The 71,714-nt window shown below is 36.1% G+C and overlaps 7 protein-coding genes and 2 pseudogenes across 7 annotated transcripts; 5 read left to right on the forward strand and 4 right to left on the reverse strand.

The window, feature by feature from the left end:
* Nucleotides 1-10,811: 10,811 nt before the first annotated feature.
* LOC126725921 (aquaporin PIP2-7-like) lies at nt 10,812-13,590 on the forward strand (annotated as a pseudogene).
* Nucleotides 13,591-19,980: 6,390 nt separating this feature from the next.
* On the forward strand, nt 19,981-22,639 carry LOC126725930 (aquaporin PIP2-7). The gene is made up of 4 exons (XM_050430953.1): nt 19,981-20,402; nt 20,855-21,150; nt 21,939-22,079; nt 22,175-22,639. Exons 1-4 carry the CDS (start codon nt 20,096-20,098, stop codon nt 22,286-22,288), a joined length of 858 nt encoding a protein of 285 aa, XP_050286910.1. The 5' UTR covers nt 19,981-20,095; the 3' UTR covers nt 22,289-22,639.
* A 6,734-nt stretch (nt 22,640-29,373) lies between these two features.
* On the forward strand, nt 29,374-29,679 carry LOC126688782 (uncharacterized). The gene has a single exon (XM_050383649.1). It carries the CDS (start codon nt 29,374-29,376, stop codon nt 29,677-29,679), a length of 306 nt encoding a protein of 101 aa, XP_050239606.1.
* A 2,174-nt stretch (nt 29,680-31,853) lies between these two features.
* LOC126688857 (G-type lectin S-receptor-like serine/threonine-protein kinase LECRK2) lies at nt 31,854-33,085 on the reverse strand. The gene is made up of 2 exons (XM_050383776.1): nt 32,881-33,085; nt 31,854-32,806 (listed from the first exon to the last, which is right to left on the reverse strand). The coding sequence occupies exons 1-2, from the start codon at nt 33,083-33,085 to the stop codon at nt 31,854-31,856; spliced, it is 1,158 nt and encodes a 385-aa protein (XP_050239733.1).
* Nucleotides 33,086-33,428: 343 nt separating this feature from the next.
* LOC126725937 (uncharacterized) lies at nt 33,429-38,591 on the reverse strand. Its single transcript, XM_050430964.1, has 3 exons — nt 38,420-38,591; nt 38,191-38,298; nt 33,429-33,759 (listed from the first exon to the last, which is right to left on the reverse strand). The coding sequence occupies exons 1-3, from the start codon at nt 38,438-38,440 to the stop codon at nt 33,643-33,645; spliced, it is 246 nt and encodes an 81-aa protein (XP_050286921.1). The 5' UTR covers nt 38,441-38,591; the 3' UTR covers nt 33,429-33,642.
* Nucleotides 38,592-46,897: 8,306 nt separating this feature from the next.
* Nucleotides 46,898-49,215, reverse strand: LOC126689007 (uncharacterized). The gene is made up of 4 exons (XM_050384006.1): nt 49,024-49,215; nt 48,436-48,693; nt 47,570-47,983; nt 46,898-47,407 (listed from the first exon to the last, which is right to left on the reverse strand). Exons 1-4 carry the CDS (start codon nt 49,213-49,215, stop codon nt 46,898-46,900), a joined length of 1,374 nt encoding a protein of 457 aa, XP_050239963.1.
* A 6,494-nt stretch (nt 49,216-55,709) lies between these two features.
* On the forward strand, nt 55,710-56,087 carry LOC126689067 (uncharacterized protein At4g02000-like). Its single transcript, XM_050384130.1, has one exon. It carries the CDS (start codon nt 55,710-55,712, stop codon nt 56,085-56,087), a length of 378 nt encoding a protein of 125 aa, XP_050240087.1.
* Nucleotides 56,088-61,507: 5,420 nt separating this feature from the next.
* LOC126725947 (pentatricopeptide repeat-containing protein ELI1, chloroplastic-like) lies at nt 61,508-63,707 on the forward strand. The gene has a single exon (XM_050430976.1). It carries the CDS (start codon nt 61,719-61,721, stop codon nt 63,597-63,599), a length of 1,881 nt encoding a protein of 626 aa, XP_050286933.1. The 5' UTR covers nt 61,508-61,718; the 3' UTR covers nt 63,600-63,707.
* A 258-nt stretch (nt 63,708-63,965) lies between these two features.
* Nucleotides 63,966-71,714, reverse strand: part of LOC126689217 (WD40 repeat-containing protein HOS15-like) — a 9,581-nt pseudogene continuing 1,832 nt past the window's right edge.

Here is a 71,714-nt window from a genome sequence, read left to right on the forward strand (position 1 = left end):
TTTTTCATTTCCTCCATTAAAACTCTCAAACAAGGGAAGGGAAGAATATTATAAAATTATTCTTTTAATTTTTTTCCATTCAATTCCATTTTCTCCTTCCAAATGAAGGGTAAATGTTTTAAGGAGTCATGAATTCAAGACCCATGGAATGTGTATAATTACTCATTAAGCCCTCATTTGGGAGGATGGAATGGAAATGAATGAAAAAAATTATTTTAGAATATTCTTCCCTTCTCTTATTTGGGAGTTTTAATGGAGAGAATGGAAAGTCCATTCCCTTATTTGAAAGTTTAATGAAAACTTAGAGAGAGAGTGTACATATTAAATGAAAATTTAGAGAGAGAGTCAGAGAGAGTACATTTTAGTTTTTTCTTTTTTGGGAACCTATTGTGTAATGTTAGATACAATTTTTTGTTTCCACAATAAGTTGTGATTGTTACAACATCAATTTAACATAAGTCTACCAATTAATAGCATTTTTATAATGTCCTAAATCTTAATAATAAAATGTGACATCTATAGTTGTGAAATCAGTGAAAAATGTTATAATAATTGGACTTATTGAAACCTATTAGGATGCTTTTGGAGACTTTACTATACTTAGAACAGAAATTTGGTTAACGAAGTCTCCAGAAAGCTTTCATATATATATATATGAAAGCTTTCTGGAGACTTCGTTAACCAAATTTCTGTTCTAAGTCTGGATAGGTCCAAGATACCATTTAACGAAATTTAGAATTTGGTTTCCTCTCTTTGCCTTTCCAGTAGATTTTTTTAGTGAAAAATATTGGCTTTAATATTTTTGGTAAAGGACACCAAAATAAGCCAATTTGGCCCTAGAAGACAATCTCTTTCTCCTCCATTCATTTTTCAGGAAGCTTTGGCCAACCATCCCTTTTCACATACTAAATTCGGTACCCATTGTTGAAGGAAGTTTTCAGTTTTTTAATGCCCTTCAGTTAAGCTTGACCTATCCGTAATATTCTCTTGGTTATTTCTAAGTTTAGAGCCACTGCCTGCCCTATATAAACAGAGTTATTCATCACCTTTAGCTCAAACCCAACTTTTATCCAAACATAGGAGAAAGAGAGATCAAATTGAAACCATCCCCATTACACATATTAATGAATTCATCCAAATTTGTTTCAGTCCTAATGGCAAAGCAGCTCGGGTATACAATGAAGCCCTGGATTGAAGTTGCACCATCACTCCTTGATTTCCCATTGAGGCCCTCTAATGCCCCTGCATTGGAGACAATTGTGGAAGAGAGAGCTGAGGAAAACGACGACGATAACAACGATGAATGAGGATAAAATTTGGAACTTCGGCTATGGTTTCGAGTGGACTCGGTTTGTCTATTGAGTAAGCTCTTTTTGGGGTAAGGGTGAGCAGATATATCCAGTAATAATAAAGAAAATCAAAAGTTCAACCGCAATGGAATAGTATGATTTTGAGTGGAAGAGTTATCAAAGATGTTCAACAGTGTGTGCTGTTTTTTTTTCATCTTTTGGTAAGGCTTATAATATGATTTGTAATACGTTCTGTAACTTCGTGTATATATAATGAGAATCTAGTTATTGTAACATCATGTTCATGAGTTCATCACATACATTTTATATTTTGCTTGTACAAATGCCATGTAGAATATCCCAAAAAGTGGATATAGTCCTCGCATTAGGCCCTCGAGAGTCGAGGGTTAGTACTTTAATTCAATTTAGGGAACAAACTTGGTACTGCATTAGGGCCTGAAGGAATCCAAACCCAGGTGTTTGTGTCGAGTTCTTTTCTCACATGTCATAAGTTAACGAGGGTGGTCAATTGATGGTCTGGGCCTTTAAATGGAGTTGAGTTTAGCACCCCCGTTGCATAATGGGCTTGTGCCCCTCTTCTACTGCAGGAAGAACTTTTGTATATTTTCTATATGATATAATAACAAAGAATGGGTTAGTGATTAATTTTTAGTGGAAGATAAAGCAACATCAATGTACATAGAAGGATGCTCAAATTTACTCAAAGAACTTAGTATTTTTACAAAAAAAAAAAAAAAAAAAAAAAAAAAAAAAAAGAAAAAAAAAAGGAAAGAAAAACCCAAAGAAAAGCGCTAGCTGCATTTATGTTATACTCAAAATAAATAATTTAGTTACTATTAAACCTTCTTATAATCTTTAATAAAGCTCAGATTAACCCAGTATATGCTTAATGTAAGACTTATCACACACCCATACTTAATTTGTATTCAATCAATTAGGATATTATAATCTCCCTTACTTAAATTTCTGTCATCCTTGTTAGATCCCACTTTGTGAGGCAATATCTTCAAGCCCACATGGTATTACTAGAGCTGGCTTAATACAAGTTGGGGCCTTAGTCTAAAAATTTAAATACACATTTATGTATTTAAATATCACTTAAATAATATTTAGTTTATTAATAATCAATTTAATTAATGTTTTGTACTATAATTATATATATATAAATATATATATATATATATATATATATATAAAATCCATTATTCTTACTTTTTTATATGACTAGTTCACTTGAGCAATGCTAGAAACATTATAAATTTTATTACATAAGCCTTACAGACTGACTAATTCATCATCTATTCTTGCCACATCAGTTTGTAAGTATTTTGTAGCAACTTAACATTTTCCATTTACTTAATGGTGATTTGGTTGGATTTTTATTAACCTATAATTTATTTTGGAAAAATGCTAAATTTACTATAAATATTACTACAAAATGCTTACAAGATGATGTGGAAGAGATTGTGATTGATGACACGTCAACAAGATAATAAATAAATATTTGAATTACTTATGATTGGTGGCACAACAATTTGAAAGACCTATGTAATAAAATTTGTAGCATTTCTATCATCAACCAAATTTTGAGCTTTCTTAATAGGGAAAAAAATTGTACAAATCAAGTTATTGGCCCCCACATTTGGAGGTCTTTTTCTAGTAGGGGACTTTAGAGCATTAGCATCCGGGAATGAGAATCGGTTGCAATTTTAACATCTAAAAACCTGTTTTATCTATTATACCAACTCACTTTACAATACACCCTACATACTAGTTTTTATTTTTACATAGAACTTATTAAAATAATATAAACTATTTAATAAAATAAGAAAAAGTATTCTTCTCTCTCTTTCGTCCTGCTCTATCTTTCTCTTCTCCCACAACCACAAATATAACCAAGTACCATACACCAACAATCAAAACTAGCCACCTCCACCACAACCCACAACCAACCTACACCGCCACCATAATCACAATCACAACCAACACCACCACCACCACCACCACCACCATCAACAACCATCACTGCCAAATCCATAACCACAAACCCAAATCAAACCCATTTTCTGCCACAACCACAAAACCCAAGACTTGTAGCGACCCATGGAGAGCAAAGCCGTGACCACCCATGAGCACCAATGGCCCCACAACCACCCTCATGATCTGAACCCACCCACGGCAAGCTACGATCACCCACGAGCACCCACCAACCCACGACGATCTGAATCCCACCCACCTAAAGCCTCCACGTCGATCTGCCACGCTGATTCGAAGCCCAAAAGCCAATCTTGAGAGAGCTTCATCTGAGAGGAAGAGAGAATCTTCACCATGAGAGGAAGGGAGGAGAGAGCGTGAGAGAAAGAGAGGTGAAAAGAAAGAAGAGAGGAGTTTGAAAGTCAGAGGAAGAAAGAGTGTGTAAGATTAAATTTTTATTTTTATTTTTTTTACAATCCCATGAACAGTAAGGTTGCATATATGCAACTTTATTGTAGCTAGGATGTAAAATTTTTTGGGTTTACATACCTGGATGTTAGTGCTTTTAGGCCATGACCCAAGTTGCCTACGCCTAAGGGTGGCCTTGCGTATTATCTATTTGGCTATGATACCATTTGTAATAACTCAATGATAAGAACTAGTCTGATCAGATACTCTTTTAATATAATATATATCACTTATTGACCCCATATATATTTGGAGGCCTTTCTCTAGTTGGAAATCTTAGGCCATGTCCTAGTTGCCTAGGCCTAGGGTTGGCCTTGGGTATTACCTGGTTGGCGTTGATACCATTTGTAATGATTCAAAGAAAAGAACTAGTCAAGTTAGTGACTTTTTAAGTAGTCTTTAAAAGGTCAAGAGTTAAACTAAAACATTTGAAAGTTAGGAAACCATTTCAAAATTATAAGAAAAAGGTGAAGAGCCAAATATATAATTAAGCCAAAATGAAGTAAGACACATTTTCTTTTCCTAATATGGCTCACTATTGCTCTTTCTCCTAGTCCTAGATTCGTACTCAAGCTTTCACGACTCAACCCCTTTCCTCTTGTCAAGACTCAAAACGTGTCATTCTTATAAGGGTAATATTCCAGGGTGCATCAATCTGCTTCAGCCTTTCACAAATATTCTAATCTATAACTTTATTATCATATAGATTAATTGAAAAAATAAAACAAAAAGACTTACCGACCAATGATAGGTCACCCTCAACCTTACATAACCAAAAGCAAAAAAGTTTATCATATAGAATTCATCATACAAATGTTGTTTGGACACGTGGTGCACTTTGAACCACAATGTAGTACAAGTACTTAAAGATAAGAAAGCAACTTCCGCAAATTTTGAAACATATTAATGGGAATGTGATGGAAAAGAGAATAAAATTAGAGTGGGGCGGTGATGCTGGTCGATTTCATCGCATCATCATTTAACAAAAATACATCTGTGGTGATTGAGCTATAGTTAGCTATTTTGGTCTATTTCCTTTGTTCGAATTAATAAATGAAACATGGACCACTAGATTAGATTTTGTTTTTCAATTAAAGTATCACCAACTGCGGTATTTATAGATGATTAGGCATATTTTAGTAGCTACAATCAGTCAGCTATCAGTGCAATACTTTTTTTCTAAGTCATTAGAGTCTCCACTATCTGATGGCTCCACCTTAAAGGGCATGTATGATGTATCATGTGCATAACTTCACTCTTACTCTATGGGGTTCAAAAAATTATTAAAAAAGACACTATGAAATTAGAAAATTTTCATATGGTAAATCTTAGATTCTTGTTGGAATAGCTGAAAGTTTTAATCGCTTCATTGTGAGTGTACTTAATTATATGGGGTTTCTACAAACACAAATAAAAAAATTTAAAGAAAAAAAAAAAAAAAGACTTATGTGGCTCAACATTAATTAGTCCTATGTTAACATGTGTGGTTTAGAAGAAAGTTTCACTAAGAAAATATGAGATTACAAAGTTGGCACAAAGACACTCTAACAAACTAAAGCACTAAAAAGACCCAAAGAGTTATCTATCATAGAAAATATAAACAAGAGAAAATTATCTTTTTCATTTACTATTCTAGTAGAACAACACAACTTAACTGAAAACAAAAGTCCATGGCGGTATCAGGGATTCCTTGGATAAGGAAGACAGCGAAAGTTGAGATGTATCTTTAGTTGTTGCCTGCACAATTACTAGAAGATTGTTATGAGATCGGCTTCTTCCCTAAGGGTTTAATGGTCACACTCTAATGGTAAAGTCAGTTAATGATTTTATGTAAATGAAAATGTACTTTTGTGGATGGAAAATGGATTATACCTCATACTCTTAAAAGGTGCCTTTTATACTTGTAGAATACATCTTCCCCACCTCCATAGGTTGGGCCTGGAAGCCTAGATTACTTTGATTGAATTGATGCTTGTTGTTCTGGTCTGACCATGTCTAGGGAACAATTGGGTGGTTCAATTTTCAATCCGCCTTAGTTGGGGGAGGGAACATGTTGAAGTGCATTAAATGCGATGGGAGGATGTTGGGGGTGTAATAAATGCGAAAATGACCGCTATTTAGCATGACTAGCAATGCCTTTTAAGCAAGGGTCTTGGTGATATGATGAGAACAAGAAGATGATCTCCCTGAGATTGGTCTCATCCAAATGAAGGCAATTTGTCGTTGTTGATGATTTTAGTAAACTTTGATTTATGTGTGTGCGTGTGAAGGGAAGGAAGAATGAAGGTATGTCTCTCATTAAATGTTTGGTTACATGAAAATAATAGAAATGGAATACTTCTTTTATTTGGTTCTTAAAGAGAAAACAAGATAAACAAACAATGTTATATATTTTTTATATAATTAAAAACAATTAATTACCGAGAAAAAAAGGTGAAAGGGCTTGGAACCATCTCTATAATTTGGAGCAAAAACCTAAGAGAGAAGAGAGGAGCTAGTAAAAGGCTCATCCCATTTTCAAAAAATAGCCTAGAGAGAAAGGCTATGATTTAAGAGTAATAAAATTTAGGCAAATATACATTTTACACCCTATAATTTTGACAAATTTTCATTTTAGTTCAATAAGTTTAAAAATTGTTATTTTAGTCCAATAAATTTAAAAATTGTCAATTTAGTCCAATAACTTCAAAGAATTGTCATTTTAGTCTACTAAGTTAATTTTTTTTTTTTCATTTTTATGGTTTAAATAAATTAATAAAATAATCTCTAAAATTATTTTAAAATGTTAAAAATGTGAAATGACATTAGTTTAAGAAAGTTAACAAAGACTTTTAAATTTTTAACGTTCAAGGAAGAATTAAAATGACCGTGTTATCAAAATTAATGAAGTGACATTGTGTATAGTTGGGCCATCTATTATTTAAAATAGATTTAGTAGGAAGGATGTTCCAAGCTATTCCCCAAAGTAGATACTTCAGTCTTTCATTTATTTTGAGTTTCCAAAGAAGCTTCCATATATTCCATTTTGTTTCGAGGTCCTAGGTCTTGGAATCTAAGGGATTGATCTAAATGGAAAGCAGACTTGACAGTAAAGTTCCCAAGCTTGTGTTTTTTGTCCAAAGGAATTTTTCAGGTGAGGAGAAGGATAGAGTGGTGATTTTGGATATACATTGTATTTTGGATTCATAAGAAAAAACCCAACAAGTTTCATTTGGGACTGTTCCTAAAGGGATAAGGATAAAATTTTTTTTTTTTAAATCTTTTTTTTTGGGGGACAGAAAGGGTAAGGATAAAGTTTGGAAATGATTGGATCCAACAATCTTCCCAAATATTGACCTCCGTACTTAACATCATTACAAGCACTTCAATCACTAGAGCCTTGCTTTTCTAAATTTCTTCCATAAACCAGGATGATTGATTCCTCTTATTAGCTTTTGAAAACTTTTTCCCTCTCAAGTATTTTGATTTCAACAAATGAACCCAAATTTTATCTTGTCTTGATGTTACTGCCCAGCCTAATTTTGCTAACACTGCTTTATTAACATGTTTTATCCTCTTTAAGCCCAAACTCCAATTCTCTTTTGATTTACATAAACTACTTAGGGACAAAGTGGACTTGATATTTCCAAAACCAACTGCTGGTGAATTTGCTCATGCAAGAGTCAATGGCTTGACGATTAGATTTTGAGAGGTACAAAGCTGAGGCTGTACAGGTTGGTACTTGTTACAGTTGATAGACGAACAATGTTACTTTGATTGGCCAATTTGGCCTATGTCCTTATATAACCAAAAAAGAAATTTGTGTGGTCATTAGAAAAACTAAGGACATTATTGATAATTGAAAAAGAATTCGATTTTCACTTGTTTCCATCCAAATTGGGTGGAATTTGAAACAAATATGTAGGCTCTGCACCCAGGGGAAATTATTGTGTACTACTATAAATGCGTACTCCCTTTTTTTACATGAATGGTGGGTCCCACTGATAGGAGGGAGTACGCATTTATAGTACTCCAGGAGTACCTAATAATTTTCCTGCACACAGATAGAAAAGTCATTTCCTTTTCTATTTCCCTCCCATTCTTTCTCTTTTTAGCTCCAGGTTTCCTCCCAAAAAACATAATGTTTAAGGCCTGTATTAATCATGATAAAATTTGGCTGATGATCTCTCTCTCTCTCTCTCTGTAAGTGTTTTTATGTGGAAATAATTTATAATTGACATTGTGTTCGAGATTATGTCTTTAGAAGCCAAACATTGGGTGTTTATATATAACTAAGAATCTTGAAACAAAATTATGTTTGTTCAACTGTTTTGGTCCTTTAGAAATTATCACTTTTGCTGTTCACTATTATTATTATTATTATTATTATTATTATTATTTTAAAACTTGGAAATATTATTTATTTTTTAGGTGAAAGAATATTCGACATTTTATAGAACATAATATTAATTCTCATTAGCTTCAAATGTTTGAATATTGGACATATAAGTGTGTCTCAATGTGATACCCTAGTTTATATGGATTGTGGACTACATTAATAAGATAAGTGTGTTTTGTGCAATCATGTGTTAAGTCCTATGTCAGACGCTTACTTGGTTGAAATTGGGCTATATAAGTGATTACAAAGAGCATTGATTGCAACTTAACTAGTTATTTGGGGTATAGGCATAGCACATATACAACTAGCATTTTCCTCAGGTTGTGACAATTGATATCAGAGTCATCTTGGTAACACCATGTGATAGGGGTGGCAATTCATGTTAATGTGTCGTGTTCATGTTGTATCAACTCATGATTATTAGACTTTGCAAGTCAACACTAACACTTGACATAATTATTAATCATATTAGGATGTCTCGACTCTAACACAACCTTTATATAAATAAGTTGACACGACATGACTCAAATAACTCATTTAATAAATAAGTCGTGTTAAGGTCAACATGACCTAACACAACCCATTTGATAAATAGGTTAGGTAGTCAAGTTAACACATTTACTTTACACAAATAATCCGTTAACAATTATCATATTTTATAGAATGTGTAAGTATACAACTAGATTCCAAACAAAATCACTTATTACAACCATAAATTTTGAAGGGTAAATTGGTAAAATTGACATTCAGTTAAACTAATTCAAGCTAGTTCAAACGGCTTTCGCATGTCAAACTTGAATTGACTTGTTAGTTGAATGGTTCAATTCATGTAAACTTGAATCATACACAAAACCGTTAAGCCCAAACCCTCACCTGTTATCTTCATGTCATGAGTTGTATCAAATATTGCTTCCTCTAACATGTGACTAGTGCTTCATCAGGTTGTGAGTTGTGACACCTAGTACTTGTGTTTCTTATTTTGATTGTGTGTTTGAGGTTTTTATTTTTTATTTATTATTTATTTTATAGCATTTTTAGACATGAATATTTTCAAACTAAGCTTTACACATAAAATGGAAGATGATTTTCTGGTGAGCTCTTTGATGTTGTAAATTAAAATAAATTTTGTTAGTATAGAATCAATAATAGATGACTTTCAGGATTTTATTTTTAGAAAAAAGTTGATTTTTTTTTTTTAATACAGATTTAGTCAAACGAATTAAAATAAAAAATATTATATATATATATATATATATTGTTGACAATGATTTTATTTTTTATGTATTATTTTAATTTTGAATCTAAATATATTACTCATATGTTAATGGCAAAAGTTTTTTGGATCATTCTTTGTACCCATGATGAAATTCTAGTAGTTCTGTTAGACTGTTACTGTTATACTGTGACAATATTCTTGCGGAATAGGTGATTAATATTAAATTTATAGATAAAAACCATTAGCAACCTCATACATGACTGTAGCGAATATCATTGATAACCACCTTATGATTCAAACATCCAGATAAATTCATCTGGCAAACCACCGTCGCCCACCAATATGATAACATTGTTAGCAATATAATAATCAATTTGATAAACTTTTTTTTTTCTTTTTCGGATAACATATATAATAGGTTGCTTCAATACTATTGAAATTGAGGACATTTTACTATTTTAGTTCCAATCTTTCATGGGTTGGGGATATTTTAGTTCCTAACCTTGAGAAGTGAGTTCTAGTTAGCTCAATTGGTAAAGTCTTTTTGATAGTTGAATAAGAGATCTAGAGTTTAATTCCTACCTATACCAAAAATTGATTGGTGTTTTGGTCTGATGATAAAGAGCTATTATTAAGAGCAGACGCCATTGGTTAATTGAAACTCTCTCTCTCTCTCAAAAAATATTGACTACCAATAGAAACAAATATTGACTAACAATTGTATGATTCAATCAGAGGCTGAGATTCAAGTTTTCAGAAGAGAGTTTTACATACATATATACTTAAGTTACGCTCGAGTAGAATTTTTATTTTGTATATATATAAAAAAAAAAAAAACTATAGCAAGTCTTAGTTACACCATATTTATCATAATTGTCCTTTTATTTGTGTTCTTCATAATTGTTTTACATTGCATGTGTTAAACAATTATGGAATATAAATTATGTCTTATTATTTGTGTATCACTTAAAAAAAAGAAAACTATAGCAAGTCTTAGTTACACCATATTTATCATAATTGTCCTTTTATTTGTATTTTTTATAATTGTTTTACATTGAATGTGTTAAACAATTATGGAATATAAATTATGTCTTATTTTTTGTGTATCACTTAAAAAAAAAAAAAAAAAAATCTCAAGAATAATGTCGTTACAGACCGTTGCCCTACTTGCCTGCCTCGTCTCGATCAAATGACCGTTCTAAATTTAATCACACATTCTTCTAAAATAAATAAATAAATAAATGATCGCACATAGCCGTTGGATTTTCCCCATTACACTGGAGCTGGGACCATCAACATAGGTGAAAGGAAAAAGAAAAAAAGGAGAAAGTTTTCTAAATAAATAATAAATCAAGAGCCGTTGGAGGGAAAAGTCGGTCCATGCAAGCGAAATTAAGCTATATGGTCGGCAAAAAATTTATGTTAATCATATCATTAGCAACCATACATAATCACTCTCATTTTAAATTTTTTTTAAAACCATAAGACTTCAAATCATGAATCTATACTCTCTGGTCCTCCATAAACAGACCTTTGTACTCACTCCTCCATCCACAAATCACAGCACAACACACTTCAACTTCTTTCCCTTTTAAAACTCTCTTTCACTTCTATTTCTAAGCTTAAGTGATCACTATGACAAAGGATGTTGAAGTTGCAGAGCAAGGAGGAGAGTACTCAGCTAAGGACTACCATGACCCACCTCCAGCTCCTTTGATCGACCCTGAGGAGCTAACCCAGTGGTCCTTTTACAGAGCTCTTATTGCAGAGTTCATTGCCACACTTCTTTTCCTTTACATCACAGTTTTGACTGTGATTGGGTACAAGAGCCAGACTGACCCCCTGATCAGGGACGCAGACCAATGTGGTGGGGTTGGCGTTCTTGGTATTGCTTGGGCCTTTGGTGGCATGATCTTCGTCCTTGTTTACTGCACCGCTGGTATCTCTGGTAGGTTAAATTTCCTCATGACCCCCTATTAATTGAGAGTAATTATTCAGTACTCTAGTATTCTCTTCTATCAAGTAGTAACGAGTCTCACCACTTAAATTTATGATGACTTAAATTCATGATGAAATTTATTGTACTTATAAGAGAAAAAAAAGTATTTATATGTCGCTGTACTTCCCCGCTCTAAAAATGAAAGAAATAGAAAAACAAATATTCAAGTTTTAGTGAGTTAGTACGAGCTAGTAATTTGTTTTATCACATAACAGTGAATTCTAATAATTAAATTCATGTAAAAATAAAAAGTACCGCGCATGTAAAAAAACCTAATAATTTTCTCACACACATATACAAATTTTTTTTTCCTCCTTGGCAAGGGTGTGTTTTAATTGTTGCTGGATAGAGAAACTTCAGTGATAACTGATAAATGTTAAAACTTGGGTATGCAGGAGGACACATAAACCCGGCGGTGACATTTGGGCTGTTCTTGGCGAGGAAGGTGTCGCTGATCCGAGCAGTGTTGTACATGGTAGCACAGTGCTTGGGAGCAATCTGCGGTGTTGGGTTAGTGAAGGCGTTCCAGAAGTCACTCTACAGTCTACACTAAGTATGGAGGTGGAGCCAATGAGCTGGCACTTGGGTACAACAAGGGAACTGGATTGGGGGCAGAGATAATTGGTACCTTTGTTCTTGTCTACACTGTCTTCTCAGCCACTGACCCTAAGAGGAACGCTAGAGACTCCCATGTTCCTGTAAGCATCTCATCTCATCTCATCATGCCCTCTGTTTTTAATTTAATACAATTTTATTATTAGACTACGTACATGTCAAGATTTTCTCATCCTAAGTCCCAACCCAACGGGTTCATTTTTTTACTTTCTTTTAAAGAATTACTCCATATAAAAATTCTAGGGTAGTGTGCTATTGACTTATTCCCATGCTTCAAGAAAAATGAGTAAATATTTTTCTACACTTCTTTTTTTCATGTACATATATAATATTCACAATTATATGTATCATGGTGTACAAATTTTAAAATGCGAAAAGATAACGTCTACATTTAAACATAGAATTTTTTTTTTTTTTTGAGAAAATTTTAGCCTATGAATTTAAACATAGAAAATGAATGGATACAAATATCCCTTCAAATTTTACAATATTAACTCACTGGTTTGGTTAAGAAATTGTGGGGTGTAGGCCCATTATTTGGTAGGTATTGCTAATGCTGCCTCACCTAATCCTAACTCTATATGAATTTTATTTGATAATTAATTTTTTTTTTAATTTATTTACGATACTTCCTTACCTAATTCCATGGATTTTTATAAAGTGATAAAAGTTTGGCACACTATTTGCATAATTTGTTGTAATTGGTGAATAATATAAAATGTATCGATCCATATGAAAGTAATGTTACTCTAATCACAATAAACCATGCATATTAGTTGTGAAAATTATCGTGTCTCTAATATTACTCCAAAATAAATCCACATGCTTATAACATAGCACAGTTACTGTACCACCATGTCACAAGTCACTGGTTTGTGGAAGGATATGGCAAATTGACCGCTATAAGTAGGATACTATGGCAATTTTCTAAACATAAATTTGCTAATATATTTGCCTGAATAGTGTATGCATAAGCCATTATTCAGCAAAAAATACATAAGCCTTTGTATTTGTCACTTGGTTGATTTTGTTTTTTTTTTTTTTTTTTTTTTTTTGAATTAAGGTATTGGCACCCCTTCCCATTGGATTCGCTGTATTCATGGTTCACCTAGCCACAATCCCAATCACTGGTACTGGTATCAACCCAGCTAGAAGCTTTGGAGCCGCAGTGATCTACAACCAAACCAAGGCCTGGGATGACCAAGTATGTGCCATCTCCTTCTTCTTCCTCTCACTATTTATATATATTTTTTAATATATAAGATTCTCATATATAATTATATTAATGATGTGTTTCAGTGGCTATTCTGGGTTGGACCTTTTATTGGAGCTGCCATCGCTGCCTTCTACCACCAATACATTCTTAGAGCAGCAGCCATTAAGGCTCTAGGATCCTTCAGGAGCAATGCTTAAGTTTTTCCAACAATTATGTATTTTCCCAAATTAAGATGGAGATGGTGTTTCCAACTCTCAGATATTTTCTCTTGTACTTTCTGAGACATTTAACTTGTATCTAGTTTATTCACCATCTTGTGTATGACTCTCTTTCTCATCCAAACAGAGGAGAAAGAGAGATCAAATTGAAACCATCCCCATTACACATTAATGAATTCATCCAAATTTGTTTCAATCCTAATGGCAAATGAGCTCATTTTGTTAATGGGCTAAAGTTCTTTTTGGGGTAAGGGTGAGCAGATATTGTTAGATATATTTCAACAATTTACTTTTGTGATTAAGCAAAAAATAACAACATATAGATCTAATTATAAGCAATAACACAAATAGATGTGATAGGCAAAACAATAAATAGATATTGTATATATAAAAAGAAATCTGCAAGATAACTGAAAAAAATCACAGACCAAATGCTTAAAGGATGAATGATACAGATCAAGTCTTATGTTTAACACAATCTCCTTAAAGCAGATTTCGCCCCTCACATAATCTGTGATGCTTTGAGACTTATGAATATCTACCTCCTAGGATAAAATGATCTACAACACAGAAAAAAAGAAAAAAAAAGCACACAAGGTTCAATCTTTGCAAACTAATCTGTCTCTTTCTCTCTCTTTAACTCAAATGATAATACACAAACTCATTTTCTCTTTGGGAGAGTTTCTCCAAAGTTTTTTTTTTCATGAACGAGGGGCTATGAACATATATATATTACTGAACAAACACACTGTTTCAGGAAAAACTGTTGTATACAAACTTACTGACTCAAAAAATAAAATATTAAAATATTATTATTTGGATAAGAGGGCCTAGTCCACACATGCCTAAAGCCTAACCCAATATCCAACTTATGAGCATATAAATTCATATTCTCTATCATTTCTTATGTGGGACTCAAGGATTCTCACCACTTTAATATCATATTCAAGTGGACACATTATGAGTCAATTTCTTATTTACTCCACAATTTTTCTAACAGATATATCCAATAATAATTTAAAAAAGAAAAAGAAAACTTCAACCGCAATGGAATAATATGATTTTGAGTGGGAGAGTTATCAAAGATGTTCAATAGTGTGTTGTTATCAAAAAAAAAGAAAAGAAAGTGTGTATTGTTTTTTTTCATCTTTGGTAAGGCTTATTATATGATTTGTAATATATTCTGTAACTTTGTGTCAAGTGGTGGCACCACGTTATGCTCAGGGTGTTCCTAGGAACACCCTGACCTGAAAAAAAAAATTATATATAATAATTAATTTTTTTTATTTGTTTACCCTTAAAATTAGGATAACCTTCAATCAAAATTAAGAACACCCTCAAATTAAATATATATATTTATTCTACTTTCGAGCAAAAAAATAAATAAAAAAGCCCAAAATTTTTTTTTGTAATAGAGCAAAACAACGGACGGCAAGCCCAATATCAAGCCCATGGCAAGCCCAACAGATTACAGAGGAAGCAAACCCATAGATTCTCAAAAAAAAAAAAAAAAAAAAAAAAACCCCAATACAGAGCAAATCACTAAATCAGAAACCTCGAATCACTAAATCAGAAATCACTAAAGGCTAAAGCAAACCTAAAAACAGAGCAACGCCTCCCCTCATCAGAGATCAGTCCAGTCGCAGTCCAGAGCACATTGTAGCCCCTCATCGGAGATCTGTTCACAACACATCGTCGCCCCTCATCGGAGATCGGTCTAGTCGCAGTCCAGAGCACATTGTCGCCCCTCATCGGAGATCGGTCCAGAGCACATCGTCACTTGCTCGCCCCTCATTGGAGATCGCTCGTCAGTGATGGTCTTAGCCTCAGCCTTCAGCCTCCCTGCTCCGGTGCTCTCTCTCTCTCTCTCTCAATATTTACCTTGTTTTTGGCTTTATCTAGTGTTGGTGTTGGTGTAGGTGAGATTATTAATTGTCTTTTAGCATTGGTGTTGGTGTCTTTTGGTGAGAAACAATCAATTGGCTTTACTTGATTCACTGTGTGCTAGTGCTAGTGCAAGTGTGCAACTAATAATTAATAAATATGGTTGTGTGCTATGTGCTAGTTGATTAGTTCAACTAATGGTCATAAAATATGTAATAAATCACTCTTTTTTAGATTTGGATTTAAGCTATACAACCTATATATATTTTTGTGCTGCACAATTTATTGACTTTTTTTTTTTTTGGTTAAGTAATAGTGTGATATTCCAAGTATCAAACAATCATAGTAATTAGTTGAACTAATTAAATTTGTTTGTTTGGGATATTAATTAACCAATAATTAATTGGGGAAAGCAACTAATAAATAATAATTAATAATTTAATTAACCAATACATTATAAAAGACAAACAAATTCTTTCTCAAAAAAATAAAAATAAAAGACAAACAAATTAAATTATGTTAGATTAAACAACAATTAATAATTTTATAATTAATGAAACAACAATATAACAAATTATAAATTATAAAAGACAAACAAATTAATGAAACAAGTAAACAACAATACATTTGGGAAAAATTCCTAGAGTCGCCACTGGAAAAAAATATGCTTCTTAAGGAACACCCTGAAAAAAATTCTTGGAACCGTCACGGCTTTGTGTATATATAATGAGAATCTAGTTATTATAACATCATGTACATCACATACATTTTATATTGTTAATTATTTGTAAAAATGCCATGCATAATACGCCAAAAATGGACTTAGATGGGTTTCCTAACTTCTAAGTCGATGTAGTCCTCGCATTAGGCCCTTCAGATCGATTCGAGGGTTATTACTTTAATTCAATTTAGATGAAACAAACTTGGCCTGGAAAGCCTAAGGATTGGTGCTGCATTCGGGCCTGAAGGATCCCAAACCCTTGTGCTATTGGCACGCCTGGTGCTACCCCATGTATTTGTGTTGAGTTCTTTTCTCACATACCACAAAGAGGGTGTTCGTTTGATGGTCTGGGCCCTATACGAGAGAGGGGAGTTGAGTTTAGCATTGCTGCATAATGGGCTTATGCCCCTTGCCCATCTTCTACTGCATAAACAACCTTTGTTCATATTCATATTTTTAAATAGTTTCAACTTATGGTTTCTACTCTCGATAATATAGTTCTTTATCATCAAACTAAGACACTAATAAGTTTTTAGTATAGGCGGGGATTAAATCCCAGATTTCTTATTCAACCATCAGAAATTTTACCAGTTAAGCTATTGTCCATATTCTATTACAGAGTGAACTTTTGTCTCCTCTTTTGCTGCTACTAGCAATAAAGCAACATCAATGTATATGAAACGATGTCCAAAGTTGTGTGAGGTTTAGAATTTGCCCAAAACCAACACTATTTCTATTGGGTTATGGTAACAATCCAAAAAAAAGCACTAGTTGCATTTGCACTATACCTCAAAACGAATAATCTAGTCACAATTAAGACTCTTTGTAGTTGTTAATAAAGTCTAGATAAATCTAGCATAGGCGCAATGTGGGACTCACCACACACTCACACTTAATCAATCTTCAATTAATCTAGGGCGTCACAGTCTCCCCACTTAAATCTCTATCATCCTAGTTAGAGCCCATTTTGTGGGGCAATGCCTTTAAGCCCACATGGTATTACCATACCAAGGTTGGTTTAATACAAGTTGGAGCCTTTGGCGAAAACTTTCAATATTACTTAAATAATATTTAGTTTATTAACAATCAATTTATTCAATGTTCTGCACTATAATTTTTTTAAAATTTAAAATTTATTATCCTAACGTTTTTGACTAATTCACTTGAACAATACGAGAAACATTGCAAATTTGATCACATAAGCCTTATAAACTAAGTCCTCATCTATTTTTGCCACATCAATTTGTAAGTATTTTGTGGTAACTTTATCATTTTCTATTTACTTAATGGTGTTTTGTTTGGATTTCTATTATTCTATAGTTTAAGACAAAGGTGAAGAACCAAATATATAATTAAACCAAAATGAAGTAAGACACATTTTCTTTTCCTAATATGGCTCAATAATATTAATCGTACTCCTTGTCCTACATACGTACCCAAGCTTTCACAACTCAACCCCCACCTCTTGTCAAGACTCAAAATGTGTTATTCTTATATGGTTGCCATCAATCTGATTCAGCCTTTCACAAATATTCTAATCCATAACTTTATTATCATATCATATAGATTAATTGGGAAAAAAATAAAACAAAAGGACTCACCGACCAATGATAGGTCACACTCAACCTTACATAACCAAAAGATAAACTAGTATTCATCATACATATGGTGTTTGGACGCGTGGTGAACTTCGAACCACAATGTAATAGATTTACTTAAAAATAAGAAAGCAACTTCCGCAATTTTTGAAACATATTATAAGAAATGTGATGGGAAAGAGATTAAAATTAGAGTGGGGCGGTGATGCTGGTCGATTTCATCACATCACCATTTCACAAAAACACATCTGTTAATTGAAATACAATATTAATATATATATATATATATATATATTCTAATGAGCTCTTTCATGTTGTTAATTGAAAGACATTTTTTTAGTATATATAGAATCAATAATAGATAACTTTCAAGATTAATTTTTTTTATTATTATAAATGATTTAGTCAAAATGAATTAAAATACAATATATATGTGTGTATTGTTCATAATGATTTTATTTTTTTATGTATTACTTTAATTTTGGATCATTCTTTGTACCCATGATAAAATTCTAGTTCTGTTTCCTCAAAAAAAAAAAAAAAAAAAAAAAAAAATTCTAGTTCTGTTAAACTGTTACTGTTATACTGTGACAATTTTGAGGCTATCCTATGATGACACTTTCATATATATAAAACAATAATTAGATGTGCATTAGAAATAATAATAATAACAATAATAATAATAATAATAATAATAATAATAATAATAATAATAACTTATTGAAATTGGTTAGCTTGTAATTCTGCCATTCTGTGGTCAAAAGCGTACAATAGATAGTATATGATCTGCTAGTATTTATTTTCTACAACTGATCTTCTGTGTGGTCGCCGGAAACTCAATAATGCAAGGGAGAAAAATATTCTTGGAATAGGTGATTAATATTAAATTTATAGATAAAAACCATTTAGCAACCTCATACATGACTGTAGCGAATATCATTGATAACCAAATTATGATTCAAATCATTTGTTTTAGGTAACATCCAGATAAGTTCATCTGGCAAACCATCATCACCCACTAATATGACAACATTGTTAGCAATATAATAATCATTTTGAAAAATCTTTTTTTTTTTCGGATAACATATATAATAGGTTGCTTCAATGCTATTGGAATTGACGACATTTTAGTTCCTATCTTGCATGTGTTGAGGATATTCTTTTTGTTTTTTGGTCACACTATTTTTTTTCCTTTTAAATTCTTCCACTTCAAACCTCATTCTAAGTGCTATGTCTATGGAAGAAAATAAAGTGTTGGAGAGTGATTGGTCCTGAGATTAATTGCAATTTGCAGATTGCTTATTGGTTTTTTCATTAAGAGAGATGCTACGTCTACAACATTTTTACAACATTTTTACAACAAATCATGGGTGGTTAGTTGTTATTGGTTCAAATTTAAAACTAACACTAAGATTACTTTTTTGCCCCAACAAAAACAACCAGTAACAACTTACCACTTAGGATTTGTTGTAAAAATGTTGTAGAAATGTTGTAGACATAGCATTTCTCTTTCAGTAATGGACCCTGTAGTTTTTAATTTGTTTTTCTTTCTACCAAACACAAAATTCCACAAATCAAAGTACTTGAGCCGAAAATAACTATCAAATCTCATCGCCTATTATGGGAAATTAATCAATTATACCAACTTAATATAAATTTGAGAAATACTTGTAGTTAAAACTTTCAATAGAAACAAATATTGATTATCGAATGTATGACTCAAATCAGGTTCTGACAAAGATTTATTAAATTTCTCTACAAACTCTAGTAAGTGTTTTATGCATTAAAAAGACTTTATAAAACTATAGTAAGTCATAGTTACACTAAATTTATCATAATTGCATAATTGCTCCTTTTATTTGTGTGCTCTTCATAATTGCTTTACATTGCATGTGTTAAACCATCATGAAATATAAATTATTTGTCTTACTTTTTATGCATCATTTTATGTACCAAAAAAAAGTATGAGAACGTTATCGTTGTAGACCGTTGCTGCAACTTGCCTGCTTTTCTCGATCAAATGACTTTTCTAAATTTAATCACACATTCTTCTAAACAATATTAAATTAAATAGTCACACATAGCCGTTGAATTTGTTGAATTTTCCTCATGATGCTGGACCTGGGACCATCAACAAAGGTGAAAGGAAAAAGAAAAAAGGGAGAAAGTTTTCCAAATAAATAAATAATGAATCAAGAGCCGTTGGAGGGCAAAGTGGGTCCATGCAAGCGAAATTAAGCTATATGGTCGGCAAAAAAATTATGTTAATCATATCATTAGCAACCATACATAATCACTCTTATTTTAATTTTTTTTTTTTATATAATAAAAAACATAGGCTTCAAATCATGAACCTATACTCTCTGGTCCTCCATAAATAGACCTTTGTACTCACTCCTCCATCCACAAACCACAGCACAACACACTTCAACTTCTTCTTTCCCTTCTAAAACTCTCTATTTCTAGCTCATAATACTTGTAAAGCTTAAGTGATCACTATGGCAAAGGACGTTGAAGTTGCAGAGCGAGGAGAGTACTCAGCTAAAGACTACCATGACCCACCTCCAGCACCTTTGATCGACCCTGAGGAGCTAACCCAGTGGTCCTTTTACAGAGCTCTTATTGCAGAGTTCATTGCCACGCTTCTTTTCCTTTACATCACAGTTTTGACTGTGATTGGGTACAAGAGCCAGACTGACCCCCTCAAGAACGCAGACCAATGTGGTGGGGTTGGTATTCTTGGTATTGCTTGGGCCTTCGGTGGCATGATCTTCGTCCTTGTTTACTGCACCGCCGGTATCTCTGGTAGGTTAACTTAATTTCCTCTTGACCTCATGGCAAGTAATTATTTAGTTCTTTAGTATTCTCTTCTATTAAGTAATAACCAGCCTCAGCACTTAAATTCATGATGAAACTCTTATTCATAGAAGAGAAGAAAGTATTAATGTCCTTGTACTACAAAATACCGAATAACTTTTCACAACATACTCTCTCTAACAATTAAAGAGAAAGAAAAATAGATATTCAAGTTTCAGCGAGGTAGGACTTGCTAATACTCTATTCTATTAGAGTAATAATGAATTTCACTGATTAAATTCATATGAAAATAAAAAGTACGTAAAAAAAAAAAAAACCTAATAATTTTCTCCCATACATATACAAATTTTTTTTTTCTCCTTGGCAAGGGTGTGTTTTAATTGTTGCTGGATAGAGAAATTTCAGTGATAACTGATAAGTACGAAAACTTGGGTATGCAGGAGGACACATAAATCCGGCTGTGACATTCGGGCTGTTCTTGGCGAGGAAGGTGTCTCTGATCCGAGCAGTGTTGTACATGGTAGCACAGTGCTTGGGAGCAATCTGTGGTGTTGGGCTGGTGAAGGCGTTCCAGAAGTCACTCTACACCAGGTATGGAGGTGGAGCCAATGAGCTGTCAGCTGGGTACAACAAGGGAACTGGATTGGGGGCAGAGATAATTGGTACCTTTGTTCTTGTCTACACTGTCTTCTCAGCCACCGACCCTAAGAGGAACGCTAGAGACTCCCATGTTCCTGTAAGCATGCCCTCTAATTTTAATTTAATACAATTTTATTAGGCAACATGTCAAGATTTTCTCATCCCAACGGGTTCATTCAAAAATTCTATGGTAGCTAGTTTTGTTATTGACTTGTTTCTATGCTTCAAGAAAAATCAGTAAATATTTGTTTATTCTCATTTTCCACACAAAATTCATAATTGCATATATTTATGTACATATTTTGAAATATGAAAATGTGACGTCCAATTTTAAAACGTAGAAAATTAATGTATATGGACGATTAGGAAATAAGTTGTTTAGACAATCATTGTCCCTTCAAAATTTACAAAATGATCACTTGTTTATTGAAAAACTGTAGGGTGTAGGCCCATTTTGGTAGGTATTACTAATGCTTCCTCACCTAATCCTAAATTTATATGGATTTTATTTTATAATTAAACTTTTTTTACCTAACTCCATGGACTTGTATAAATAATCACTTATAAAAAAAAATTTTAAAAAAATCATATATTGTTGGTATAATTTATTGTAATTGGTGTATACTAAAAATTGTATCGATCCAAATGAGAGCAATATATGTTATTTTATTCACAATAAACCTTGTTAACAATTGTGAAAATTATCGTGTCTATTTTTGCTAAAAAATAAATCCACACGCCTATGGCAATTTTCTAAACATATAAATTTATGGCTGAATAGTGTATACTCTACCTAAGCCATTGTATTATTCAGCAAAAAAAAAATACATAAGCCTTTGTATTTGTCACTTGGTTGAATTTGTTTTTTGTTTTGGTTAAATTTAGGTATTGGCACCCCTTCCCATTGGATTTGCTGTATTCATGGTTCACCTAGCCACAATCCCAATCACTGGTACTGGTATCAACCCAGCTAGAAGCTTTGGAGCCGCAGTGATCTTCAACCAAAGCAAGGCCTGGGATGACCATGTATGTGCCATCTCCTTCTTCTTCCTCTCACTATTTATATATATTTTTTAATATATAAGATTCTCATATATAATTCTATTTATGATGTTTTTCAGTGGATATTCTGGGTTGGACCTTTTGTTGGAGCTGCCATTGCTGCCTTCTACCACCAATTCATTCTTAGAGCAGCAGCTATTAAGGCTCTAGGATCCTTCAGGAGCAATGCTTAAGTTTTAAGCTTTTCAAACCAATTATGTATTAAGATGGAGATGGGTGTTTCAAAGTGAATAACAATACTAAGGAGTGCAAGTCTGTCTGAGGGTCCCTTTAGCAATCCTCAATAGTCATGGAGGTCCATGGAATTGTAGATAAACGTGTCTGTGGGACAGGACAGGGGGGGCTGCCTTTTGTGTATCCCTTTCCTTTTTCTCTTTTCTTTTCTTTCATGTATTTATGTGGTGATAGTTGTCCTTGTTTATCCTTGAATCATCTTTTACTTTTTGCTTTTTCTATGTGGTTGTGTATTCGTGTTGTTTCCTCACAAAAGCTAGTGAAAATGGAATTGTGTTCATCAGTCTCAATCTCAAATTCTCAGTCACCTTTCATTTGCTTTATAGTCAAGTCTTCTTCATACTTGCAAATTACGCTATATAGGGTCGTCGCTCTTTCGTTCCTTGAAGTAAATTTCACGGAATTTTCTTCTCAATTGCAATGTTGAGTTAGAGACAATGACAAAGACTTCACAATAAAGCATATATATAGTAGCATCTCTTGTGACATTAGGGATAAGGGCTAGGGAATTTATTAACAGGTCTTCAGTGATTTTTTGTATGGTTGCCAATTATTCTTACATAAAGCTAGTGGGCAAATTGATAAAAAATAAATAAATAAAAAATAAAAAACATTTTCAACTCCATGTTTGTTGGAAATAACAATGCTACATATGCAACAAATTTCACAACTATTAAGATGAGTAGATTAGGATGAGTATAACCTTATTTTTATATGGAATTTGACATTAACATTATTTTTTTTTTTTGGGTAAACAACATTAACATATTTTTTATTGTTAACCAATCTCTCTTTCCCTTACTACTACATATTATATTGGGATAAGTGACCCTTTCCAGCTCTTCAAGGTATCAATTCAGGGTGGTGAAGTCTTAATCTTGTAATAATTGTTTAATTGAAATTATATGGCTTTGTTCGAAGCATTCTTATCCTCATAGATTAAATGATCATAAATGAGTATTGATCAAGTAGCGTAGTACCAATATACCATACATTAATTAATATTAGTTGCACTATAGAAAGTGATAGCCCACAAGATTATATAAGTTTTTTTTAGAAGAGATTATATAAGTTGGCCCTTTGTTTTTTGAGGTTTTTTTTTTTTTTTAAATAAGTTGGCTTTTGTGGTGGTGGTTCTTGGAAGAGATAATGCATTCAATTCTTAATCTTTGTAATATTTTTAGTTGCCGAGGGGCCCAATATATAAAGAAGAGAAAGGAAAAGAGAGAGCATGTTAGTCAAATAGAGCTTAGGATTCCTAGCTTTTTTAAAAGGTAATTTGTCTCTTTCTCCTAGATAAATTATAGTTTTAGTGATTTAATTTCAATCTCTCTTATCCTATATTCCTGTCCTTTTATTTTTTGGCTCTCAGACAATTTTCTAGACACGAGTAGGTGAAGTTTGAGCTGTTTGATGATGCACACTTTGGATTAAATAATGGAGTAGGTGAGGTTTTCCCGTTGGAGTGCGTGTATGAGAATGAGAGTTGATTATCAATGTCAGTCCTGTTTATATATTTTAGGACTATTTTGGAGCCACAAAATTTTCTATTTTGTTGGTGACCAAGACATAGGACTATTTCATGCCCGACAATAGGACAAAGGCCACCAAGAAATGACAAAAATATATATATATTTTTTAAGCTTTTGGTCGGTACTCAACAATAGTAAAAAAAAAAAAAAAATTACCTTCTTCAGTAAAAAAAAAAACAATAGTAAAAAAAAAAAAAAAAAAATTGTGGACAAAAAAAAAAAAATTAGTTATAAATTTTACTCTCATTTGATCCTTCTGAATATAAAATTTAGAGAATGGGTTTTGCTTTGGCATCCATAAAATTAAAGAAGCCAAAACTGTTCACATTATTAAATGTTAGCATTGAGAAAGTATTTTTAGATATACTACCAGTATATTTGCTACCCTTTAAAAGTGAATTTTCTTAGAAGATTCGCATCACGAATTCTCTCGAAAATTCTGTCCTACTCAAAAATATTATCTAGGTGAAGGATCAAATCAATGAATCATAAAAGTTAATGATTATATACAACCAAAAAAGAAAAGAAAAAAAAAAAATTTGAGGCAAGATGCAAGGGTAGCAAAATTCAGCTATATCATTACTAATCAAAATATTATACCAGACAACTTTCATGATTGGGAATCGGAGTGTTGATGGATCAAGCTAACCAGAATCTATCTCATTAATCACTATTATATTTAAGGGAAATGTTAATAGTTAGAACATCTGTTAGTGAATCATTTTAAGAAAGTTTTTGTGAAGAAAAAAAAAAGTAATTAATATTTTGACTTTTTTTTTTCTTCTAATTTTTATCAAAGTTGTGTCAAAACTTTCTTAAAATAGTTTGTTATCAATTGCCTTAAGGTCACCTATTAACAGGACCCTATATTTAATTACAATTTTAAAGCTGTGATTTACTTTTATATGGCATAGGGATCTTTAATTTCTAAAATATTGATTACACAAATGAGTACATAATTGATAATTTACAACTCCCATGAAAGTTGTTAAAGTCACCTTCTCTTTCGCCCTGTCTACTTGCAGCATTTCTCTATTAAATTTACTAACATGGTCTTGTGGGTGGCTCACCTTTGTCCTACTTAAAATTGAGATATAAGTTTGGTCTCTTATATCTTTATAAAGTTATTGAATCATATTCTGGCTAACCCTTTGAATGTGGTTGGAAATGCTCGGCACATGATTTCATCAATCACTGCTTGATGCATTATAGGTTTCCAGATGGTCTAAAGGGTTTTTTGTTTAGCCAAAGGTTTCTAGCTATGGATCTTGAACTTGGGTCAGGGTGGCGAAGTGTCCTCCATTCATATGCTTTTCATATGCTTTTTTCATGCAATTATGAGAAAAGCAATAAAAACCTAAAAGACATTAGTGCTATACCAGCCACTAGAACTTTGATGCTTAAATTATAATTTTTTCCTCCAAAGAAAAAAAAAAATAGTTATAGATTTTGGTTTTAGACAATATATTTGGTGGGTCAAGCATCCGAGCTGGGTAGATTTGTTAGGTTGGTTGAAAACATGTTATGCAAGGCAATTGTCTTCTTGTGAAGTCTAAATATGTTGAGATGGCCGAGTTAAGTAAGCATTTATTGATTTGGACAAGCGGACCTGCTGACATGTCCTCTATCGTGTACATCCGTATCAAACATCATAGTTTGAAAATGTTATTGAAGACCTTGTTTAGTAGTAATTATGCTCTAGTGTATTAAAAGTTTTCTTTTTCCAACTTTTTGATTGGTTTTGATTTGTTTATTAAACAAGTTTAAAATGAAACCTCAAACTTGACTTGTTTATATATAAACATATATGAACAAGTTTTTTATTAAGTCAAGTCAAGTTCAAGTTATTTGTAAATGGCTTAGTTCATTTACAATCTTAAATTATCTTCCCGGCTTAGTTCATTTATAATCTTAAATTATCTTCCCTACCCATCTTCTAGTTAGGGTCATTTTATAATCATTCTTAATCAAAAAATGATTAACTCTCTCTATCTTTAAATTTCAAAAATAAAAATAAAAATAAAAATAAAACTTCACTTTGAGAAAAAGAAAACTATCAAACAACAATTACATACATCGGTGAAACATGAATTGATTTTTGATTGGTTTTTAGTTTAACCAAGTCCCAATTTTTTTGGTAATATCATAATTTTTTGGAGCTTTGGGGTCAACGTACAATTTTAGTTTCCAATTTTCTTATAAAAAATTCTTAATATCCTGAGCCCTCTATGCAGATGACACCTTTTAAAATCTTTTTTCCCCCTTTTTTAATTTTTCAAGAGAAACAGATGAAGAAAAAAAAAGTAATGGGCCACGCATTTCAGAAGTAGGCCCATGATCAGTTCCCATGTCGCTTTTCCGTATTATGTTAATTAAGACATGTGTAGGACCATAGATGATCAAAACTTTTGGATAGTTTTTGGTCCAAAGGTCCCACACTCATCTTGCATTAAGAAGCTGAAAGCGTAGGACTACGAATCCTTATCTTGAAAGTAGGCTCCTTTCAAGCCCAAAAATTCTTCATGGGCTACCAAGAATAAACTCAATCACCTTGTTTCTTCCCCAACATTGGCAAGGTATAAAACTGAAAATTCCAACAGTATTTAACTATTCCAAGATGTGGGTGCCACCTAACTTACAGCAAGTTTTTATTATTATTATTATTATTATTTTTTTTTTTTTGAGGAAAAAAAAAGGGGCTCTCACATGTTCGTGTGTAATCATCGCCCCATGTTCTAAGGCATAGGTTAGGTAGGCTTAAGGATACTACCAGCGCACAGCATGGCATACCACTACTCGCGTCCACGTCTTATACTATCGAGTTAGATAAGGTCAAATATCGAAGTAGGTCACAACACAAAATTGCAAGAGTTAAGACTCAAAACTTTGAGCAGATGGGGCTTTCGAGAGTTTCCTCCCATTGAGCCAACTCACTAGTGGTAGTAAGTTATTTTATCATTGTACTAGAGATTTGGGATTGAAATCAAGATGGTGGGCTATAAATATTTTTCATTGGGTATTCATTGGATTAAAAATTTGCTTTCCATAAATAATTTGATTAAAAAAAACTCAAGAAGCAGCATACACTGGGAGTGGAAGTAGACAAGTCTTGAAATTTGATAGGAAACACGAGAGAGACGAGTCTTCTGATTCGAGGGGTACATTATTAATACATGTGAAGCCCCTAACAACCAATTAACCACAAGCAATAATCTTGTGCAAATATTAAATGGGCCTTGCAGAGAGAGAGAGAGAAAGAGAGAGAGAGGCCATGAAAAAAGTTGGGAATAGAAAAACACAAGGTAAAAAGCGTGAAGGCCAACATGATTTTAGTATTAGAGTGGGGGAGGAAGAATGCTTGATTTAAGCTACAGCATGCGTTGGACCCTTTGCAATAATGTCCAGTCAGGTGACATAGATATATCATATACAGCCATTATGATTACACGCATAATATATTGTATCTTAAGACCTCTTTGCTGATCTCCCAAGCTAAGAAAACCTCATGCTCACTTTATTTAACATTTAAAGAAGAAAGACACAAAGATAAAAGAAAAACATTCTTTCACGCTATCCATCTTTTTTTCATGGTTTGAACTTCATAGTCATAGATGATGATAACTGTAATTTGTCATGTTAAATTGATGTGAGAGGAGAGCAACAGCCACGAAAATTTTAAGGAAATAAAAGAGGTTTCACCTTTTTGTTTCTTTAGTGGGAAGGTCATTGTTGCTTTAGCACAGGCTTGTTAAAAAAGAAAAAGAGTTCTCATTCTCAAGTGGCAGCTAGCATAAGTAGGAAAAGTTTGTGTGCAAGCATATTAATACATATCAATTCATCATGGGCTTTCAAGTAGATGAATTAATGTCAAGTAGTAAGGAAATATTGTTGATGATTAATGCATAAATCATTTTATTCCCAGTCCCCACTCATGTATTTGTTTGAGAAATGCACTTGAGAAGGGAAAAAAAAAAAAAAAAAAAAAAAAGTAAAAAATATGATTTGGAGAAGGCACTCAAGTAGTAGATAACCTAATTCTCAAAGCCACGTTAAGGAGAGCAGCTTAACAACAAATACGCTAATGAGAATCAAATTACCAACTAACAACAAAATCAAATTACCAACTAAAATGGGAAATAATCATGTAAACTACAGGAATCCCAACTAAAATAAGCAATAATCAAATTACCAACTAAATTAGTCCAGTGAGTTCATTTATTTATAGCCCCCTTTTTCTTTTTTTCTATTGGGTAAGGTTCATTATTTATAGCTGTAAGGACACGTTATAGGTCCCTAGCCCAAAAATGAAAAGGACAAAGGCCCAAAGAGCCCAATACAATAAATTTATAGATAGTGGGTTAGAAACTGGACTTCAATAAGTTGGATAACAATCACAATAGGTTAAAGATGACTAGAAAATGAAAATAAACAAGTTTTATGCAAGGAAAATCTGCCTCGGCAAAGTTTGAGGAGAGTAGTTCTTATATATATATTTCATTTGAACTTATGTACAATTACAGTTCTTGTGGCTATAGTGTTTTTTCTCTCGATTCTCAGATCCCCCTTTGTAATGGGGCTTTTTTTCTTTATATTCCTCCCCTTTACTTCATCTCAGCCCTCCACGTGTAGATCAAATTGCTGAATTTGATCCTTATCTTATCAACACCTTCCTAAAGTCCTTGTGAGTAGCTGTAAGGTTAAAATTTACTGTTCAGGTATCACCTCCACATTAATGCGGCCAAAGAATTAACTGCAGAGCATTCAATATGATGGTAGCAGCTTTCTCCTAAATATTTCTCAACTTCCCTTTGTCTTATTCTCTCTTGATGCTTATCCTTACTAGTAAAATTGTCCGGTGTGTTGTTTTTGATGGCAAGTCAAACCTTTGACCTGTACTCTGCTTAACTGAGGAGGCATTTCTTCTTATACTACTTTTCTAAACCTTCATGAACAAAAACCTTCTATAACTTACTCATTTGTATATCTCCGTTAAGATCTAACCATCCTTGGATAGCTATATGTCCTCGGACAAGATCCACGGCCCAATATACATCTCTGAGTCCTTCATCCCTACAATAGTCCTATTAAGGACTGACATGAAAAATCACAATGAAGTTTTAATTAATTCATCAAAATCATCACCTTATTGAGTGTTGACCATGAGAAGGGCAGTTTGGGGAGTGTAAACAGTTTTTTAGCTTGGCGACGACAGACATACATTCCCAATCATTCTGTTCCCTCCTTCCTACCCTCTTTTTCATTAGAAAACTCACTTTGAAGCAACAACCACTTCCTAAAGACCTTATAAAAGCCGGTCCAATGTGCCCAAAAATTTCACAAAAAGCAACAACGAACCTTAGCTTCAAGTTAAACACGAAGTGAGAAATATGTCTCCCTCGATTTCTTTCTTGCTATTCCTCTCTTCTCTAACTATACTCTCCATTACTAGAGCTCAAGAAAGATCCCCTCATGGCCTTGCTAATGAGAACCCAATGGCATTTTCACCATCGGCATATGATTTCTTCCATCCAAACACGCAGAAATCCAACACCAAGGATGCCTGTTCATCAACCAGTTGCTCGCCATTGCCCATGGCAGCTCAAGTAGCAGCCACTAAAGCGAATGATGTTCAAGTATCATCGTCCCAGAAAGGTGGAAGTCGAGTGGGAGCTGGTGGCGTTGCTGGCATTGTTTTTGGCTTTGCATTTGTAGTGCTTTTGGCGATGGGTGTCTACTACGTAGTGATCACACGCCGAGGCAACATGAATCGAGCCAATTCTGTTCAACCTGATGCTTGATGTGCAAGAAGCTTGTGGAACTTAGACCAGAACAACCACACCCCCCCCCCCCCCCCCCCTCCTCCCTCTTTCCTCTTCTTGTCTCTTTCTTTACCTATTTTCCTTTTATTCCCATATACATTTTATTTGGGTTATGGAATGTAACTATTAACTTTTAGTAGTAATCAACTGCATGGTACTTGATAATTAAGGCTCATGGTCTCCTTAAAAAAACCGAAAAAGAAAAGGCTCTCGGTTCATTTATTGTTCCACTTTTGCTACATGAGCAATAAAGGTTGTTGAATGATTTCTAAGCTATAGTCAAAGCGAAGTGAATCAATATCTCCTAGGCAGTGGCGGAGCCACATATATCCTTGGGGGGCCTTGTCCCTCCAAAATTTTTAATTTTTTTTTACAATTTAAGTATATTTTATAAATATTTAAAGGTTATATGAAAAAAATAAGAGTTGGCTCCTAAAAGAAAGCATAGATCAAATAATTTAGTAATTTTTCCTAAAAAAAAGAGAGTTTAGAGTTGATATACAATTGCAATAGAATGAAATAGTTAGGTAGTAAGTTTTGTGAGTAAATAGTGGAAGTGTGAAACCCTAAATTTTAGCTTAATTTCAATTTCAATTAATACGGTCAAATCATTTAACATTAATAATATATGCAATTTGGTTGAAATTTCCTATTCTCAAGATTTTATCAAGAAATAAAAAAGTTCATATAATACTTCAATTATAACATTATGATATTGATTTGTCAAACATGGATGAAATTTTGCAAACAATTTATATATTTTATATTTTCACACACACACACACACACACACACACATATATATATATATTATGTGGATTTTTTTTGGGAGTCTCTATTTTTTATTTGAGTTTATCTTGAAAGAATATATAGTTCGGTCCCCTTAACTCAAAATTCCTGACTCTGCTACTGTCTCCAAAATTGGGTAAAGTTAGGGGTGGCAAAATTTGACACGACCCGCGAATCCGACATGACATGAAATTAGTAAGTTATAGGTTGAGGCTTAATGGATTCATATCATATTCGGGTTGACATGACTAACCCGTTTAATAAACGGGTTGAGTTAGTGTCCATCACATGAAACCTGTTTGACCCGTCTAATTAAATGACATTTTGCCAATATATCCTTCAAAGCACTAGGTATATAAACTTATTAGTTGTTGTGATTTATTTTCTTTGACATATTATGATTGATTATTTGTGATATTGAGATATGCTTTAATTTTGAATGATTATTAGTGATGCAATTACTCGTTAGTTCTGAATTTTGTGTTAAAAATATTTATTTGTTTGGTTTTTCATAATTCATATCAATTTGATTAATACTAAAATTAGTTTTTTTTTTCTTCATTTTGATAAAATCTGATAAACAGGTCAACACGACTAACTCATTTAATAAATGGATTGTGTTAGGGTTGAGAATTCCTGACCTATTTAATAAACATGCCGGGTTAGGGTTAACCCAAATAGTTGAATACTTATGAGTCGACACGACACGAGCCCAACACACGAACACGAATTGTCACCCCTAGATAAAGTTACTTTTCAATAACTTCTTATAGGTCTAGCAAAAGCTCTTTGTGCACTGGATATGACCTTTTCAGTCAAAGAGAATGGGAGACGCAGAGAAGTAGAGGCTCTAAAAGTCAACAAAAACAACACTCTAAAGAGTAAAGAGCAGTATCATTATTGTTATCTGAATCTGAATAATAAAAGTATATAGAATTAAATTTGCCTGAGAGAATACTATAACAATATCACGTGAATTACGGCGATAAATAGATTGAATAATATCAAAAGTCACATTCTTCCTTGTGAGGTTATCAAACTCAATTCTCATAACTTATTTCTCTAACTCTATTTTTTCCCTCAGCAGCAAACAAAATATCAATCACTCAAATTCAATAACAACTCAAATTCTTTGTCCACCTTCCAAATTGTCTAGCAACTTGCAACAAGATCCTGATGACAAATTGATTTGTAAGAAACTGAAATAGTGAAATATCTAGGTATAGTATATTTACTATTTCTCACAAACGTTCATCAGTTGGAAAAGGGAACAAAAATAAGAGTGATGCATGTGTAACTAGATGAACTTAGGAGGAAAATAGGAAGAGAGAAGCTTCATTCTCAAAACACTACTTCTCCAGCAATTATAGATCACTATAACAAGCATCATTTAGTTGTAGATCTACCACGAGTAAACATGTTGGTTGAAAACAGTCTCGTTCCTCTAGACTATACTGATCTTCTGAGGAACTAAGCTTATCTTCTTCACAACCCTGTATGAAGTCCGGTTTGCAGCTACTATACTGATCATTTGGATCCATTAAAGAGTATCCAGGTGGGCATTTACATGTCGGCCTTGAATCTTTGAGGGTACAGATACTGTTAAACCCACAAGCACCAGTACCTTGTTTAAGAAAAATATCCATGCAAATGTTTTCTGGTTCAGACCAGACAACAGTCCAGCTTCCATTGGAAATCTTTGGGTGAGAATATAGGGTGAATACCCCATCAAAGTCGAGAGTGGCTCTATAATAGTAATCAGTTTGTGAGTTTACTACTCCCTTTCCAAGAACAAATCTTTGTTTGTTCTCTCTCACAATGTACATGGAGCCTGACTCGCTTAAGGCCAATTGTATACCAGGGCTTGAATTATTATTATCACCAATAGTTCCACTTTCATAATAAGGAGGGTCATTAGCATATGTTGAGGGCAAGTTTATGGTATTGAACACGAGATTTCCATCATCAAGAAATCGTACCTGGAATCTTCCTTTGGAAAAGTTGGTCTCTGACTGTCGTGAAGAAAGTACCCCTCCCCTTTCCAAGCTCTGTGTAGGCAAAATTGTATCAGTAGGATTGCTGAGGCTCTGCCATACCATATTGGAGTTACTATCTTTGAGCTCAAAGTTGCCTGCATCGTTCATTACACCAAAGGCAACATTACCAGTAATCGTCTGAGAGCTCCATAACTGTTGGCCAAGAGGACTGGTAAGTACTAGCCCATTATCAGCAGTTAATTTCACTTGTGAACCGCTTGGTGCAGGTGTATCTCCATTTGCATACCAAACTATGGTTTTGTCAGGAATCCTGGTATACCCTATAGAAAGCAAGAAGAGATTTGTATTGTTGATTTGACGAAATCCGAAGGCAAAATCACCAAAATGAGAGAACCATGAACTGTTCTCAGTTGCAGGGAGAGAAGCACCCAAACCCAAATTAATGTTATCATTATCATTTCTGATTTTGATAAAAGCCTTCCCACCATTAAGGCGGCTGTCCACTCTACCATTAGAGAGAGGTAGCTTCTTCTTCCAAACACATTATGGCCAATCAAGTGATAAGGTGCGTCGTAGTCTGGGTCATATGCAATATCCATAGATTCAATTATTATATACAATTAGGGTCTGTTTGGATACCGCTTATTGCTGAAAACACTGTAACAAAATAATTTTTAAATGTGTGAATAGTGCCGTAAGACCCAATTTTAAAGTTAGATTTGCTGAAATCCGTACTTGTGGATTCTATGAACAGTGCACAAGACCCACAGAAAAACACCAAACGCAGGGAGAGAAATAATTTCAATGCAATCCAAACTCAACCTTATCATCACCATCCCAAATTGTATCAAATAAATGCATTCTATCTAAGAGAAATAGATGCTATAAGGAAAGACCTGTAGCGTGTTTGCCCAATTTGGCCAAAGTAGATGCCTGAAGAAGTAAAAACAACCATACCATGCATCATTGCTCATTTAACGAGAAGAAAATAATAATTGCAGGTAATATTATTATGGAGGTCCTCAATCATGGCCTATAACCCTGCATGTTCCATTCATAACACAGAACATGTAATGTGGGTAAGCCGTAGCATCTGTATACAAAAACAGAGATACGCTCATACATGATACATCAGTAGTGAACTACCCTGGCATTTCTACCACCCACGTGAACTAAGGGATTCAATAACAGGTCCAAACGTCCGATCCACAGCTTTATTCCATAGATGTGCTAACTCTGAGCGAGATATCTTTCCAAATATGGGTTCTCTCACCTGGAAGAAGTTCAAAGCTGAAACTATTAGAATTTACTGCCTAGCACTGTTTGAATGATGTACTAAAACATTTCAAAGAAAATGATTGCTGTATTAAAGATCATACAAACCTCATCTGTTTATTCAATGAAATTCATATTATCACATTATTATTGCTGAGTTTGATAAAGAAGATCCAAAACAGATTAAACATAAACAGTTCCTGAGGAAATAACACAAAAACCCAACCTCAATCAAAATTCTAACAATATGTATTGATGGAATCTATATCTAAGATATACAGAAATAAAAATAAAAATAAATAAATAAAAAATCTCAATTTTTTGTCGATAGAGGCATTGAATACATTGTACTCCCCAAAATCCAGCAAAAAGAAAGGATTTCTTTCTGATGCTCAAATGCTGCCCCACCTAATGAATCATATCAGATTCATAATGAGAGGCTCAATCATATCAGATTCCTATGTAGTCACCTTATTTCCATCTCCCCACTAACAACAATCATTTAGAGCTATTGAGAAATTTAAGTTTACAGATGTAGAGGCATCAGGTAACTAAGTACAATTTTGCCCTTACATTGACACCCCTGAACAACAAATTTCTGTTGTTTTCCCACAAGGCAATGAAGAAACTGCAAGCTTTTACAATAAAGATAATAACAACATAACTTGCTCGACAACATGAAGGGCCTACAGTATTGAGAGCATTGAGGATGGTTAATGAGGCATGTGAAGCCATTTTTTTTTACCACTTATAAGATGTGACCAAAGTATAGAAGATTTTTTTAAAAGGTACATTACGCACCCAATGAGTTTGGAACGAATGATCTCATCCTTTGACACCGGAGTGTCCCAAATTCCAACAAGCCCAATCTAATACTAAGCCCGGCCCAGATATGCTCCTTGAAGACCAGAATTGCAGCCCACCATTTTGAACTTTTATCATTAATAAATGAAGTCAAATAGCATTTAATTGGGGTTTTCCTAGGAAATGGTTAGCTTTTATGTTTTAGTTCTTCTAAGCAAACAAGTCATTTATTTTGTTATAGTTCCTATGAGTCAAGGTCTTGAATTAAATAAGATCAGAGTGTATTTTCAGATAAAAAAAGCTTTGTGCTTCAAAAGATGGATTTCTTCTTTTAAACTCTAATCCCATTGGTGGATTCCTTAGGTGGCGAGTTCTAGTTCTGTATCCCTTTGGGTGGTGTTTCTATATCCCATAGAGTGGTGAATTATTTATCCCTTTTATTTATTAAGTGTTTGGTTCAACCCATCATATCATATTACATTCCAGCCATCCTTCATCCCCTTATTGGATCCGTTTCATTTTTCCCTTACAAATCCGTCGGTTGTTAAAAACCAAACGGATACCGGATTTGTAAGAAAAAACCAAACGGATCCAATAAGGGGGTGAAGGATGGCTAGAATGTAATATGATAAGATGGGTTGAACCAAACACTTAATAAATAAAAGGGATAAATAGTTCACCACTCATAGAGAAGCACCACCCAAAGAGATACAAAACCAGAACTCACCACCCAAGGAATCCACCAATGGGATAAGAGCTTAATAGAAGAAACCATCTTTTGAAACACAAAGCTTTTTTTATCTGAAAATACACTCTAATTGAATTTAATTCAGCCAAAAGGCTTATATAGAGCTTAGAACAACCCTCTAAGCATGGGAAAATGAAAATAGCATTTAAAAGATTACATTTTCAAGACCTTGACTCAAAGGAACTATAACAAAAAAAATGAGTTGTCTACCTAAGAGAACTAAAACATAAAAGGTAACCATTCCCTAGGAAAATCCCAATTAAATGCTATTTGACTTCTTTTATTAATGATAAAAGTTCAAAATGATGGGCTGCACTTCTGTTCTTCAAGAAGCACATCTGGGCCGGGCTTAGTATCAAATTGGGCTTGCTGGAGCTTAGGACACTCCAGTGTCACCCTTCACCCACATTTGTCAGAGGAGGAAGTTCCATTTGAGTCAATATTGCAGCCATGAAAGACTAATTAGCTAGTACTTTCCAAATTGGCTAATTCAAGAATTATTTTATAGGGTCCAAGTGTGAAGTTTAATTGAAGTAAAAGTCATGTGGTTTGAGTCCTTTCTTCTTCTCTTTCTTGTGGTACTTTTCACAGGCACCATTCATGCAGCCCCTTGACACCATAAAATTCTCTTTTCCTTCTTCCTTACAACCCCAGATCAAGCCCTCTCTTTTACCTATCAAAATCCTAAACCTCGCATACTTTCTTTTACCAAATAACTCATCAAATCACCTTTTAATTCCCATCACAACCTCATAACCCTTTCTTCAACAATTCTTTTTTTTTTTTGGTTTGTAATAAGAATAGTATTAATCATGAAGAAAGAACGAATAAAGCAAGTACAAGGTGTTCATGATGGTGAACACAAGAAAAGGCAACAAACAACAACAAAGATAGAAAAAGCAGGTTAGGGGATAATACTAAGGGAAGAAAGAAACTCAATGATGGAAGAACAAGTCGAAGAGCCCCAGCTCCTAGACCAATCAAACAGAGTACTCTGGCATAGAGCTTGTAATTGAACAATCGATTTCTCTTTAGCCTCAAAAGAGCGCCGATTTCTTTCCATCCAAACAACCCACATCAAATAACCAGGAACCATATTCCAAATGTCCAAGGAAAATTTCCCCAGCCAAAAACTCCAACAAGACACCAAACTCTCCACAGAACCTAGCATGACCCATTGGATCCCATATACCTGTAACATTCGTACCCACAACAAGTGAGCTATAGGACAGCGTAGGAGAAGATGATCCACAATTTCCTCATTATAGCAGCACATACAACACCGATTCGCCAAAGAGAGACCCCGGAGCATCAAATTATCCAAGGTAAGTATTCCACCATGAGCTATTGTCCACATGAAAAAAGCCACCCTTTTAGGATTCTTAATCTTCCAAATACCCTTCCAAGGGAAACTAGGGATAGAACCACCCCGGATCTTATTGTAATAGGACCAAATATCAAACTTGCCACGCAGCCATGCGGTGAGCACACAGCGAACTATTCTTTCGCTTTTTACTAAAGAATATCAAACTTGCCATTCTTCAACAATTCTGAACCTTAGATCCACAAATTCCTAACCCTAAACCCACAACAAGCACACAAACAAATTCCTCAATTTATCCTACATCAGCCAAGATAAAATATTTACAAAAGGGAATTTTGCAAGTTGCCAAAGAGGAATATACATGAAAGATTCCCTTCCTAAAACTGTCCCAACCAACAACATTCTAGATTCATTTGGCAAAACTTGCAAGCTTTTTCCCTTGCCACCCCCACCCCCCCAAACCCCCTTTTTTTCTTTTGAATCTGTTCTTGATCTATCAATGATATCTCCTTTTATATTCTCTTTGGTCCCTGGAAGGCAGGACCATAAAAGGTTGCAGAACAAGATTGAAGATGTAAAAACAAGATGTGTTGATTGAAAGCTCGACATTTTTATAATAAGAATCGCATAATCTTACAAACAAACTGGTAGCAGAACAAATAGCTAGATATTAATTAACTATTGTCCCAAAAAAAAAAAAGGCCACCTCCTCTCATAAGCTACCTCAGAGACAATTTCCTGAAGTCCCACATAGAATAAATCTCTCTATTTACGCCATCAGCATATAAAAAAGTTCAACCACAATCGCCTGCTCCTCTTTAACACTCCCACACGCCCGAATTGATGTGAAGTTATTTCATATGTATGATACATGTGACTTATCAAAAAAAAGAAATATATGTGTATGAGACATGTCACAGAGCCAAAGTGATGTCAATCACCCCATATTGCACACCTAATTTTTTATATCCCATCTTCTATTTGGTCTTTGCTGACACCAATCGGATGATCTCAATGCACATTTATCAGCTTCTTATGTGATTACATTATTACATGATCAAGACTTCCCAATAAATTGACGACTAAAGTATAAAATCCGCCACTTCACAAGCTTATCACCCAAGGGTCAATAACTAACGGGAGATTTACACCAATCAACAACCCTCTCAACTCTTGGGAACCCTAGTGTAAGGCACAGGAAAATTATTAAACTCGATTCCCTAAATAAATGAGAACAACCCCATTGCCCTCACTACCCTGTTTTGCTTCAACCTTGTTATAGCAACAAGTGTACATATTAACCAAATTATCACACTCTGTTTGAGGAATACTTATGATAATTAGATTTATGTGCTCATTCAATTTTTTTTTTTTTTTTTTGGTTTTGGCATCTAATCTATTAAATTAAAGCATAACTATAGAAATAAAAACAACAGGAAAATCAAAATTTAAATTTGCAACTAAAAAAATGAAAAAGCAGAAACTGAATTCTAGGGTTTTGAGAAAGCGAAATTGAAAATTGCAATGTGAAAGAAATGGGAGATAGGAATTACGTGAGAGTGGGTATCGGATTGAGAAATGGATCTATAGATGGTTCTGCGTTGCTCAAACACCACGATCCCCGTCAATATGCTCCCCAGCGCTGCGCCAAGTAGACGCTCCTGCATTTTCCCAAACACTAATAATAATAAGTAAACCATAAAAACCCTACGAAAATTTAGAAAACGATAAAACTTTAGAAAGAAAAATCAAATAATTTTTTAAGGAATGAATGAGCATCACCTGAGCTAGAACGCTGACCATGGTGCTGGTTTTGATTTGTTATTGTGCGAACCAGGAAGAGAATTTTTGTTTGTTTGTTTGCCTTGCCAGCAGTAGCGCAAGATATCGGAGCTGATTAAAAGCCTAGGGCCTGGTTTTAGATGGTGGTTGGGCTTAGGTCCAAATGTGTACTCTAATATTGGGCTTCTAGCAAAGTTCAGCCCAGATGACTGGAAAAGCTGAAAGGCACAAAAAAGGTGTAGTGCACGAAACTCACAATAGGAATTTATGAAATGAGTTTGAAACAATATACCTAGTGCGAGAGAAAGAAAATAAAAATGAAAGACTGATTGAGGACAAAACCTTGAAAATCACAAGGGACAATGTTGCACTTTGGAGAAATTGCCAAAGCCAGCGAAATGGAACCCAAGAGAAGCACTTGTGTGATTCAAGAATACAAAAGATACAAATAGAAACGCAAAGTGACATTAAGAAATTACAGAGGAGTAAGGTAAGCACGTACTTAATCAAGAAATAACTCATAGACCAGTAGAACTAAGAAAGCATCAGTAAGGACTCACAACAAAATGATGTTGAGAAAAAAAGAAGAAAAAGGAGATGATGGAGAAAAGCATATATATAACATCAAAAAGACTAATCATAATTAACAAGATGATTAAATGACATATAAAAGGCTCAAGTGTAATCACATAAGTAAGCTCGTATGTAACACCATAAATGTGCCTATATGAATTTTGAAACCACTGCTACATGTGGAATTATGAAAATGCAAAGTATTCCCTCCCGTTAATGTCTCAAACTTAGGAATACATGCAATTGATAAGGATATGACGAGAAGAGTAAGATCTACATTGCTCAGCCATCAAATCAAGAAATGTAATACTCGACATATTAGGCCTAATCAGTAGTGGAGCTAGGATTTTAGTTGGGGGGCAAGATTTAAAGTAAATATATTTTTAGAATTAAAAAGAAAAAAATCAATATAAAGTATTGTAAGGACACAATTTGGCTCCCAAGTCCAAATGATGGATGAACTTAGACCTAAAAAGCCCAATACAATGAATTTGTAGAGAGTGGGTTGGAAAACTGGGCTTTAATGAGTTAGGCAACAAGCAAAGTGGATCTAGATAACAAGAAAATGAAAATAGACTGGTTTAATCTAAAGTGAATCGTCCTCGGCACAATTCGAGGAGATCAATTCTTATATATTTTTTCTCAAGTTTGATTACAAGTTCAACACTTGATTGCTACAATATTTTCCTCTCAATTTCTCGATCCCTTCTTCATGGAGGGTCTCTTACATTATATAACTCCCTTTGATTGATCTTGGCCCTCTACATGTTGATTATTCAGGCCACTACTTGAGTGTTTGTCCCATCAGACACCCTCACAGGCCCTTTGTGAGTTGGGGCAACCAAGGCAGCATTGTTCAGGATTCTTTTCCACATAAATGCGGCTAGAGAGTTAGTTGCAAAACATTTAATACGGTGGTAGCAGCCTTCCCTTAGATATTTCTCAGCTCCCATCTGTCCTGTACGTTCATAATGCATATCTTTATCAATAGAATTTCTCAAAATGTTACCCTGGATGACATGACACTCTTTCTGACCTCTGCTTCGCTTAGCTGAGATATTTCTCCTCGGCTTACCTCCCCCAACATTCTCGCTCGTAGCTCGTTCATGGAATCCTGAGTCTTACATATTCATTACTGTTTATCTGTCCTCGGTCCGCAAAATGTCCTCGGACAAGGCCCAAGGCCCAACATATGTTCTTAGGCCCCTTATCCCTACAATAGCCCCTCAAAACTCAAGTTTTCTCCCTTCTGTCCGAGGAGAAAAGTGGGGTTTTGACTTTAGGTAATTAATTCCACGCTTTTCTCTAATTTCCACACGTGAGAATGTTGCTTCGTGTGTCCCATAATTATTCCTGATGCTTCATAGCCTGCGATGTCTCATTAATTGCTCCAAGCGGTGTTTTGTTCCCTGCATCCTATAGTGGGATGCTAATCCTACGGCTGACATTTCTCCTTGAATTTTGAGTGGGATAACTCCCACTTAACTCCACTTCCTATATAAAGTGCCCGGTGGGTTTACTTTTCTCTTTACTTCACAAATTTGCAAACTCTCAAGAGCTCTTAAACTCTCAAGCTCTCAAGACTTCCTAAATCTCCCAACTCTTAAGAAGCTCCTAAAGTGTCACATGTTTTCGTTTTCGTAAGTCTCTACATTCTCAAATTATTTTCTTCTCAGCCAACCTCCTCGACCTTTTAATCTTCAGTTCCTTCTCAAAAACATTTCCCTTACTTCCCCTTAATTTGCTTAAATGGGTAGATTCAAGCACCTCGTAGATTCTCCCGCTAGTATGGAGGACTTTAGGGCTAAATATCACATTCAACAAGGAGTTGCCCTGCATTATTGTGCTCCAGACCGAGTGGTTACAGATAGAAATTAAGGAGAGGTTGTCATTCCTATGATCACTTTCATAGAAGGAGGAATGACGCTTCCCATGGGTATGGTGACTCGAGACTACCTAATCAATCATAGGTTGTGTCCTCACTAGTGTGTGCCCAACCTATTTAGAGTTTTAGGTAGCGTCGATGCTCTCAATGAGCAGATGGTTTTAAGACTCACCTGGCACGACGTCGTCCATATGTACGAGTGTCATTCATTTGCTAACTCGGGGTATTACCTCAAGTCCAAGTACAACATTGTTAGCTTGTATCGTGTCTTTGCAAGTCCAACAAGGGCATAAAGGACAACTACTTAATTGTCTCTGGGGAATGGCACGTCAGTCTTCATTCCCAACTCGAGAAGGAGAGCTAGGTGGGATACCCTAAGGTTAGGTCCCTTAGCACAGGATTTAGTTCTTTTAGCTTTGCTACTCTTTCCTTTAATATTTCATTTTCCCTTGATGATGGGTTTTATTGGTCTAACCATGATTTGCTCCTCAGCTGTTTTTGCAAATAAAAAGCACGTAACGCCCCACCTCAGTGTGGTCAATGTCACGGACCTCAATAGAGTCCTAAGGTCCGAGGTGTTTGTGAGTGAGGATAGGCAGCTAAGAGCGGTCCATCTCATTCTGGACTTTGAACCAATCTCAGACAACTTCCAGGAAATGGGCCACGCAATCAGGGTAAGCAACCCTAGGCTCTGTAGGATAGATGTCTCTGCACCTGGGTTTCTTGCCCGAGAGGACGTCGTGCCCGTTGAGCTACCTCCCATTCTTGCTCTCCCTGAAGCAGCGATTCCAAAGGAAGAAACTGCTTCCTCACGCTTGTCACTTGAGGAGGAGATAGACCAATTCCAACTCGAGGAAGAGAGAGAGGAGCAGAGGGATCCTGTCATCCACATATCAGACCTAGAGGACGAGTTTAACGGGATCTCAGGTGTTCGCACCCCAGGTCTCGTACTTGCAAAAATAGACGATAGCTCCGAGGAGGAAGAAGAAGATATGTCACTCAATCCGAGGAAGGGCTTGAAGGACATCCTCGTAGGGAGGAATAAAGGGTCATCTTCTAAGGAGGCCCCAAAGTCCCAGCCCCTCTCTTCTCTTCCCCCTCCTCCCCCTCCTGTTATTGGCTTACTCCCCATACCCAATCTAAAGAAGAAAATAAAGGAGTAGGAAGTGGAGAAGGGCCAGGTGGTCCGCCAGGATACCAAGAAGCAGAAAATGGCCCAAGACAAAAGGTGGGCCACCTCAATGGATAGCAAGGAGGATCCGGTGTGGCCGAGGTGCGTCAACAACAATGTACCTGGGCTCTTCAACTGAAGCTGGATGGCACTGCCATCCTATTGAACTCCTCCATTAGGGAGTTTCAAAGAGGGCACTCCTCTTACATAGCTAAGGCCCTAGAGCAACCCCTCCTTTTGCTGAAAGACATGGCTGCTCTAAGGCACATAAGACAGCCATACATTTTCATGTCCCTGAAAAAGGATCTAGCCATGGTAAGTTCACCATCATACCTCTTAATTTAAGTGCTAAGTTGCCCTTCCTATTTGTTTTATTATTACTATTTCATTACACATGTATATTTCTTTAACATGGTATTCTCTTGTTGTTTTTACACAGGCTATCTAGGAAGTTTTTGTAGCCGAGAAGTGGGTCAAGAACGCCCGGAATGATGCCCGGGTTGAGGCCAACCTCTGCGCCGAGGCCAACAAGGCCTTGGACACATCTAAATAGAAAAATAAAGAGCTTACAAGTAGGCTAGTTGCTGAGGAGAAGGCACATTTTAGTGTCAAGGCGGGCTTGAAGAATGCCTAGGACCAGGCCGAGGACCAGCATAAAAGGCTGTACCACACTAAGATAGAATAGGCCACAGCAAAGCAGCAGGTCCTAAAGCTGAGTGCCGACCTATAGAAAGCCAAAGCCGCCGCTCGGATGGCCAAGGAAGCTGCGGAGGCCTCAAAGCAAGCATCCTACGAGCTGGGGGTACAGGAGACTGAGGTCCACCTGGCAGATGAATTGGCTGAGGTCTGCAGGGACTACTATAAGGAAGTGTGGCTGGAGGCCCTCAACCTTGCAGGAGTTCCCACTACCTCAGAGTGGAGGGAGGCTAGGAACGTCTACTACCCTCTTGACATTCGTTAAGTTCCAACCGACCTCTCACTTTCCCCTGCTCTTGCACCACTCTCAATAGAGCAGCCTCTTACCACCGAGGCCTTTCTTCCCCCTCTCAAGGTCTCAAAGAAGCCCAGCCAAGTTGGTGACCAAGGCGAGGGGGTTGAGAAGGCCAAGAACAAGAGCAAGGGAAAGGAAGTCCAGGCTTCGCCAGAGGCCAAGGACGCTGCTATGACCAAGGATACTGCTGAGGCCAAGGACACTGCCAAGCCCAAAGACGCTGCCAAGGCAAAGGATGCTGCCAAGGCTAAGGATGCTGCTGTCAAGACAAAGGAGGCTGAGGACAAATCCAAGGATGCTACCACGGCCAAAGATGCTCCTGCCTTCAAGTCTGGCAATAAAGAAGACCCCTCATCCCAGTTCCAAGGCTTAGCTCTAGGATTTCATGCCTTCTTTCCTTTTTTGTAGTTTTTGTTTCGTATTATTTTTCTTTGTAGTGGCAATTTGTTGTTGTATATAATGTACCTTCCTTTTATTTAATGAAAAGACTTCACTTTTTACTTTATGAATCTTTATTTTTCCCTGTAATATTTATTCTCTAGTTGGTGTAGTTATTATGTTGCCTTTTGATGAGACTTAGGGTTGATGATGTTGCTACCAGTAGTGGATTATTGCTAATTTAGATAAATTAAACACGTATAAATAGTAAGGAAAATGATCACATGTTTGTACTGAGAACTGGGCCCTCAACAGGGAAGGCTAAATCTCATGGAGATGAACAAAACAGTTAGTAGAAAAAGATTTAAGGGACCAGGCATAGTCCTGGTTCTGCTCAATACTTATGCAAATGATCCGAGGAGCCAGATATAACCAGGGATGTGTTTTAACACTTAGTAAAATAGAAAAAGAGTGTTAATTTACCCAAGGCAAATAATCTGAGGAGCCAGTCATAACCAAGGTTTTGTTCAACACTTAGAGGAATAACATAAAGTATTAATTTACCCAAAGTATGTGGTCCGAGGAACCAGACATAGTTAAGGTTCTGTTTAACACTTAGTAAGATGAACCTACAATATAAATTTACCCAAGGCATGTGGTTCGGGGAGCCAGGCATAGCCAATGTTCTGTTTGATACTTAGAAAAGATGACATGAAGTATTAATTTACCCAAAGCATGTGGTCTGAGAGACTAGGCATAGCCAAGATTCTGTTTAACACTTAGAAAGATGTCATTAAGCATTAATTTACCTAAAGCATGTGGTCCAAAAGACTAGGCATAGCTAAGGTTCTGTTTAACACTTAGTAAAATGATTAAAAGATATCAATTTACCCAAGGTATGTGGTTCGAGGAGCCAGGCATAACCAATGTTCTGTTTAATACTTAGGAAAATAATGGGAAGCGTTAATTTACCCAAAGCATGTGGTCTGAAGAGCCAGGCATAGCTAATGTTCTGTTTAACACTTAGATGGATGTCATGAAGTATTAATTTACCCAAAGCATGTGGTCCGAGAAGTCAGGCATAGCTAAGGTTCTGTTTAATACTTAGATAAATAACTTAAAATATCAATTCACCCAAGGTATGTGGTTCGAGGAGTTGGGCATGACAAAGATTCTGTTTGATATTCAAACCAATAGTAGAACGTATGATGCATAATGTAATAAACCAAAATATGATAAAGAAAGCTTTCATTAATAATAATACATTTTCAAGTTGTTTACATTTCAGGGGCGTGGTACAACATTTTCATCTAGATCTTTAAGATAATATGCACCTATTCCAGCCACTGAAGTGATGCGATATGGCCCTTCCCAATTAGGCCTTAACTTTCCCCAGGCTGAGTTCTTGGCAGCACCTAAAACCTTTCTCAACACCAAGTCTCTAGGCCCTAGTGGCCTTGACCTTACATTTGAGTCGTACTCCTACTTGAGCTTGTATTGATAGTATGCTAGTTGAACCATAGCATTTTCTCTTTGCTCTTCAATTAAATCTAAACTCTTCTCCAATAGCCCATCATTGCTACTTGGAGTAAAAGAGCTTGTTCTCAATGTTGGAAATCCTGTCTCTAGAGGAATCACAGCCTCGGCCCCATAAGTCATTGAAAATGGCGTCTTTCCAGTAGACCTATGAGGTGTAGTCCGATATGTCCAAAGGACATGTGGCAACTCTTCTACCCATTTTCTTTTTGCATCATCCAGCCTCTTTTTGAGCCCACTCACTATGACCTTATTGACAGCCTCAGTCTGTCCATTCCCTTGTGGATATGCCGGGGTGGAATATTTATTTGTTATGCCTAGATCACAGCAATACCTCCTGAAGGCTTTGCTATCAAACTGAAGACTGTTGTCCGAGATGAGTGTACGAGGGATTCCAAATCGAGTGATAATATTTTTTCAGATAAATCTCTTTGCATTCATATCCCTAATATTTGCTAATGGTTCAGCTTCAACCCACTTGGTGAAGTAATCCGTGCCGACTAGCAACCATCTCTTATTCCTTGCTGCCTTAGGGAAGGGCCCTACAATATCCAAGCCCCATTGAGTAAAAGGTCAAGGGCTGGACAAAGAGTTAAGGACATCTCCTGATTGGTAAATGTTTGGGGCAAATCTTTAGCATTGGTCACATTTTTTCACATACTCTTGTGCTTCCCTTTACATATTTGGCCACCAATATCCTTGAATGAGGGCCTTGTGAGACAAAGATCTGCCTTCTATGTGGCTTCCACAAATCCCTTCATGTAACTCTTCTAGGAGTAGTTCAACTGCCTTAAGGTGTATGCATAGCAGTTATGGTCCAGAAAAAGAGCACTTATACAACTTTTGGTTCTCGAATAGCCAAAACCGAGGAGCCTTTCTCCGTACCTTGTCAGTCTTGGACTTACCCTCGGGCAAGATGTCTTCCTTAAGGAATAGCACGATAAAGTCCATCCAGCTAGGACCCACCCTAATTTGATGAACATGAACCACGTTTCTCCCTATTTCAGTAGGTTTACACAAGTCTTCCACAAGGATCACCTGAGGTAAACTTTGTGGTAAAGAGGTTGTGAGCGTGGCAAAAGAGTCAGCATGTGTATTTCTACTTCTAGGTATTTATGATAAAGTAAAAGACTTAAAATCCTAACTGTAAGTCTCTAACCTGGTTCAAATATTCCCACATTCTGAGATCTCTGGCTTCCAACTTTCCCCCTACCTAGCCTACAACCAATCTCGAATCTGAAAACATCTCCATTGTTTTTCCTCCCATTCTTTGAACCATAGTCATCCCTACCAATAGAGCCTCATACTCGGCCTCATTATTGGTAGCCGAGAAGCCCAACCTCAAGGATTTTTCTATAATAATCCTCTCAAGGGAAATTATAACTAACCCCACTCCAGATCCTCTTTGATTTGCTGCACCATCAATGTGTACTTTCCAGGGTGACGACTTTTGCAGGGAGACCATGCCAACTGATTTTCCATCCATGTTCTATTTCTCAACTTTTTCTTCAAATAGGGTTTTAGCAAACTCTACCACCAGATCAGCGAGGACCTGACCCTTGACAGAGTGCAAGGCATGTACTTGAGATCAAAAGCTCCTAGGATCGTACCTCACTTGGCAATCCTCCCTGTGTAATCAGCACTCCGAAGTATAGATCTAAGTGGAAGTTGGGTTAAGACAACAACTGTGTGTGATTGGAAGTAGTGGGGGAGTTTATGTGTAGCATGCACCACTGCCAAAATAGCCTTCTCTAGTGGTAGGTAACGAACCTCAGCCTCATGTAGTGACTTGCTCACATAATAAACTGGCCTTTGTATACCGCTATCAACCTATACAAGCACCAAGCTCATCGTATGGGAAGCCATAGCAATGTAAGCAAACAAAACCTCATCCACCTCAGGTTTTGACATAATGGGTGGTCGAGATAGGTATCCCTTCAACTGCTAGAAGGCCAAGACACACTCCTCGGTCCATTCAAATCCCTTCCACTTGTTCAACAACTGGAAGAAAGGCCTACACCTATCTGCTGACTGAGAAATAAATCGGTTTAAAGCAGCAGTCATCCCTGTCAACTTCTGGATCTCTTTAGGATTCCAAGGTGGCTGTAAACTGTTAATTGCTTTAATTTGATCAGGGTTGACTTCAATTCTGCGATGAGTAACCATGTACCCCAAGAACTTCCTTGATTCGACACCAAAAAAGCACTTAGAAGCGTTAAGTTGCAGCTTATGTTTCCTCAAGATCTTAAAGATATTCTCGAGATCGTTAATATGCTCGAATTCCAACTTACTCTTAACCACCATGTCATCTATGTAAATCTCAATATTTTTTCCTAGCTGTGGTTCAAACATCCTGCTCATCATCCTCTGATAAGTAGACCCTGCATTCTTTAGACTAAAGGGCATCACCTTGTAGTGGTAATTCCTAGTAAGGGTGACAAAAGCTATCTTCTCCTAATCACCCAAAGCTAAAGGTATCTAATGGTATCCTTGAAAGGCGTCCAGGAAGCTCATCCGTGGATGACCTATAGTTGCATTCACCAACTGGTCTATTCGAGACATGGGAAAAGGGTCTTTGGGGCAAGCTTTATTCAGATCTGTGAAGTCTATACATACCCGCCATTTCTCATTCCTCTTTTTCACCACCACTGTATTGGCCAACCATTCAGAGTAGAACACTTCCTTAATAGCCCCAGCCTGCTTAAACTTGTTCACCTCCTCCTTGACAGCATTAAAATGCTCTTTAGATAAGCGCCGAGGTGGTTGCTTCTTAGGGAGGACAGCTGGGTTGACATTCAGATGATGACAAATGAAGTCTAAATCCACCCCAGGAGCTTCATATGCATTCCATGCAAACACGTCAATATTCCTCCTTAGAAATGCTAATAGCTCTTCCTTTTCCCAAGGAGGCAGTTGAGCTCCGACCTGAAAAAATTTCTCGGAATCACCATCTATAACAATTTCCTCCAACCTCTCACACTTTGCCTCTTCCGACACCACTTCTGTAGATAGGACTAGAATCCTTAATTGCTATGAGCCCCCCTCAGCAGAGGTCAAGGACTCAGCTTCAGGCTGATGCCTAATAGTAGCTACCAGGCACTGCCTAGTCATAGATTGACTCCCAACAAGCTCTTCAATTTGGTCCCCCGACGGATATTTCACCTTCAATTGTAGAGTTGAAGAAATGGCCCCTAAGGCATAAAGCCAGGGTCTTGCCATAATGGCCGTGTAGGGAGAATAAACATCCACCACAATGAAGTCCACCTCTATTACTTCTGAACCTGCTTACACAGGCAATCTAATTTGACCCCTTGGAATGACAACGTTCCCATCAAAACTTACCAAAGGTGAATCATAGGCTGTCAAATCCTCGAGTTTCAAATTCAGCCCTTTGTACAAGTCAGGGTACATAATCTCTACACCATTGCCCTGGTCTACTAACACCCTCTTCACATCGTACCCCCTATCTAGTGCGTAACTACCAAAGCATCATCATGTGGCTGTATGGTTCCAATCTTGTCCTCATCCGAAAAACTCAATGCTAGTCGAACCTTCACTTTAGCCCTCTTCGGCTTAGAATTAGGGTCCTCGACGAGTGGCCGAACCATAGATATCACCCTGGAGGGATGAGAACTAGTTCTCCCAAGAGCAGCAAAGATGACATTAATTGTGCCCAAAGGGGGCCTTAAAGAAGCACTCCCCTGAGCCCTTAACCTTGCTTGATCTCCTTGCCTACTGGGCTGATACAAAAACTGTTGTAACCTTCCATCTCTGACCAATTGCTCCAGATGATTCCATAGAGTTCTACAGTCCTCGGTGGTATGCCTTTGTTCCTGGTGGTACTAGCAATGAAGACTTTGGTTGAGCCTCATGGGATCTCCTCCCATCTTGTTTGGCCATTTGAAGTATAGCTCATTCTTGATCTTCTCCAAGATTTGATGTACTGGCTCTCAGAATATCGTGTTAACCACTTGAGGAGCCGTAGACCTAGATTGCCTAGCAAAATCCCTTCGATGCCTATTATTATTATATCTATCTAACCTGAAATCCCTCATGTCCTAAGGGAGAACCTTAGCCTTTCCCTTCTCTTGCTGCTGGTCTTCCTCGACTTGCTTGTATTCATCAATACGATCCATAAGCCGACACATACTCCTTACCGGCTTCTTAGTCAAGGACTTTCTCAAATCATGCTCAGCAGGCAGGCCGACCTTGAAAGTCCTTATAGCCATATCATCAAAGTCCCCATCGATCTCAATGAACATCTTTCAGTATCTGTCCTAATACATTTTCAGGGTCTCCCCTTCTTGGATGGACATGGACAACAGGGAAACTAAGGGCTGAGGAACCCTACTACGCATAATAAAATGAGATCCAAACGCCTGGGTGAGCTCCTTAAAAGAATCAATAGAACCTACATCTAGGCCATCAAACCACCTCATCGCCATAGGCCCCAAGCTAGATGGGAATACCTTCCAAGTCAGGGCCTCATTCTTGGAATGCACTGCCATCCTCTGATTGAAATGGCTTACATGCTCCACAGGTTTGACCATTGTACATGGTAAACGTGGGGTGAGTGAACCACTAAGGAAGTCTCCCTCTCTCAATTCTGCGCGTGAAAGGTGATCTGGAAATTTGGTTGAGCGCTCTGCTCATCGCATCATTTCCCAAGCCTTTGGAAGATGAGTTCTTGTTTCTACGCTCATGATGGTAGTCTTCATCATACGAGAAAGACTCACTAGGAGAAGTCCTTGATCTAGGTCTATAACTACCATCCTCCTCATCGTTAGAAGAAAAGTCAAAATTAGAGGGAGTTTGCCTTTGCCGTTCGTGGTGCAACTTCCTCTCCAAATGATCAATCTCCAGTTGCATGGCTTTGGTATTCTCCTCATTAGAAAGGTGGCTCCCGCTTCAAGACTAGCTCCTGCTAGTATGGGTGGTATGCACACTAATCTCTCGGTCCCTTCTGCACTTAAGATTAACAAAATGATCTTGACGTTAAGACCCCATAAATTCCTCCAGATTCGGACCTGAACCTACCATAATTGGACGTTGAAATCACTACAGCACCAGAATTTCCCACAGACAGTGCCAATTGCAAGGACACAATTTGCCTCCCAAGCCCAAAGGATTGATGAACTTAGCCCCAAAAGGCCCAATATAATGAATTTGTAAAGAGTGAGTTGGAAAACTGGGCTTTAATGAGTTAGACAACAAGCAAAGTGGATCCAGATGATAAGAGAATGAAGATAGACTAGTTTAATCTAAAGAGAATCGTTCTCAGCCTAATCTGAGGAGATCAGTTCTTATAGATTTCTTCTCAAGTTTGATTACAAGTTCAACTCTTGATTGCTACAGTATTTTCCTCTTAATTTCTCGATCTCTTCTTCATAGAGGGTCTCTTACATTATATAGCTCCCTTTGAATGATCTTGGCCCTCTACCTGTTGATTGTTTAGGCCACTACTTGAATGTTTGTCCCATCAGACACCCTCACAGGCCCTCTATGAGTTGGGGCAATCAAGGTAGCACTGTTCAGGGGTCTTCTCCACATAAATGCGACCAAAGAGTTAGCTGCAGAGCATTTAATGCAGTGGTAGCAGCTTTCCCTTAGATATTTCTCAGCTCCCATCTGTCCTGTACATTCATAATGCATATCTTTATCAATAGAATTTCCCAAAATGTTGCTCTAGATGACAGGACACTCTTTTTGACCTCTACTTCGCTTAGCTAAGGAGATATTCCTCCTCAGCTTACCTCCTCCAGCATTCTCACTCGTAGCTCGCTCATGGAATCCTGAGTCGTACATATTCATTACTGTTTATCTGTCCTCGGTCCGCAAAGTGTCCTCGAACAAGGCCCAACATATGTTCTTGGGCCCCTTATCCCTACAAGTATAAACCATTATGAGCAACTGTATTTCATTTTCATAAAAAATTATACTAACAAATAAAACCAAAGCAAGAAATTAATTTAAATACATAAAGACATTAAAATCAGTTTATCCAACATTGCTAAAAGTAAATATTGAAGCCTCTTGCTTTCATGTTGTACTTCTATTATCATCTAGACCTCTTTAGAAGTCAAATCTTGCCATGAGGCAAGCTTGTCTATTTGTGACCTTACTAATTTATGGTGTATTATGTATGTTCTATGCAACCATCTTTTGTAATGCAATGTTTTCTCTATTTGATGCTTCCATCTCCATTTCTTCCTACTTCCCAGTTAGGATAGTTGTTTTTCAACTACCTTTGTATTTGCAACTTTCATAATATGGTGACAATTTAACACATCAAATTATTCATATTTAGGGACTCGAGTCATGTAATCTAATTTTTCATTTTCCCAACTTTGTTCTTTAATATGGTTGATTGCTATTTGATTTTGATTAGTGGAGCAATTAATATGCATCTATATGGAGTATGGACCCAATAATTATATATCATACTATTTTTTTTTCTCACTCAAATGCTTTGTTATAGAGCCATAAACAATTGAATTTTTTTTTTTTTTTTAAATATTGGGATAAACATCCAAAGTGCCATGAATAGTGACATGCTAAATCCTAGGAGAAGATAAAAGTTTTTTTTTTTTTTTCAAAAATGGCCATGTCAGTTTTGGTTTAAAAGTGGAATAAAGTACCCTGAATGCCTCTATGCCATGTAAATTTTCCACTTTCTTTGGTGTTAGAGTTATTTTCTTGTTTAAGTAGAAACTACTTTTTTGTTTTTTTTTTTTTCTTAGGTCAAGGGGGCAAAGCATTTAAGGGTTTCTATATACTAGTACTCATGATCATCCTTGCCAATGCCAACCTTATCCTCTCTTCATTATAGTTTGCAACCACTAGCACATTGAACCACTTTCCCCTTCCTTTTTAGCTTGGAAAGACAAAGTTTTTTACTTATCATCATGGGAAAAATGCCACTTCTTACACACCTCTATGTGGTGCAACATGCCCGAAGTGCCATTTATCCTACCATGTCAATTATATTGATTTTTACAATACTTGCATTCAAACTTTGGCTTCTTAGGATCACCACCAAACAACTTAATGAAGTGCTACCATACTATAGATGGGTCCCTACCACCTTCTTTAGGTGGCACTGGGGGAAGTGATGCACCAATTCCAATAGGTGTTGCAGGTTCAAGTTGGTTAGGAAGAGGGGGGTCCCCAGGTACACCAAATCCAGGTGGAGCATTGACATCCATCTAATAAAAAAAATTTCCAACTAACAAAAAAACAAAGTTTCCACAACAATGTCAAATAAAATTTTTCTATTAAATACAATGTCAAATAACTCACTCTCAATCAATGAATGTCACAACCAGATCAAATAATAGCAATAAATTCTTTACCGTTTACAATGAATTTAAAAGATCACTTCAAAAGGCAATGCACAGACTGAAAGTTATTTTGTTGATCTTAGAAGTGAAATGCTTATGGATAGATGCAAACAATGGGATAAAATAATATAGAATAAAATGCTCCTTGCCCAAATACCTCAACTTGAAAACAATTGATATAAAAGCAATAAAGCAAAAAATTGATACATATGCCCACAAACAGATTGATATATAAACAATTGATAATTTGATATATAAGCAAGAAATAAATATGCCCAAAAACAGATATATAAACAATTGATATATAAATAGATTGATATATAAGCAATTAGCCCAGAAATAGATTGATATATATCACTATAGGAAAAGCAATTATAATGATATTCTTACAAGACTCTTGTACAACACTAAAATTAGACCTTTGAACTTCTTCCACAAACTCCTCTTTCACATGAACTAAAGCCTCACAATTTAAGGAACCTCCTTAAAGTAAGTGGAAGAATGGGAAATAACGTAAATTGAAAAATGCATATTTTGGGAATTTTATCTCAAGCGAAATTTAGTCGCTCAAGTGAAATGATCACACAAGCGAGTTTTACAAATGAATTGAAGGAAAACTATCCTTTTAAATTCTAGAAGTTCACTCCAGCACAGATCAAAGAGGTATCACTTTATAAACATAACTTGACAAAAGGAATAATTTGATACGAAACTTATAGTTGAAGGACTAAATGACAAAAAATGTAACTAAAAATTCACTAAATTTAGAAAGGATTTTACTAATGTATGCTATTATCTAGGACACACATTAGTAATTTACTTTAGAAAACTTTTACAAGAAAATGGAAAAATTACTAGTTTTTTTTATAGTTTTTTAAATTTTTCATAAAAAGTTTCATAAAATGAATGATTAATAAGATCATACATTAACCAGACTCTTTTAGAAAGTGTAATTTTTTTTTAGAAGTGCTATGTCTACAACATTTTCACACCAAATTTTAGATGACAAGTTGTTAAGGTTTTTAATTTAAATCTACTACTAAAATTACTTTCTTAACAATTAGTAATAACTTTTCGGCTAATATTTGTTATGAAATGTTATTTACTTAGAGCATTCACAGTAAAGTTGCTAAAAATTATAGCTTTTAGCAACTCAAAATATTACTTTATCTATTTTAACACCACACTTTATAATACACTCCACAACAAAAATTTTATTTTTTTTACCATTTCATTAAAATATTATTTCTTTATTATTTTTTAATTCTTTTTTATTCTTATGCGTCTTCCTCTCTCTTTCTTTCTTTTGTCTTATCCCAAACGAAAACAACCTACTGCAATACCACCAACCACCATCAGAAAATCGAAGCCACCACCACCCCATTAGAAAACCCAATTCACCAACCAAGCCACCCACCAGCTACCATTGCAAACCCCAGCCCAAAATCAAACCAATAACCACCACAAAATCCCATCTTTCAAATCCAAACCCAAATCAACCAATATCCAAGTTTCGGCCATAGCAAAAGAAATTTTTTTTTTTTTTAAAAAAAAAAAAAAGAAGAAGAAGAAGAGAGAAACCACTACTGCCCATCACCGATCTAGACCACCGAATCGCCACTGTTGCTGATTTCAACCACCACCACAATTGTTGCCGATTTCAACCCCCACCACCATTGTTGCTGAGTTTTTGAGTTAGATAAGGTAGGGAGAGAGCTTAGAGAGGAGAAGAAGAGAAGGGGGGGGGGGGAGATGGCGTTAGAGAGAAGAGAAAGGGAGAAGAAAGAGAGAATAATTTTTTTTTTTTTAAGTAAATAAAAGAGAGAAAGAATAAAATATTATAAATTTTTTTTTAAGTTTAGCTACAATAAGCTGTCAAAGATAATAGCTTAGAGCACTAGCAACAGTGAAGCTAAATAGCGATATAACTATTTTAGCTTCACCAAAACACAAAAAATCCTCTCATTGCAGTGTATGTAAAGCTAAAAAATTTTAGCTTTAGGCTTTCGTACGAAGCTACTTTTGGCTTCAGCTTCGTACGGAAGGTGAAGCTAAAAGTTAGAAATATTATTTTAATTCCTACCTCTATTAAAATAATACTTTTTTTATTCTTTTTCTTTTTGCTCATTCTGCCCATTATGCTCTCATTCTCACCCTCTCTCCTCAGATCATCAAACTCTTAAACTCTCAAACTATCGGATCTGTACCGGTTTGACTCAGCCACTCCAAAACCCGAAACTAATAGACGAATCAGAAGACAAAATTTCGGATCCGAGTCATGACCATTTGGTGAGGAGGAGCAAGTCTGACAAGGTTGGTGGTGTCGTGGTTTGTCGTCGATCTTCATCTTCATCGCCAATCTGTTCTGGGTTTGGTGGCAGTTTGATTTTTTTTTTTTTCTTGCCATGGGTTGTGGTTGTCACATAGAGGTTGTTGCTAGAGGAGTGGTGGTGGAGGTGGATGTGGCTGGCTGAAAGGTTTTTGTGGGTGGTTGTTCTTGGTTGGCAGTGGCTGTGGATTGTGCATTGATCGGTTTGTGGTGTTTTTTTTAGTGGTATGTATTATTTTATTGTAGTAGATATATTATTTTATTGTGATGTTTATATTATTTTATTGTGTTGAAAGCTAAAATAAATCCATTGTTGCTAGATGTTTGGTAAAATGAGTGGGTAAAATGGATAAAGTAACTTTTTGTAATGCCAAATAGTTAAAAAATTAGCTTTACTATTGTGGATGCTCTTACTATAGCTCAGTTGTTATTTTGTTAAAAGTATAGCAGCTTTACAGTGAACCACATTTTAGAATTTTAGATGCTAAAATGACATTATAGCAATTATAGTTGTGAATGTGAAATGAAAGAACCTTCGAGAATATGACAGAGATTTCTATGCCAACATGACGATCTAGTGAGGAAGAAGACGAGCTACAACGGAGTTTTAAGAAATTCAAGGATAGTAATAGTGCGAGGAGTTTCACCCAACCCAGGACTATCGTTTCCTATAGAGACACTTTGCTGGGGGACATCTCAGGTGCATATGAACAAGCTTTCAGCTTTGAGAGGAACTGGGATGATAACGACGAGTCAAACACGGATTTAGAGCCACTGATAGAAGGTATGGTTGAGGTTAAACTCTCTAAGGAAACTTTCTCTTGGATAAGAGCACCATGGTCGAAAGCTTTGATCGTGAAAGTTTATGGTAGGACAGTGGGTTCAAAATCAATGCTTTATGGAAACCATTGGCTAAACTTGACTGTGTTAATTTGGGAAAGGATTTCTTTTTAATTAGATTCAGCAGTAGTGATGATTATGACAAGGTGCTCAAGGGGGGTCCTTGGTTTGTAGGGGAGCATTTCCTTGCCATTAAACCATGGAAGACTTATTTTAAGGCATCTAAGGCCAATTATCCTCAGTTGCAATGTGGGTGAGGCTTCTTGAATTACCAATAGAGTTTTATGATGTTGCTGTCCTTAGAGAAATTGGAAATGCTATTGGACCTGTTCTTCGTATTGATTCGTATACAGCATCTGAATCTAGAGGGAGCTATGCCAGACTTTGTGTACAAGTGGATTTGGACAAACCACTTATCACCTCTGTTCATGTGGGCAAATTGGTTCAAAGGGTCACATATGAAGGTGTTTCAACAATTTGTTTTTCTTGTGGCCGTTTGGGACATAAGCGTGATTCTTGCCCGTACTATATCAAACCTGCTGTTAGAGAAGAAATAGTTTTAAATGAGAATATCTCAACTGAACAAAAAGAAACCAACCAGTTGGATTCCAACTATGGACCCTAGATGGTGGTTACTAGGAAAAAGAATTTTAATAGGCCTGGCCGGCCTCGTGGGCCCAACAACTCAAATCAAGGAAATCTTCAAGAGCTTAAGGGTAAATCTGACTTTTCAGAGCCAAATATCACGGGTTCTGAAGGAAATAATCTTAGAATAGTTGATTCTAGGGAATTGGTTGATTCGGCTAGGGGTAATTTGGGTGCTATGGTTGTGCAAAATTAGCAAAGGATAGATTTTGTGGCAGCCGAGAATGAAATGGATGTCTGTCAAGAGGCTTTGAGCAGTGAGCATGCCGTATGCAGTGAAAAAAGTCAGATTTCTGCAGGGGTGGATGGGATTATTTACAAGACCCATCAGAAAAACAAATTTAAAAATAGTAAAAGTCTGGGCATTAAAAGTACCAAGAGCCTTAAGGGTTCCAAAACTCAGAAACGATTCACTTCAAGCTTGGGAGGAAATAGTGAGGTAGGAACTGATGAGTTTGAGAATGGAAGGTTTTCCCACTACCTCAATCCAGATGGGGCCATGTGGTATTAGAACAGAATTGTGGTAATTCCGGATGAGGTGATCGCGCATATCAGAGCCAATCTGACAGAAACACTGGGTTGGTTCGAGGAGGAGTTGGGGCAAGCGTGGAAGCACATTTTTCCTTTAACCCCAACAAGCATCAGATCAAGGAACCTTGCACTGGACCATCTTGCTTGGAACCTCACACCCAACCCCTGGTGGAAGTTCCTCACGGATGTTCCAACAGTCTTGACAGAGGTATCAGAGGAGTTGAGTAGGCAGCGACGGCCATCAATTATGCCCCATTAGGACGAATTGGGTTGGATCATCCAGGAAAGGAAGCTAGTGGATTTCAGAGGAGCAGTCACGACTCATATTGGGAATCACCCAACTCTGAAGCTCATCCAAATTCTTGCTCCAGTGCAGAGATGCAATGTACTCCTTTGTTGCAGGGAGGACATAGTGGGCATTCTGAAATATATGATGATATGGAAACCAGATTGGTTGGGGTCCAAGGATATACTGAGGAGGATGGGATGGAGTATGGTGGAAATAGCTGTAATGAATACTAATCCTATGAAGATTGAGGTTCCTTTGGCTCATTTTGTCAAAATGAATATTTTGCTGTGGAATTGCAGAGGAGCATTGAATGCTGATTTCAAAAGAAGAATTTTTGAAATGGCTATTAATCATCAAACTTCTATTATGGTGATAACGGAGACGAGGGTTGGGGATGATAAGGCGAAAAAAATCATTGAAGACCTGCCTTTTGATGGGAGCATTGTAACTAATACAATTAGGTATGCTGGAGGACTTTGGATTCTCTGGAAGATGGAAGATGTGGAGATCACCCTGCTATCAACTACGGAGTAGGAAATCCATGCAACTATTAAGGTGCATTCCTCTAATTTATCTTGGCTTATTTCAGCTATTTGTGCTAGTCCTAGAATAGCAGAAAGAAGAATTCTTTGGAATAATTTAAAACTGGTTAGTTAACTCCATAACCTCCCTTGGCTTATGTTGGGTGATTTCAATGAAGTGCTAAGTGGGGAAGATAAGTTTGGCGAGAATACTGTCAATCTTAACAAAGCACTAGAATTCAAAGAGTGTCTGGATGAATGCAATATGCTGGATTTGGGCCTTTGCGGGCCCAAAATACACCTGGACGAATTGTGGGCCCATTACTGACCTTATATTAGAAAGAATTGATAGATGTTTCGCTAACCCAATTTGGCGAACACTAAATGCAAATGCCACAGTGATTCACTTACCTAGAACCTGGTCAGATCATTCTTTTGGAGTTATGTAGGCAAGAAGTGGGTCATCTTAATAAACCATTTCGATTTCACACAATGTGGTTACTGCATTTAGAATTCCCTTCAGTGGTGCAGCAAGCATGGCCAGACAATAGAAGATTACATACGGCCATTTTAGATTTTACAAACAGAGCAAAAAAAATGGAATGCTGAAGTGTTTGGAAATTTGTTTGCTAGAAAGATAAGAACCCTTGCCAGATTGAATGGGGCCCAAAAAGCTTTGGCTGAAAATCCCAATGATTTCTTACTGGATTTGGAAAAGAAGTTGATTGAGGAATACTCTCTTATTTTGCTCCAAGATGAGGAATTCTAGGCTCTTAAGTCAAGGTTGAATGCAGCTAATTTTGGGGATTGTAACCCTTCGTTTTTTCATGTTACTACTGTGGTGAGATGTCACAGAAATAAAATTAGATGTATTAAAGATTTTGTTGGAAACTGGATCCTAAGTGATTTGGAGGTAAAGGATCACATTAAATTTGGGTTTCAAAGATTGTACTCCACTAAATCCTCCTTTTCTCCAATTAATTCGGATGTCTCCAAGTTTGCCTACAGCTTTTTATCAGAGGAGGATAGCACTAGAATTGAAACTGAAGTAATAGAAGAAGAAATAAGGGCTGGTCTATGGTCTCTTAAAGCTTTTAAAGCCCCTGGATCGGATGGATTACATGTGGGTTTCTTTCAACATTTTTGGGCAGATGTGAAGAACTCAGTTTGTAATGAGATCAAGGAAGTTTTCATCAAAGGAGTCATTCCGAGTTTCATTAATGAAACCCTTGTTACTTTGATTCCGAAATGCCAAAGTCCTGAGACCTTAAATAATTACAGGCCTATTAGTCTTTGTAACTCTGTTTATAAAATTATTTCAAAGATTATTGTGGCCCGTATTAGACCTCTTCTTACTAATTTGATTTCTCCAGTTTAAGCTGCCTTTGTTCCAGGAAGAAGGGGTCTTGATAATACTATTATCGCTCAAGAGCTATTCCATTCTATAGATGGGAAGAAAGGCAAAATGGGGTTCATGGCGATTAAACTGGATTTAGAGAAAGCCTATGATAGGCTAGAATGGAATTTTATCCACAAAGTGTTACAGGCTTTTCATTTTCCTCCTAAGTTGATTCAGGTTATTATGAGCTGCATTTCATCTACTAATATCTCCATTTTGGTGAACGAAGGAATGCTTGAACCCTTTGAACCTTCTAGGGGTATAAGGCAAGGAGATCCGTTATCTCCATACATATTTATATTGTGTATGAAATATTTAAGCCATCTCATTGAGCAAAAGTGTGTGGAAGGTTTTTGGATTCCCCTTAAGGCATCTTGGGATAATTTGGGATTTTCTCACCTCCTCGTTGCGGATGATATCATTTTGTTCTACAAAGTGGGGCATGATGTTTGTGGTGCTATTTCTGATGTATTGAATAAATTCTGCTCAGAGTCAGGCCAAAAGATTAGCTTGGAGAAATCTCGAATTTACTTCTCTCCCAATGTCAAGGAAGAGGAGAGAATGGAAGTGTGTGAGTTGCTGGGCATACAGGAAACTCGTAGTATTGGCAAATATTTGGGGTTTCCTTTGAGGCATAGAGGGGCAAATAGGAGACAATATAACTTTGTGGTGGAGAGAGTCATGAATAAGCTTTCGGGTTGGAAAGCTAAATTCCTGTCTTTTGTAGGTAGGGCTGTTTTAATTAAATCTGTCATGTCAGTCATTCCTAATCATATTATGCAAGGGGTGGCTCTTCCAACACATATTTGTGACAAACTTGATAAAGTGAATAGGGATTTTCTATGGGGATCCACGAGTGAAAAGAGAAAGTTGCACCTTGTTGGTTGGAGCAAGATTGTGAAACCTAAGGAGGATGGGGGACTCGGAATCCAAGCAGCCAAAGCTAAAAATTTAGCCCTACTTGCTAAGTTGAATTGGAGAATGTATCAAGAGAAGGATGCCTTGTGGGCTCAAGTCATCTTGAAGAAATATTGCTCCTCATCAAGAATGAGAGCAAGGGATCCAGATGCTCTTCCCTCTTCCCCTAACTGGAAGGCCATTACAGCGGGATTCACTATTTTCTCTAGTGGAATATGTTGGTGTGTAGGGACTAGAGCAAGGCCTAAAGTTTGGCTAGATAGGTGGCTGAAGGGAGAATCCCTAAGAGAAATGATTCAGGGGCTTCTAAGCCTAAGGGATAACTCTCTTACTGTTGAAGAGTTAAGAGATGTGGGTAACTGGAAATGGGATTTAATATCCTTTGATTTGCCAGATACTAGTAAGAATAAAATTAAAGCTCTTCCTTTGCAGGAATTTGGCCATAGAGAGGATTCTCTTATGTGGAAATTTACTAGAGATGGAGAGTTCTCCACAAATTCAGCCTACTTACTAAGCATTGAGAATGAGCCCACTGGTCCCTTTTATGGGGCAATGGATATGGAAAATTGATATATTGCCCAAAATTATTCTATTTCTTTGGTTGTGTTTCCACAATAGTGTTCTTGTTAAGAGTATTCTAGCAGCAAGGGGTATAAATTGTGATGGCAAGTGTCCTATCTATAGGTCCCATGATGAATCCATTATTCATCTTCTCCGTGACTACGAGTTAACTCTCAATTATTGGAGAAGTATTGACGTCCCTCCAGAATGTGTTAACACTTTCACTAGTAGTTTAGAGGGTTGGCTGCACTCAAATAGTGTGAATTATGTTTTACACAGATCTGGTATTCCATGGAGCACGGTCATTTTATTCACTATTTGGGCTGTTTGGAAAAATAGAAACAAGATTGTGTTTGACAATTCTATTCCCAACCCGAAACTACCTTATGATTGTATTAATCAAGCTAGAGAATACCATTTTTGTGTGAGTAAAGGAAAGAAAACTAATGCAAAGATTGTAATTCCTGTTGGTTGGAATAAGCCAAGAGAGGGGTGGTTCAAACTTAATTCAGATGGTGCATCATTTGGAAATCCGGGTAAGGCAGGGGGTGGAGGGATCATTAGAGATAGTCAAGGAGCATGGGTCAAGGGCTATGCTAGATCAATTGGCTTTACCTCAAGCATCATGGCTGAACTATGGGCCTTGAGAGATGGGTTGAGACTTGCGGATCACCTTGGAATTTGGCAACTAGAAGTAGAACTAGATGTTATGGTGATTGTTGGGCTGCTAAACTCAAAAAAGAATCCTAACTCAGCTTATGCTCCCTGTTATTTGATTGCAGATACCTCTTGGACAAGTTTTCTCAAGTTCAGGAGGTTCACGTGTTTAGAGAAGCTAATAAATGTGCGGATTGGCTGGCAAAATGGGACTGCTCTATGCAAGAAGACTTTGCTGTCTTTGATTTTCCTTTTACAGCTTATCTAGAAACTTTATTAGCTAAGGACATTAATGGTTTGTACTATTGTAGACTTGCTGCTGCCAGTATGGCTTCTGTTGCTGTGTAGTTTTTCCTCTGGTGTTTAATAATATTTCCCTTTTACCAAAAAAAAAAAAAATTATAGTTGTGAATGCCGTTTGTTTTTTTAAGAAAAGAAAGTGAAATTTGAATTTTAATGAATTATTTTTTAAATATATTAAAAAAATAATGAAAATAAACGTATTAAATGTACTTCCCAAAGGAAATGGCAGACGTTGCAGCACCCAAACCCGATAACACGAAATTCTTCTTCAGCATTTGGCCCTCCTCGCAGCGGATGACGCCGTGATCGACCGCCTCTCCGAAACCCTATCATCCTCCGACTCCAACCACTACCGACCCGTCCCCGCCGACGAGGCCTCCTCCGCCGCCCGCGTCATCGAAGACCAGGCATTCTCTGCCGCCGACGTGCATAATGTCCTCAACCACCATTTACTCAACCCCACCGCCACCACCACTGCCCACCGGTAACACCAACACTCACCAATTTCCAACAGTAGACAGACTCGTCTTCCTTATCGACAAGTCCAAATCCATCAACCACCTTCTTCAACTCCACGCCGCACTCCTCCGCCACGGCCTTCACCACCACTCCATCTTGAATTTCAAGCTCCAGCGCTCTTACTACACTCTCGGTCGCCTCGATTATTCTGTTTCCCTCTTCGAACGTACCCACAACCCCAATGTCTTTTTCTGGACCTCCATTATTAACGGTCACGTACAACGCGCTCTGCACGACCAAGCACTATTCTATTACGCACAAATGCTGGTTCATGGTGTCGAACCCAATTGCTTCACCTTCTCTTCGCTCTTAAAATCCTGCCCACTTGAACCCGGAAAAGCCCTTCATTCCCAAGCGATCAAACTTGGGTTCGTGTCGGATTTATTCGTTAGGACTGGTCTCGTCGACGTTTATGCGAGAGGGGGTGATGTGATGTCTGCGCAACAACTGTTTGATACTATGCCTGAGAAGAGTTTGGTTTCTTTGACGGCAATGATTACTTGTTATGCAAAATATGGGGAGCTTGGCAAGGCCCGTGTGTTGTTCGAAGAAATGAAGGAGAGGGATGTAATTTGTTGGAATGTGATGATTGATGGGTATGCTCAGAATGGGATGCCAAATGAGGCTTTTATATTGTTTAGAAAAATGTTGAGGGCAAGAGTTAAGCCTAATGAAGTGACGGTGTTGTCTGTACTTTCTGCTTGTGGGCAGCTTGGGGTTTTGGAGTCTGGTAGATGGCTTCATTCTTACATTGAGAATAATAGGATTGAGATCAATGTTCATGTTGGTACTGCATTGGTTGATATGTATAGCAAATGTGGTAGTTTGGAGGAGGCGCAATTGGTTTTTGATAGGATCAAAGATAAGGATGTCGTTGCTTGGAATTCAATGATTACAGGGTACGCAATTCATGGATTTAGCCAAAATGCCTTGCAATTGTTTAATGAAATGTGCATGATTGGTCACCATCCTACTCATGTAACCTTCATTGCCATTTTGAGTGCTTGTGGTCACGCGGGTTTAGTCAGCGAGGGATGGAGTTTTTTCCATTCAATGAAAGATCAATATGGGATTGAACCAAGGATTGAGCATTATGGGTGTATGGTAAATCTTCTTGGCCGTGCTGGGCATTTAGAAGAAGCATATGCGCTTGTCAAAAACATGAACACAGAGCCAGATCCTGTCTTATGGGGAACTTTGCTTGCAGCCTGTAGGCTCCATGATAACATTGCTTTGGGAGAGGAAATTGCAGAGTTTCTGGTTGGCAAGAACCTTGCAAATTCGGGAACGTATATTCTTTTATCAAACATATATGCAGCCGCTGGCAACTGGGATGGGGTGGCAAGGGTGAGGACCTTGATGAAAGACAGTGGAGTGCAGAAGGAACCTGGATGTAGCTCAATTGAAGTGAATAATAAGGTACACGAGTTTGTTGCTGGAGATAAGAAACACCCAAACAGCAAAGAAATTTACATGATGCTAGAGGAGATAAATGGTTGGCTCAAGGCACACGGCTACACGCCACAGACAGAAATTGTGTTACATGACTTGGGGGAGAGACAAAAGGAGCAATCCCTTGAAGTTCACAGTGAGAAGCTAGCTATGGCTTTTGGGCTCATCAGTACTCAACCTGGAACTACTATCAAGATTGTGAAGAACCTCCGTGTATGTCTAGACTGTCATGCTGTGACCAAGTTGATTTCAAAGATAACTGGACGTAAGATTGTGATGAGGGACCGTAATCGATTTCACCACTTTGTGAACGGTTCTTGTTCTTGTGGGGATTACTGGTGAATTGCAATATTGTTAATTATTCATGTGCTTTTTAGGAATTACCAATGAACTGTAATATATCACTCTTTTACTATAATTAGCAGTCCACTGATCGTATAATTTGAATAATTTTTGTAATCCAACTGCAAATTCCCCTAATCTGTTTGACTGGTTATAGTTGGGCTCATTTCTCAAAATCAACTGCAAAGATAAACATTCAGCAAAGAAAAACTTAAAGGATAAACAAAGTAAACGCAAAAAACACCGTTTACTTCTTCTTTTTTCTTTTTTAATCACAAAAAAAAAAAAAAAAAACCAAAGTAAACGCAATGTAACTGGGTAACAAACATCGTTCCAAATAACAATCATTGGGAAAAGAAATGGTAAACTAGAAACCATAAACTATGGTCCAATTCAAATAATTCTGTACATAATTGGGTTACAAACTTACAATTCACTCCTACCAAGCATAAGCCTGACAGATAATTGAGTAAATGCAATTACAAAAGCGATCAACACAAGTGAGTAATGCCTGATTAAAACGCAAAACCTACCCACCCAAAATACACTTTTTATCCATCCCCATTAAAAGTAACATCTCTACAACTAAAATTTGAAGACCAACTAAGAAGTTAATATCATTCCTAAGGTCACAGGGCTTTGGAAAACCAGGAAATTTGTAGAGCATTTTCCAAGACCTTACATTTTGAAATCCAAACACAAACTGTATTGTTGACAAAACATGCAGCAATCTTGTCACCTTCCTTGTTCCAGCAAACTTCAAATATGCCCCCATTGCTAGTATAAGTTTTGACAATCTTGTTTTCCTTCAAGAGATCCACTGGCCAAATACTCACCATTTGGGCTAAATGCAACAGAATATACAGGATCCCTGAAGTTTCAATGTAAGAGATCAGTGAAATTCAAAAGCATCTCATCGGTTATAATCACCTTCAAATAACATCAATGACAGCAGCAAGGGCCAGTACCTGTGTCCATTTAAGCAGTATAAAAGTTTCCCAAGTTCCAGGTCTCATAGCTTCACTGTTGAGTCAAATGATGCACTACATAGAAACACAACCAACAGCATATTTTAACTGAAATAAGTAAAACAAGAATGAAGACCTAAATATGTCCTGCAACAAAGAATATTTTAACTCTGTGTGTGTGTGTGAGGTTTGTATGCAATATGATGCACAAAAAATTTATTCAGATCTTGTCCTAGCAAAACCTTAGTTTACCTTAACACAGTTGTACGGCACCGAGATCCCAAGACCCTTAAAGGCCCTTGGGCCCAGGCCCAACAGGAACAACCCCATTGCCCTAAGCCCTTCTTGGATCTGCCTTAGCGCAAAGAGACAATTTTGGGCCTTGTGTTCCGATGTGTGCTCGGCATATGTTCCCCGAACAAGCTTATTAACCGTGTCCGGGTTAATCGTGATTTGCTCGGTAAACTGCATTACCGAGCATCATCAACTAAGTTGGAACCAAGTTCCAATGCCATAATTGTTGCACCCCACTCTCACCTAAAAATCCACTTAAATCAGATAATACTGGACCTTCAATAGCACTAACAAAGGCTGAAAACGTAATCTCACCACTAACCTTGCCTATAAATAGTAGAAGTTTGGAAGGAAGAGGGGGTTCAGAAAAATAGAGAGAAAACAGTCTAGTGAAAAAGTGTAAACAGAGCGTTGCTTTGAGTCTCTCTGCCGAGAACAACCCAGAGTAGGAAATCCTCAAGCCCACTACAAATAAATTGTGAGCCCAAGTGATTTAAGGCCCAACAGCCTCATACTTGGTTCCTACAACAGTAATATAGGCTTAGTTACACATGTAGTCCTCAACCTTTGCCCCATGTTTCAAATTCATTAAAATATAAACAGGATTATGCATCTACTGCAATAATTGAGGTTTTCTCTCATGCGAGTCATACACTCTTCAATCTCGTGGATCTTATACAAAAGGTGAGTTCAAACTTTGGACTTTCATTTTTCAAATGCATTTGAGCTTTGAAGTATTTATGCCTATGTTAGTTCATTTAAGTAAATCTCTCCCTCCGTTAATTGCTGGTCACTCCAATGACTAATATTTTGAAAAGAATGGGGGAAAGCCACCTTTGAGCTATCAATCATTTGTGAAGTGTGCTTGGCAACCCTCATGGGTGTTGCAGTATTCTAATTTCCTATCCTTTGAAATGCTTCATTTTAGTTCTTACATTTTTAAATTTGTGTCAAAAAAATACTTATCAAAAAGAAAAGTTTGTGTCAAAAAAGTCCTTGCAGTTAACTCCTACTTTGATTTTGAGTAGAAATTGTTTAGTGAAATCCCAAGGATTTTGATAGCAGCATATAAGGGAAAGGATTGGCTATTCAAATACTTTGTTTTGGAGTAGAGAGAATCAAAATAAGAGCTTACAACAACAAACATTAGACATAAACTTAAAATTATAAGAACCAAAATGAAACATTTCAAAGCCTAAGGACCATTTTAAATCATGGGGTGAAGGTTCAGGACTAAATGTGAAACTAAACCAGTAATATATTATTTAACCCAAAAGCAGCCCCCTCAACCAAAAAATGAAAGGGAGGTGGGGATGAGAAATACAATGACCAACACAATCTATTTTTTTGATAGGAAAGTTAAATGATAATAGTGAAACCAGCACAATATATTAATGCAATAAAGTTATCCATCACTACAGACAGGAGTTGAAGATGGGCCAAGTCATAAATTTTGAAGTCTACAGTCTGAGAAAATAAGCCTGACCATCATTGAAGAGCAAATGGCAATGGAACATTTTCAACACAATAGTGGCTTCACTTAACAACTCCTGATGCACTCTACCTCTTAATAATATTGTATGAAACTAATTAAAGTTCAATGTGGTTTGTATATATGAAGATGTTAAATACAAACTTCTTTAACAATACAAGATGAGTCAAGACTAATAATACAAGTCAAGGGTACTAAAGATTCAAAGTAATAGCACCTTATATAATCAATTGAGTTTTACTACAGGCTGCCAGTAGCTAATAATTCTGTGCCTCTGAAAATTTTGATAACATTAACAGGTTTTCTAGAACAAATCCGTAATTCATAATCCATATTAAATTCACTTTTCAAGGAATAAAAAGTTAAATGATCAACTAAAAAAGCAATTCCAGAACTATCAAATAGAATAACTAGATAACCAGTGCAAATGCATAGAAGTAGATGAAAATTAATGGCATTCAAATTCATTAAATCAACAGCGTATACCTTGCCAACAATAACTGATGATTAGGGTTGCTTGTACCAGGCCCAGTGGGACTCCATCTGATAGTATCTTGCAAAACAATTATTCAATGTTTCTGAGAACAATCCAGTCAGAGCTGAAGTGCATATGCTGGGAGGCAAACACATTGAGATTAAAAAGAGAAACAAAAATCTCCACAGTACCTTAGCATGATCCTTTAAGTCATGAACATACCTTTCCTGCTTCATACTCCATATCTACAACATTGCTATATATTAGTTGAAATTGAAAACAAAAACACACCAAAAAGAAAAATCAACAGAACGATATAGGTTTCAGAGTGACAAGAACCAAGATAAGCCAAGAAGAAATGTGATGAAACTGTATGAAACAGGTCAAATTAATTTAAAGATTGAAATACAAATTGAAGATGGCAAACACACACACACACAGATAATGCTAAGAGCAAATATCTACGTCAATGGAACATAAGATGCAAATCAATGTACTAATAGTACCATAAACAACCCTTGCAGTGACAAAAGTGCAGACACAAACACGCGCATATATAATGCCAATAGTGAAAATCTATGTCAATGGAACATAAGATGCAGGGGGGGTTGGCAACCCTCATGGGTGTTGCAGTATTCTAATTTCCTATCCTTTGAAATGCTTCATTTTAGTTCTTACATTTTTAAATTTTGCAGACACAAACACGCACATATATAATGCCAACAATGAAAATCTATGTCAATGGAACATAAGATGCAGGGGGGGTTGGTGGTCTAATTCTGTGCAGGGGGCCTTTGGAGTTTGTCTTTGGAAGAGGATCAGGAAGGGGTGCGACACTTTTTATCGTTTTGTTAACTTTAAGGTGGGAGATGACTCTTCTATAAAATTCTGGCATGACCCTTGGTGTGGGGGACTTCCTCTGAAAGACAACTTCCCTGAACTTTATGGCTTTGCTTGTAACAGGTATGCTTCAGTGGCAGACTTGTTATCTCTTTCAGAGGATAGTAATCATTGGAATGTCAGTTTTGTTAAACCAGCACAAGATTGGGAATTGGAATTGGTTGTCTCCTTTATGGATTGGATATATTCTGGCCTGAGGAGAAAGAATGTAGTGGATGAGCTTTGCTGGATTCCCTCCTCCAAGCAGACTTTTGATGTTAGATCCTTTTATAGGGCCTTACATTCATCTACTCAACTCTCTTTTCCTTGGAAGTCTATATGGAAGCCGAAAGTACCTACAAATGTTAGTTTCTTTCTTTGGACTGTGGCATTGGGGAGGATTTAAGTAGTGATAATTTGAGGAGGTGTAGAGTAATGGTGATCGATTGGTGTTGAATGTATAAGAGAGATGAGGAGACTATTGATCATTTACTTATGCACTGCCCTGTTGCTAGAGAGTTGTGGAATTTGGAGTTTTCTCTATTTGGCGTTCTGTGGGTTATGCCAATGGGGTTGTGGATCCTCTAGCAAGCTGGCCAAGTAAGTCTAACAGATAGATATGCAGCGATTTGGGCCATGATCCCTCATTGCCTCATGTGGCGTATTTGGTGGGAAAGGAATTCTTGCACTTTTGAAGGAAGCAAGAGGTTGATTCATGATTTGAAGCTGCTATTCTTCCAGACTTTATCTGAAAGGACAAATGCCAGTTTTTTTACTTTCAACTCTTTGGCTGATTTACTTGATAGCTGTAATTTTCTTGCTTTATAATTTTGTTTTCTTTGTTGGCCCCTAGCACACTGCCTGTGTGCTTTGGTCCCTTCTGTGCTTTTGTTTTTTATTTGATGAAGCAGTAATTACTTATAAAAATAAAAATAAAACATAAGATGTAAATCAATTTCCTAAAAGGAAGGAATAGCATAAACAACCTTTGTGGTGATATCATCAAAGCAAGAGGCCAACAAAGAACCTGTTGTTTCCCATTTGACACAGTTAACTTTACCCTGAAATCACACAAAGTTCATAATTAGCATTAACAAAAATTTTGCAATGAAATCACTTCATAAGTCAATGCACACAGTTTGATCCAACTTTCCAAACATTCAGAAGCCAACAGGTTTCGCTACTTGATAGTCAAAGTGAACAGATTTAGACACAATGAGGCAATTCTAGTAACTACTACCACTAATGTAGGCACTAAGCTGGTAAATACATGTTTTGCTACTTGATTAATCTTAGGGTTGATGCATAAATTTTGAGTAAACTGAAACATTCCTAAAGGTGGAGCTGGCAATACCCAGCAAAAATCCACACTAAGCCCCAAGGTTGGCCATGAATTAAAAAGTATAGAAGCAATACTTAGGGAGCAATATGAGCAGTATAATTCAAGAACAAACCTGATGCACAGCAAAAGTTTTGATAGGACGGTTTTCTCCAATCTTGCAAACATATATCATATTGTCTGTGGAACTTGTTGCAAATGAAACATTGTTGCGCCAGTTTACATCAAGTGTTGGACCAAGATGATACAAAAATATTCAAGTTTAAACCCAAACAAAGGAAATTGTTGCACAAGACAAAGTGAACACTGATGAGTATCAACATTCATTCAAATGTAACACCTGCATGAAATTCAAATTGTTGTTTCCATTCCTCTGCCTTCACATCCCATACAATTGCAGTTTTATCACAGCTGCCTGTAAGAAGATAATCACCCTTCTTGTTCCACTTTAGAGAGAATATGGGTCCTTCATGTTTGCTCAGAGTACTCCTTAATTCACCTGAACAAAGATAATAACAAAAATCAGTAACCAGATAAATTTGTGCGATGCAATGAAGACTAGCATACAATTACGGTTCCAAGTTCCCACATAAATATGACATGCACCACATGAAAGATATATATATATATATATATATATATTGACAGGTACCACATGAAAGATATCAAACTGACCAAGAAAAAAATTTGCTTAAACATTTGGCCTAGTCCATACATGCAGATATTATATGCTTAGGTTATGTATGTGTGTATGTATGGACATGTATATTTTGGGGAAACAGATATCCATATAATTATAACAGATTGAGATATTATACATAATATTAACAACACAACAAAACAGGAGAAAATAACATTACATCTGCCCTACTGTTAAAGAGAAAACTGGATCTTTGGAAATGGAATAAAAGTCCCATGCATCTGCCATTCAGTTTATTTGGACTATGTACAACTTAAAAAAAAAAAAAAAAAAAAAAAAAGGATACAATTGTACTTTTTCCTAGCTTATCTTTTAAGTTAAATAAACCAATGAAAATATGCTATCCCAAACAAACAAAAAAACCAACGAGAATGACTAAAATAACCAAAGCTCAAATTGAATGTTTTTTTAAGAAGAAAAAGGAAAAACTATAATCCTCAATGTTCTTTAACAAATCAAAAGAAATCTAAGAAAAAAGAAATTCAATTGAAAATTCTCTAACCATATATCCTATTTATTGTAAATAAAAAATTCCTCCAACCACACACTAGAAATAACTCAGAAAAAAGAACTAGTGAAAATTCGCTAACCACACATCATATCTGTGCAAGGAACTCAACTTTGTGTAAATCAAATCTCCACGACGCTTTCGTAATTCACTTATTCTATCCACATTCTTCTCTCACATCCTTTTGAGATACTGATCTTTTAGCAAATAGCACGTTAGTTTGGTCACCAGGGTATGTCTAAGGTAAGATTTCTAGCACAAACATATATATGCATGTGTGTGAGAAATAATTAATTCTTATAAATGGATGTGTAATTTTTAAAGACAACAAAAATTAATTAAGAAATTTATTTATTAAATTATTGATGTGGTAAGAAATAATTAAGAAATTTATTTCAACTAAGCTTAAAAAAAATTTAGGTCCAGGGGTTCAAAATTTTAGTTTAGGAGGGTCAAATTAAAAAAAAAAAATTATATATATATAAATTTTTTTTTTGGCCCAGCTCAGGGGTTCATTTGAACCCCTGGACTGTGCCTAGAGCTGCCCTTGATGTGGTATAAATGATATTCATTATCATTTTATAATAAAATTAGTAAACTTAAAGGCATTTTTTGTTTTCTATATAGGAAACCTCTTTTATACCCAATTATTGAATATTTATAAAAGCCTATAAGATTAGGCTTGTGATAAAGTATGTAGTGCTCAAGTATTAATAAAATTAGTCCAAACCCGTGTGATGCATGGGAAAATAACTTTACATAAAGGTATAATTTAATTATGCTTATCTCTAACTACTTTGTTTCAATAGGTTTTTGATCTTCACTATTTTCATCAACAATTGATAAAACAATACTCCTCTTTATTGTTTTTTCAAAGTGCCAATCTAATCTAAATATTTTTTAATTATTTCAAAGTTCAGCAATGAAGCCTTCATGAGATCTAATAGAATCATTTTGAAAACCCATGAAATTGTTAAAATTTCAAGAAAGGCAGCTTCATGAACTTCAAAAAATTCATGTTAATTAGTGTACTTTTGTAACTAGGCTTTGACAGTTTCACAAAAGATAGTCACACAATTTCTATCAGAATAAACTTAACCAAAAATAATAATCATAAACTATTCAAAATGGTATTTCTCATGAAAGTAGATGTAACAAGTTCTAAATAAAAGCTAAATTATGTAATATTTATCAATTAGGCTTTAAGTCTTCCATATGGAAGTAATGCCTGATATCATGCCTCTCTTCTACCTGATTAGATAATGGTTGACATATATGCGAGAAGGAAAATAAGTACTTGAACAAAGAGGGAGATGGATTATAAAATAAAAAAATAAAAAAAAAACTCATAAGAAATTGTAATTTAGATGTTCCAATACCGATAATATCTTCTTCCAGGTAATAAGAGTGAGCTATAGGCGAGGATTATACTAAACTCATAAGAATATTTTTTTTTTCTT

Source organism: Quercus robur, chromosome 1 (genome assembly GCF_932294415.1).
Source record: "Quercus robur chromosome 1, dhQueRobu3.1, whole genome shotgun sequence".
Classification (NCBI taxonomy): domain Eukaryota; kingdom Viridiplantae; phylum Streptophyta; class Magnoliopsida; order Fagales; family Fagaceae; genus Quercus; species Quercus robur.

What these genes read in the sequence shown, in the direction of transcription:
- LOC126725930 (XM_050430953.1), top strand. Translation starts at nt 20,096, where the DNA reads ATGGCAAAGGACGTTGAAGTTGCAGAGCGAGGAGAGTACTCAGCTAAA. An exon ending in CTGCACCGCCGGTATCTCTG is followed by an intron (nt 20,403 to 20,854) that starts GTAGGTTAACTT and finishes TTGGGTATGCAG; the next exon opens with GAGGACACATAAATCCGGCT. An exon ending in CTAGAGACTCCCATGTTCCT is followed by an intron (nt 21,151 to 21,938) that starts GTAAGCATGCCC and finishes GGTTAAATTTAG; the next exon opens with GTATTGGCACCCCTTCCCAT.
- LOC126688782 (XM_050383649.1), top strand. Translation starts at nt 29,374, where the DNA reads ATGGCATTTTCACCATCGGCATATGATTTCTTCCATCCAAACACGCAG.
- LOC126688857 (XM_050383776.1), bottom strand. Translation starts at nt 33,085, where the DNA reads ATGGATATTGCATATGACCCAGACTACGACGCACCTTATCACTTGATT. An exon ending in GCAACTGAGAACAGTTCATG is followed by an intron (nt 32,807 to 32,880) that starts GTTCTCTCATTT and finishes TGCTTTCTATAG; the next exon opens with GGTATACCAGGATTCCTGAC.
- LOC126725937 (XM_050430964.1), bottom strand. Translation starts at nt 38,440, where the DNA reads ATGGTCAGCGTTCTAGCTCAG. An exon ending in TGGTCAGCGTTCTAGCTCAG is followed by an intron (nt 38,299 to 38,419) that starts GTGATGCTCATT and finishes GGGAAAATGCAG; the next exon opens with GAGCGTCTACTTGGCGCAGC. An exon ending in AATCCGATACCCACTCTCAC is followed by an intron (nt 33,760 to 38,190) that starts GTAATTCCTATC and finishes AACTTCTTCCAG; the next exon opens with GTGAGAGAACCCATATTTGG.
- LOC126689007 (XM_050384006.1), bottom strand. Translation starts at nt 49,215, where the DNA reads ATGTTCATTGAGATCGATGGGGACTTTGATGATATGGCTATAAGGACT. An exon ending in AGCCACATGATGATGCTTTG is followed by an intron (nt 47,984 to 48,435) that starts GTAGTTACGCAC and finishes GGGGGCTCATAG; the next exon opens with CAATTAAGGATTCTAGTCCT. An exon ending in AGAGGAATGAGAAATGGCGG is followed by an intron (nt 47,408 to 47,569) that starts GTATGTATAGAC and finishes TTGGGTGATTAG; the next exon opens with GAGAAGATAGCTTTTGTCAC.
- LOC126689067 (XM_050384130.1), top strand. Translation starts at nt 55,710, where the DNA reads ATGTGGGTGAGGCTTCTTGAATTACCAATAGAGTTTTATGATGTTGCT.
- LOC126725947 (XM_050430976.1), top strand. Translation starts at nt 61,719, where the DNA reads ATGTCCTCAACCACCATTTACTCAACCCCACCGCCACCACCACTGCCC.